Below are 72,089 nucleotides of genomic sequence, written 5' to 3' on the forward strand. Positions count from 1 at the left end.
CGTGAAGAAAATAAAATATCGGAGGGCCTGTGTGAAAAGAGCGATGCTTAGCGGCACGGGAAGTGTCACCAATAGGGGACAGAGAGTGGGAGATGAGACATGGATTAGATCTCCGGTGAGTTATTAAACAGGGCGAAAGGATGAGCATATGAACTGGGCTGAAGATTTGGCTTTGGATGGTCACGTGAGATCTCTACAGTGCACTTGCGCGATTCAGGCTGACAACAGAAGACAGGGACGAACAGGATTTAAGACATAAAGGATAAGCGAGAGTTTAGAATGTATCAATTGGAAATTATGCTGGAGAGGTTGGAATGAGGACAACCGAATTGGCGAATGAGTGCATGCATCTTCACTGTGAAGGACAAATTGACAAAAATTCAAGCCGAGTGTGCCGGTCAGACTACCAAGTAACCTCCATTTTGGAAAACGGCTGGGAGAAAAGGCCCTCCGTCCCATTTTATACTGATCGCACCAGAGAACCAACTTTACCCCTAGGTGTGTCACCTACCGCATGCAGAGAGTCACAAAGAAGATGTAATTGTTGAAGGGAACATTCTGCTTCATGAGCGTTTGAAGTCATTTGCCTGGCTTAGGATATCCCTACGAAGCTTCCCGGCGAACATATCCACACTCGGGAAACGAGCTATAAATGCCTGAAAGATGCAACTACCGTCTAAATGGGAACAGGGCATTTCCGATACACCACTCCTCCTCTCCTGACCCTGCTCTGTCATTCCATCACGTGTCAGCTCATATCTGAGATCCTCTTCCGGTTCCGATCACTCGAACCCCACCCTCGAGATCAAGGACACATTCCCTTGCAGTCCCTACACCTCCTCCCTCATCAGCATACCTGGACATAGACAACACTGCCATCAGAAACGGACGTTCAACAGTAACACACATCAAAGTTGCTGGCGAACGCAGCATGCCAGGCAGCATCTCTAGGAAGAGGTGCAGTCAACGTTTCAGGCCGAGACCCTTCGTCAGGACTCAACAGTATATGCTCATAAACCACCAAACCACTCATTCACCCAGATTCCCTGCATTCACTCCTCCTGCTCTGGCATCACATTCAGATTCAGATCCAGATCAATCGACTTATCATCCGCTGACTCCCTTTTGCCAATCCTGACTCATGTTTCCGCAAAGAATTCCAATCTACTTGTCAGGAATGATTTCCCCTGAAAGGACGCAATCTGAGTTCACCTTATTTCATTCTGTGCCACTCAGTACCCCCAAAACTGGTCCTTGATATCTGATACCAAAAGCGTACTGATGTGCAGAATTTCCCGACCTCATGGAAACCATTACTCCGTGCTGAGAGATCTCCGGACCTTAACATCCCACAGCTGGGCCGCTGCCAGTTCTTCCTCCTGCACTCGAACTCGTAACCGGCTTCGGTAGCTGAGACGCTGATAAAGAAGTAATCATCAACACGTACAGCAGGCCTGGATATTCTCACTCCTCACCCACCTGTCGGGTCGAAGATAACAAAAAAAAAACAACAAACAGAAAACATGCAGCCAGTCTGAATGACTATTTCCATTGAGCTTTTACAGGCAACTTGAATGGTCCCCGGTATAACAAGATGGACACTTGCCCTCACAATGTAACTCGATGTGACGTTGTACCATATGACTACCTGCAGCCCACTTTCTCTGTGACCATAATGCTTTGTTGCACTGTGTTAATGTTCTGCCTCAACTAATAAATACAAGCATTCAATTTGTCTTCTTAGCCGCCCTATCAGTCGTTACAGCCACATTCAGGGAGCGATGAACTTGGACTCCAAGATGCCTCTGTCCATCAACACTCTTAAGGGTCTTGTATTTAGCAGTGTACCCGCTCTTTACATTTGACCTACCAGGATGCCAAGATGACCGTCACAACTCAAATCTCACTGAGTTTTTTTTTTTTCTAGTCCTGTTGAATTTATTGCCAGGTGCACAGGTACAGGTGCTGAGAAACACCAGGTTGAATTTATTGCCAAGTGCACAAGTACAGGTGCTGAGAAACACCAAGTAGCATCAGCATCGCGGGCAAGTACATTCAGATCAGACAAAGAACATAAATTATACAATTCTCTGTCATTACCAATATAGAATTACATATTATATATATAACAATAGACTTGGAAATGTTGATTTCGGCCCCTCGGCCAAATTGTTGACACAATTTGGGAACAACTGGGCTCCAAGCCCCGGTTCCTACAACAATATTGGGACATCCTGCAGACCCAGAAAGGGTCTGACTATTCCTTCTCTTTAAACACACAGACAACAGGTACAGAGGCAGTCCATTCGGCCACTTCAGCGCGTTCTGTCATTCAATAAGACCCCGGGCCGTTCCATCGACCCGCAAAGCCACTCCTTTACACACTTTCCACAGACCATTAGCCCTACTTGCGATCAAAATTCTGCTGGTGTTTGCCTATCAGTGTGGTGAATCCCTCTGCTCGCCATTACCGTGGGATCGGTCATTTCTACAGATGAGGTCCCCGCTGACCACCTCACCGAACCGCACCACTTTATTCTTTTAATAAAATCCCCCTCCCCACCCCCCTTCTGTCAGGAACCCTCCCGGGAAGGCGGCACCCAGCCAATGGGCCGAGCGGCCTCCTTCTACTTCCCAATGATGCATCAGATTCGGCCGCTGGAGACCGCTTCACGAACGTCTCTCACCCCTTCTCCTCCCTCAACATCCCTCGGAAGGAAATAGAAATAAATCGAAAATCAGTGCATTTACTTTGAAATTTGTTCCGCTTTGACCGGGAGTATGGGGGAGGAACTGCTGATGGGATCACAGGGCGTAACGCCCTCCCGGCTGGCGCGGCTGCTATTGGGAGTAACCAGTAATTGACATATCTTCGCATCAATGAGAATAACCCAGCCCGTAAACACTCTGTTGACAGTCGGGAGTGGCGGTGGGTGGGGGGGGGGGGGGGGGGGAGGGGATGTCACGTGATAGTTGCTCAGCCGTTAAGAAGAACCAAGCTCGAGCTGAGTAGCGTTCTGTGACGTAATGCGCCGCGCACGTGTCGGCTGATGTTGGTGAAGGGAACCCATGTGTGATGACAGACGCGTGGGGGCGCTAGTGTGATGTCACTTGTGGGACAGCGCTCATATTTAAAAACACCTTGATGGATGTTTCTTATGATTTCCGTGGGACAACGAAATTAATCACAGGTTTCATCACTGAATCCAATGTTTTCTGATGCAAAGTTCCCTGCAATATGCCTAACTGTACCTTGTTGTTGGAGAAAAATGCTTGGTGCTTGTCTCGACGAGAATTGCCAGCGGGTTCCACACATTGTGTATTCAATAGATCTAATTGATTCAATGGGCGTATATAGTGTTAGATAAATGTATAAAATATACGTCCTGAAATTATTTTTCTTCGCAGACATCCACGTAAACAGAGAAGTGTCCAAAAGAATGGATGTCATTCAAAACGTTGGTACACCAAAGACCCCCAGATAATAACCACCCGCAACGCACAAGCAGCAGCAAAGCAACGACACACCCTCACCCTCACGGGCAAAAAAAAAATGCATCAGCACCATCCAGCGAGCATGCAAGCGTGCAATAAAGATACGGACTTGCAGTACCCCAAAGACTACTGATTCATCTGACAATTCTGCACATCACAGGCTCTCGCTCTCTCTAAAAAGATGAAGGGTGTTTCACAGCGAAAGCTGAGACATATTAGTCATCAGAAAGGTTGTTGTCCATGTAGTCTTTGTTTCTTGGTAAACTAACACTGAAATTATGTACCATAGCTGGCCCTTCCCTTTAAAGTCAGTGAATCATCCAGATAGCTGATGGCTGACAGGGCATTAACCTTTGCCCAGAGTGCAGTTGATATTGAGTTCGGTGTTGACACAGCGAAGGGGACCGTTGGCCGAACCCTCCCCATTGTCGAAAAGGTCCTTGCAGATGAGGCAACAATTGACCGCCAAATCCTTTGGGGTAGTCTGTTATATCCAGTGCTCTCGATGAGCCGTCCTCTACATTGGTAAATCCAGTTCCTTCGCATTTGTGTCGACAGGGTTTTGGGGGGGGGGGGGTTGGGGAGATGCGTTACAGCAGTTGATGATCGGGATGTCATTCATTTCCGTAGAGGGAGGGGAGTGTGATGTTTTTTTTTCTGAACGGTTTTCAACTGCATCCTTTGTTTCGTGGTTATCTGGAGAAGAAAAAAAAAATCAGAGTTGCATATGATACATATTTTATAATAAATAAACTTTTGAATCATCCACGATAAGCTGAATTTCCCTGTGTCCAAACATTTTAATTTCGATTCTCATTACCATTCCGACTCTCAACCCATTGCCTTCACTTGGGCCAACATAAGGCCACTCTCAGGGTCCAGGATCAGCACCTTATATTCCGTCTAAGTACCTTCAACTTGAGTGCATGAATATCGATTTCTCCTTCATGTGAATAAATTTACCTCTCACCCCAACTTCCTCCCTTCCACTATGACCTTTCAATTCCACTGACCTCTTTATCACCTCTCGCTGGGTCCACTCCTCCGCACCTTACTCCTATTATCCACTTTCCTGAAGGGGATTTCCCACAGACATATACTTACACTTACTTCCGAGTAACCACTTCCCTGCCACAAGCCAATGGTATGTCTCTTGTCTGCACATGGGGTATGTTCCCTTCGGCAAACATAACGCTGGGTAAAACAGAGAAGCCTGGATAGAGCTGAGCAGCCGATATTGCACACACACACATACACAGCTCCAACACCAGCCCCCGACACACAAACACACACACACACACACACACACAGACTCTGTCTCTCATACAATCTCAGTCATACAGTGGTACACACAGATTCTGAGACACTTTGATATACACAGATACACACACTTGCACACTTATTCACACACACTGACATACAAACACATACAGACACTCTCGCACACTCACAGATACTGAAACTGACAGATGCCCACCCACACCGACAAACACTTACCTACAGACTCTCTCACACTCTGTAACACGCACTGATACTCACAGAAACAGAAGATTGCCGCCCAGTATTCAATCTGGCCATTAGTTCCATACTTTCCCCCACACGCCATTAACACTGGAAGGATATGGCAGTCCGATTGTGAAATCATCATCGAACCAACTGGGAGAATACAGTCTGCCAGACGAACTCAATAGGTCGAGCTGCATTTCTAGGACAAGTGGGGGACATTGAGGTACTGTGGACAATTCCTTTCCCCCAGCATATGCTGCTCGGCTCCACCCATCTGAGTACCTTCTGCAGACTATCTGTTGTCCTGGCGTCTAGCATCTACAGTGTCAGAACTCTTGACTGGGTTCATTTCGATATCAACTGCTGCCTGTGCCTGTCTGCAGAGTATCTGTAACCTCACATCTTGAAACATCATCAGGCTGAACGGCTTTTTGTAAAAGCTTCAGATGGGTCTTGGCCTGTATCAGTAGAATTAAGAATAATGACGGGTGATTTCATTTAAATCTGTCGAATGGTGAAATGTTTTGATCAATTGGATGTAGAGAGAATGTTTCCTATGCTAGGCGAGCCGAGGGCCAGAGTACACAACCTCAGAATAGGGTGGCGTCCATTTAGAATGGAGATGAGGAGGAAATTCTTTAGCCAGAGAGTGGTGAATCTGTTGAATTTGTTGCAGCAGGGGTCTGTGGCGGCCTAGTCTTGACACATATTTACGACAGATGTTGATAGATTCTTGATTGGTCATGGCAGGAGGGATAGAAGGAGGCAGGAGATTGGGGCATGGAGCAAAACTGAATCAGCCATGCTGAAATGGCGGAGCAGACTCCATGGGCCAAGTGGCCTAATTCTACTCCTGTATCTTATCTTCATGCACTTGGAAAGATAACTTTGCTATAAAACTTTCGGCTCAGTGGTGAATGGGGAAGGAACACAGTGAAGTCACTGAAACCAAGAGTGGGCGACCTCAGAGGGCATTGTAACGGTTTCCAACAAGAGAGTTCTCGTTGTACTAAGGTAACCTCAAGAACAGGATGCTGAGATGTCTGGACTCTGGTTGCCATGGGTGTCAAGAGTACAGTTGTGGCAAAACTCTCCGGAGTTCCAACTAATCGCGCCATGTATTTACTGTTTATGATGTGTCGGCGGTTACTGGTTAGCAGCCTCATTAGTAAATGCTGGGGATGGCAGCAATAAATTTTTATATTTAGAATTCTGCAACCACCGCACTGCCAGCGAATGCCCCACTGTTTCATGAGCTCCTTCAGATGACTCGTTACAGTGGCTGAGATGGCTGCAAGCGGCGGGGCCCATGTCTTGCCCATAGTAGCGGATCTCTGGAGAGCAGTAAATGAGTTCTCGGGATGTGGTCCTCCGTGTGTGTGCGTGGGGGGAAGGGGTAGGAAGCTTATTCGTGATCGGTAGCCGGGCCACCAAAGGTGAATGGAATAACCCTTGGTGAAGGTTCATGGAGCGGGCAAAAATAGACCATTTGACCCCACGACTGTGCCCATCACTAAGCACCCATTTGTCCAAATCCTTGTCATTGGCAGATGGTTGGAGTTTAGGAATAAGTAGGTATGGATACACAGCCGATATGTTGGCAAGGCCACACCGGGACTGACGGGCATGGATTGGGTTCATTTGTTTAAGGAGAGACTGGAACTGGAGGCAGTCGAAGGGAGATTCGTTGTTCTGATACGTGGAGTGACTCATCATGAGAGGCTTAGCTAGGGGTATAGTATTATTTTCCTTGCATTGCAATGTCTAAAACCGGAAGGAATGCACTTAAAGTGGGAGGGATACATTCAAATTAAATGTGGGAACGTTTTGGACACAAAAAGTAGTGGCTGTCTTGGGTGGTGATGGAGTGATATGCGATGGTGTTGTTCAAAAGGCTCTTAGATAGGGATATGAATGAACAGAAAATTGGAAGTCTACATTTCGTAGGCAGAATGGAATCATTTGGTTGGGTTTGGTTACTAATATAATTAGTTTGGCACAGTGCTGTGGGACAGAAGGTCTGTTCCTGTGCTGCTATGTTCTGTGTTCTAATTTGTGTGCATGTTGCTCGGGCTGATAGAGGATTGGGGGTATTTACTGAAACATAGCGGTTCCCGAGGGTAGAGGACAGGACGGATGTGGTTATGTTTTACACCTCGGGAGAGTCTTGATCGTGGGGTCAGTAGCACAGGATTGGTGGGTGGGGGGTTGACAGGAACCGCGGTTGTTTATTACTCTGAGAGGTGGGTGCTTCTGGCAGAGGTTGGAGGATCTCTGGATTTCGCAGTCCTGCTGTGAGGTGGAGGACAGGTCATTGTTGGGGTAGGTTGCATGGAAGGTTAAAGGCAAAGAGGAATTTGGGCAGAATGGGAGATGTGGACAGATGGCATTGGATTGTGGAACACGTTAGAGGGGCCGATTAAACGAGTCCTGCCTCTAATTTTTGGTATTCTCATTAATCCCCAATGACTCCACCTCATGACTAATTAGAAGTGAATGAACCAATCTGCATCTTGTTGGGATGTAAGGGTAACCTCACGTGGTAAAATCTAGAGCAAATTCAACAGGCAGATAACACTTGAGGTCTGGTTGAAACCCACGCCACTGGAACTACCGGCCGGCGGCTCTAGACACTGTGTCACGTGGTAATTTATAGTCACTCAGGGTTTTCTAGGGGGAAAATTACCACACAGACTGCAGTAGTCCACCGAGGTGATGACTTGCCATTGCATACATGGCATCTATATTAAAACTATATATTTTCGAGTAATGAGTTCTCCTTAATATAGATGGCATGTGTCCAGTGGCACGAATTTGACACTGAATATCCCGAAGGGATCTGAAGAACATGCACGCGTAGCAGAAAGCGGGAAATTAAGTTATTCGTAACAAAGCAGTGAAAGTCACTATCAGCCCACCCTGACCCCTTCACAGAATTAATTAGATCCCTGTACAATAAAAAGGAGCAGATTTCAATGAACGTTGAATAACTGACAGACAAAATGCGAGTGAGGTTATAACTGGAATGATACACAGAACGACGTGTTAAATTTCGTAATCTCTGGTTACACTTGGACATCATGCATCGGAGAGTATTACCAAAATGCAGGGCAGGTTTGAATGAAATTTATGTACCTGCTTGTCATTGTCTTGATGATCCAGAAAACTAAACCACTCGCCAGCGCCACTCCAGCAACGACTCCAATCACAATCCCGGCTATTGCTCTACGTGACAACCCGCTTGGAGGTGGTACAACTTGTTCTGGAAATGAAAACGAAGAGATAATGAGATACCATTGAAAACCTTTGAAGAATTGAAAGGCCGAGATAGAGTGGATATGGACAGGATGCTTCCTATAGTGGGCGAGTCTAGATTTAGTGGACAAAGCCTGAGATTAGAGTGATGTCCATTGGAACAGGGATGAGGCGGAATTTCAGCCAGAGGGTGGTAAATCTGTGGAACTTGTTGCCGCAGCTGCATGTGGAGGCCAAGTCACTGAGTATAGTTAAAGCAGAAGTTGGCAGGTTTTAGATTAGTCGGAAAATTATAGGTTGTGGGGAGAAGGCAGGTGGATGGAGTTGAAGGGAGAACAGATCAGCCATGGTGGAATTGCGGAGCAGAATCTGGGCCGAATCGCTTAATTCAGCTCCTATGTCTTAGGGTCTTATGCGATTAGGGTAATACAGTGTAGAAAAACACAGTCAAAGTCCATTCTCCTTTGATTAACCTTGCAAACCGGGGTTTTGTTTTATTACAGTTTAAAATGCATACTCAAAATCTTACTGGACACAGAGGAATAAAGATTTCCAGCGTGGACACATGGCCTTACTGTGACCGGTCTACACTGACTCAGATTCCAAATTAAGGTAGTCCCAGTTGCCACCTTTGGCTCATATCTCTCTAAATCTTTACCTTTCTATCATCATACCTTTAATTATCGTTACTGCCCCTATCTCAGACTCTTTCCCTGTCAGTTGCGCCATATATCGATCACCCTCTTGGTGGTAATGTTGCCCTTGAGGTTCCTGTTAGATCTCTTCTCTCTCACCTTTAGCGAATGCCCTGCAATTAATTATGCCCCAACTCGCGTGAAAAAAAAAAATCTGTGACCAATTTATCTGTGTGCTCACATGATTTTACACATATACCCGGTCTGTTTAGTGTTTGAATTAACCAATAAAGTTTATGGAAGGGATTAGACAATAAACTCACTCGATTACCTTGTTTTAAGCAACTTACGTGTTCATTGCAGAACACACGAGTGGTGCAGAGACAACTTTCTACAGTAGGTTATTGGAAGACATTGCTCAATGGAGCGAACAGTTTTGGTGGATTGGAGATTGTTCACAATGGAAAAAGGCTTAAAACATTTACAAAAAAGAACAGTTGTCAATGAAATTGTGAGTCTGAACTGTTCTCTACTGGTAATGGATCACAGAATAGGAACCAGTATATCATACAAACAAGGCATTTGGCCCTTGATATGGCTGCCGGCCACGGTGCCACTTTAAAATGCACCTTGGCCTGCACAGCTTCCATATCATCCATTCCACGTCTGCTCCTCTGTGTGTTTGAGTCCCTCCTAAACGTCCGTACCCTGAATCCCTCTCACCTCCATGGGAGCCTTTCCAGACATGCAGCTGTCAGTGCAAAAATAAAACTTGTTATGCTCATCTTGTTTAAATTTCCTGCTTCGGTTCATAAAACCCTCGTCTCCAGAGTGACATTTCCGCAGTAGTAAAACGTCTCTATCCACTTTGTTCATAACTTTATACAACTTCTGTCAGGTCTCCTCTCAGTCACCAATGCTCCATAGAAAACAGTCCAGCTTTGTCCAACCTCTCTGCCAGGCAGCATTCAGCTGAACATTTTCAGCATTCAATCAAAAACCTCTATTTACTTCAGGAAATGGGGTGACCAGACTGCACAGAGTATTCTTGATGCGACTCGTCCAAAGTTCTGAACACTGCATCATTACTTCCCAACCTTTAAACTGAACACCCTGACCGATGAAGGCAAGGATAATGTGTGCCTTTCTACTTGTGTTGCGAATTAATTGCCCTCTCATTCACACGTGCGGACCGAATAAAGTCAATATCTTCCACACAATGTCCACCCCCCACTCCCAACTAGTGTGGATTTCTGCACAGTGGATTGCATAGAAACACAGGTAACAGGAGGAAAGACGTTTCATATGGTCACCCTCTGCTAGTACGACGTAGTTAATCTGGAAGGAGTACTCCAGAAATAAATACAAGGATGTTGGCAGGACACGAAGACCCGGGTTGGAGGTAATGGTGTTGAAGGTTCCGAACGTCACAGAAAATGTGCGTGGTAAAGGTCTTTTTACCGAGGTTCAGGTAGTCCACAACAAGGGACAGGTGTCTAGGGTAAGAGGAGAATGATGTGAAAAACACTCGACACAGGGTAGTGAGTACATAGAACCAGGTGCCAGAAGAAATGACTAAGGGAAGTACAATCGTATCATTTAAGAAACACCTGGATTAAGGATGTGTTTGGAGGTGCACGGGCTGAACACATGAAACAGGAACGAGCTGGATGGGCACTGTGGTCAGCTTGGAGTGAAGAGATTGTGTTTGTGCTGTTTTGCTCTCTGACACTGTAACTCTAATTGATCAATTCCACCGTCAATCCATCACATACATTTACGAGCCGAGCTCCGCTTTGAATGACTACATTCCTGCCTTTGTTATGACAAGTTGCTGCAGGATTTGACGGTCAAATGGCCACTTGAGAAGTTGATATTGCTGGTGGTTTGAGTCAATTGATAAACAGTAGCAGCAAAGCGCAGGGCTTATTTGATTTGCCATGTCAAAAGACACCCATTTCAAGAAGGTTATTTCAAATAGAATTCGGCTGAAATTGCAGGAAATATTGAAATATACTGTTATCGTTTTTGAGCGCTATCAACTTCAACCTTAAGTCTGATATGCAAGACGTAAGCTGACGTCTGTCACATATTCTAGCTGCGAATTAGTGTCTGGAGCAATAACGAGCACCCTGCTTGGCATTGAGGAGGAGGGGCCACTGCACAGGATCGGAAAAAGCTGTTGACGGTTGTAAACTCAGCCTGTTCCATCATGGGCACTAGCCTCCCCGTCATCGAGGACACCACAGAAATTTGATACTTTAAGGCAGCACCCATCGTTAGGATCCCCCATCATCAAGACCAAGTCATCTTCTCGTTATGGAGGAGGTACGGAAGGTTGAAGACACACAGTCAGCGTTTCAGGACCAGCTTCTTGGTCCGATTGCTGATTGTACAATGGTACCTACTCACTATTTCCCACTCGTTTTATACTAATTATTTATTTTTCAATATACATATTGTAATTTTAAATTATTGTTCGAATGTTGCATTGCAATGTACTGCCACAAAACCGCATATTGCATGACATATACCAATTATATTAAACCTAGTTCTGATACCGATTCTGTTATTCCTGGTTTCATGTAGAGAGAAGGATTTAGTCACAGTACAATGCAATATTAAAATCACTCTTCTAATTCTTGCTTGAAGCAAAGTAATGCCAAAAGAAAAAAAATAATAATAATGAAACACGACTGGGCACAATCATTCGGAGGTTCTTGAAATTCCAGACCACGTTTTACCAATACAAGTGGGCCACTCAACCCTTTGTGTCCATGCTTTCTTCCGGTCGTGTGAACATCTCAATCCCCTTCCCATTGACTAGGCCTGCTTGTAATGAGTCCTGTCCTGCAGAATGGTACACTTTACTATTGTCACATTGTATCATGGTATATGTCTTTTCTTGCATACTGTTTCCACAGATCAAATCATTAGACAGTACATTGGGCTAGAATAAGGTAAAAGAGAAACAATGAAGAATAAAGCGTAAGAGCTACCACAAAAGGTCATCACCGTCAAACGCTAAGGGAGATTGCAAAGGCAAGATTCCATCTTATGACCTTATGCCTGTTGGTACGTGCTCTCACGCTTTGTATTGTTTGTCCGAGGGGAGGGATAGGGGAAGAGAGAAGAGAGAAGAGAAAATGTCCATTGTGGGTGGGGTTTCGATTATGCTGGCTGCTATATCGCTGGGAGTGCACATCACTGGTCCTCCGTCTATCAGGGTGGGTTAACTGAATATTTAGTTTCATTCTCCCGTTGATTTGGATTTAACAGAATTTTAAGCAAAAGAGAATAGAAACTTTGGAGACGCAGGAAATATTAAATAATAATAATAATAAAAAAACAGGAATCCCAGTAAACACTCCAGCAGTCAGGTAGCCTCAGTGTAGCAAGAAACGATTCAAGTCTAAAATTCTCTGTGGAATTGTTTGAGGAATACTGTCCCTATCCAGTGATAGTTCATTTCACATTTGAGTGTGCCGTTATTGTTCTCCCGGCTCTCCGTCCTACATTAGGTTGCCAACCGCTGTTTTTCCTTTCACAGACGCTGCATGACCTTCGGAGTGTTTCCGGCGCTTTCTGACTATACACCTGAACGTTGTGTTCTTTGAAGCTCTGCAAGAACTACAAGGTTAGGTCGTTTAGTTTATCCAGTGGCTGTATTTTATTACCGAAGGGTTTGCTTCCTCAACTTCGTGAAGTTACATTCGTACTGCTCAGGGCTCTGTGTTGTGAGAAACATTTCTACTTCTCAGAACTTCGGGAGCTTCACTCCACAATACGTCATGATGTCAAATGATGTTGCATTGTGAAGACTGGATCTGAACCATCCTGCTTACAAGCATGGGCTCAGTATGCCCCTCAGTTACTGCCGCAGATGAGCAGACACAGCTCTCCATTATTTTAACTGACCAGTTCTACCTGCTCCTCAGTTACCAGAGCTCTGGCAAACACGACCTGGAAAATTATTCCCTGTAGACTTAAATGAACAATTACGGCAAATTGGCTGCTAATTAACCATAGAACCATAGAACATTACAGCACAGAAACAGATCTCTTGGCCATTCTTGGCTGTGCCGAACAAGTTTTCTGACTAGCCCCACTGATCTGCACCTGGACCATATCCCCCAAACACATCTTATCCGTGTACCTGTGTAAGTTTTTCTTAAATGTTAAAAGTGACCCCTCATTTACCACTTCATCTGGCAGCTCATTCCACACTCCCACCACTCTCTGTGTGAAGAAGCCCCCAACCCCAATGTTCCCTATAAACTTTTCCCCCTTCACCCTTAACCCATCCCCTCAGATTTTTTCACCCCTCGCCTCAGTGGAAAAAGCCTTTTTCAATTCACTCTATCTCTACCCATCATCATTTTATATACCTCGATGAAATCTCCACTCATTCTTCTACGCTCCAGGGAATAAAGTCGTAACCTATTCAACCTTTCTCTGTAACTGAGTTTCTCAAGTCCTGGCAGCATCCTTGTAAACCTTCTCTGCACTCTTTCAACCTTATTAAAATCCTTCCTGTAAGTTGGTGACCAAAACTGTACACAAATCTCCAAATCAGCTCTCACCAATGCCTTATACAACCTCACCAGAACATTCCAATTCTTATACTCAATACTTTGATTTATAAATGCCAATGTGCCAAAGGCTCTCTTTACGATCCTACCTACCTGTGACGCCACTTTTAAGGAATGTTTTAATTGGATTCCCAGATCCCTCTGTTTCCCTGCACTCCTCAGTGCCCTACCATTTATGCTGTTCCTTGGTTTGTCCTTCCAAAGTGCAATACCTCACACTTGTCTGCATTAAACGCCATCTGCCATTTTTCAGCCCATTTTTCCAGCTGGTCCAAATGCCTCTGCAAGGTAAATTCCTCACTGTCCACTACACCTCCAACCTTTGTATCATCAGCAAATTTGCTGATCCAATTTACCATATTGTCATCCAGATCATTGATATAGATGACAAATAACAATGGACCCAGCACTGATCCCTGTGGCACACCACTAGTCACAGGCCTCCACTGGGAGAAGCAATTCTCTACCACCACTCTCTGGCTTCTTCCATTGAGCCAATGTCTAATCCAATTTACTACCTCTCCATGTATACCTAGCGACTGAATCTTCCTAACTAAACTCCCTTGCTGGACCTGGTCAAAGGCCTTACTGAAGTCCATGTAGACAATATCCACTGCCTTCGCTTCATCCACTTTCCTGGTAACTTCCTCGAATAAATCTAATAGATTGGTTAAGTATGACCTACCACGCACAAAGCCATGTGGCTTTCCCTAATAAGTCCCTGTCTATCCAAATACTTTTAGATCCTACCTCTCAGTACTCCTTCCAATAATTTACCTACTACCGACGACAAACTTACTGGCCTATAATTTCCTGGATTACTTTTAGAGCCTTTTTTAAAATAACGGAACCACATGAGCCACTCTCCAATCCTCCAGCACCTCACCCGTAGATACTGGCATTTTAAATATATCTGCCAGGGCCCCTGCAATTTCAACACTAGTCTCCTTCAAGGTCCGACAGTATACCCTGTCAGGTCCTGGGAATTTATCCACTCTGATTTGCCTCAAGCAATCTCATGTCTTCTTTTAGCCCTCCTGATTTCTTTCTTAAGTATCTTTCTGCATTGTTATACTCCTCAAGCACCTTATTTGCCCCCTGCTTCCGATACATGTCATATATCTCCCTCTTCCTCTTTATCAGAGTTCCAATATCCCTTGAGAACCAACGTTCTTTATTCCTATTCACTTTGCCTTTAATCCTGACAGGAACATACACACTCTGCACTCTCAAAATTTCACCTTTGAAGGTCTCCCAGTTACCAATCACATTCTTGCCAGAAAACAACCTGTGCCAATCCACGGTTTTTAGATCCTTTCTCATTTCTTCAAATTTGGCCTTTTTCCAGTTTAGAACCCCAACCCGAGGACCAGATCTATCCTTTCCATTATCAAGTTGAAACTAATGGTGTTATGATCACTGGAACCAAAGTGCTCCCCATACACACACTTCCGTCACCTGTCCTAACTCGTTTCCGAATAGGAGATCTAATATTGCATCCACTCTAGTTGGCACCTCTATATATTAATTTAGAAAACTTTACTGAACACATTTTAGAAACTCTAACCCGTCTAGACCTTTAACAGTATGGGAATCCCAATCGATATGTGGGAAATTAAAATCCCCTGCGGTCACGACTTTATGTTACCATCCATTATTTCTCTGTCCTTGATTACCATAGTAGACTGAAAGGCCCAGTGCGTAAATTCTAAATTAAAATTGCTTAGGAGTCTACGAGGTCGATTGAAGTGGAATATGTGTTAGAAATTTGATTTGATATAACGCAGAGGTTTTGGTATTGGTCAGACAGCACTTAGAGTACTGTGAGCAGTTTTGTGTTCCACTTGTGAGAAATTGTATCTCTCGTTTGGAGAGGATCCCGAGGAGGTTAACAACTAGGGTTCCCTCTGAGCTGTGCAGATGCGCGTCCAGGCAGTAGCTGAAATATTCCCGCGCACATAGCCTTTGTTACCGCGCATCTCAAATTGTCCTTTATACTGTATAATGTCAATTTAAAGTGATGCAAATTTTCAGCCTTTTTTCAGCTCAGAGTAATAGTTGGACTGCACACTGGAAAAGAAAAAAAAAACATAAGGATGACTCTTCACAGGAAAAATTCCAGGACTGAGGAGGGTGGGGAATGTATGATGCCTTTGGGCGTGTAGTCACAATAGCTTAAAATACTGAGAGGACATCGCAATGAAACACACACAAATTAAAAGTCCCAATGTCCTAGGTGGAGTACATATGGCGAGTTTCCATGTTGTATGACTCTTTGAATCTATAGTATATTTCTTTGCTGTTAGAAAGTGAAACTGGCTTAAAAGTCTTACTTTGTTACGACAAGCATTGCTCACAATATTGAATAGTGTGAAGCTCCTCACTCAATAACCAAATTCTAGCTCGAAAGCAACAATGAAATGTGTGGACAGCATTTGAAGGTGAGTGTGTATTGGTAACCAACACTGGTATCGTTGTGTTTCCACACGTGTTGAAACAGTGACCCTGAACGTGTACTGAAAGCATGCAAATATTTACTTTAACAACCCAAAAGCTATCCTGTAGATCTGTCAAAGTATAGTGTTGTCTACATTCAATTCTTAACATAAACTAAAGACTTAATAGTTGCTAGGTCACACAGGAGACTTTAGATGAAATCTACCTCGATCAGTTGATGATGCAGTGATGTGGTCAAGTTGCAACAGTCATAGTCATAGACATAGTCATAGTCATATTGATCCCAGGGGGAAATTGGGTAAACAGGGCGTACATTTTCCCGTTCGTGAGAATCTGGTAGCACACATGCAAAGCAGAACGGAGCCCATGGTTTGCTGAGAACATCACTGATCTCTCAGAACGGGATCCAAGGAAATGTCATCCATCAGAGCGCCTGTTGCATTAAATTTATCTCTCCATAATGTCTGCCTAGCTTGCTGACGTTTCTGATAATTTCTCTTTTTAAATTCAGAGTTATGTCATAACGCATTATTTGTCCTTTTCGTCACCAGAGTAAAATGCAACAATTTCCTCTGTGGTTATTTGAGATGGTTGAGCAGAATCTGAAAGGTCAGATTACACAGCACTGGCGGCATCATGAGAATATTTTAGGGCAATTAGCGTGGTTGAATAGATTTGCTGGAAGTTGCTTCGCACTGAAAGCAAATGGGCATCCTTCACCTGAACTCCATCCTTGCCAGCAGCAACAGAAGCAACTTTCCAGTTAAACACATGAGCCAATACAAACGAGACATTTGATCAGATTGATAATTTCATCAGGTGCCAAAACACATTCTTCTCACCCCCGATAAACACATTTTTTCACACCCTCTGTTTTTCTATTAATCGTTTTATATTTCAACGCGGGATTCTCTTCTGATTCTGAACTTCTGCATTATAAGTCTACTTTGAAAGAGTTTATCAGTGTTCCAGAGCGGTGACATTATTGTCAGTGTGTTCCGGGGCGTCACAGGGTTCTTCAGCTGATATTCCGGGGTTAAACTGCCCTCAAGATCACACAAAGCGATATTAGCTCAATGCCATACACACAAACACACACACACGCACACACACACACACACACACACACACACACACACACACACACACACACACACACACACACACAAACACACACAACCAGTCATACACACACAGTTCGAATACTAAACGGAAATGAGTGAAAAATTGAAATGAGTCCTGTGTCAAAGAGCAGTTCATTTTTAAAGTAAACTGGCATAATCATGCTAGATGTGAAAGCCAGGCTGGGCTGGGGTCACACGGCCTCGGGTTCCACACCCACAAGCCCCCAAGATCTTATTTTTTTTTGATTCAGCCGATGCCTAACTGGCAAGATTCCATACTAAATGCAGGGCAAAGTTATCCTATGTATTGGCTAACATTTTCCGTTCAACAAAAGATAAACCATCTCAGTGACTTATAGTGTAACAAAGTAAGTTGGAAGGTAAAGATGAAACAAAGAAAAAAATAAAAAAAAACAGCCCTCCAATAAATGAGTGACCAAAACCAACGTCTCACTTACCAGTGACTTCGAGAGTGACGGTCGCTGAGGTTTGTGGGCCGCTGGTTGGAACCATGTTCACCTGGTACTCTCCACTGTCTGCCTTGTTCACCGTCTTTAGCAGCAGCGACCCGGTGGAGGTGGATAGCTCAGCTCGCGATGTATAAGAATTATCAATAGACACGAGTTGATCGATCCACTGACAGACCGTTTTCTCGTTAAAGGTCCAGCTTCCACTTGACATCTCCCCCGACGGCTGCACTGAAAATGATGCATTTCCCCCGACGGTTGCGGATATTTTACTGTGCTCTACGTCGATGGTAAAACGCTGAGACTCACCTGAGGATGAGAATATCGTATGAGGTTAAAGCAACAAAGGCGCAGAGACCGGAGAAATGCATGCAGCTCAATAATTACAGATATTTAAAATACCATACCCAGCTCAATACGTAGATCGTCTCTTGTAAACTAATCTTCTATCCCGCATCCACGCACCGCCCTGTTGATTCTCTGAACACCAACCGTCCGGGAGGCCCTCACAAACAGTTATGAAGAAACACAGAACAAGCGCTGGGAACGGCAGCAGCGCCATATCGAGAGCACAACATCTGCCTTCCATTACACTCGGAGATAGAACCGCACTTCTCTGGGCTACATCATTTGATTCAGTCGTCAGATGCGGCAGAGCTCGTTGGATAGAGCCCCGTCCAGCGACTCCGATTTGTTTTCGCGCGCACACACACACACACACACACACACACACACACACACACACACACAAGCGAGAGTGCCCGCACGCACACAGTACCGCTGTTATGTAAGACCCTGATTTTCCTGGTGATGTTGTTAGCCGAGTCCGCTTACAATTCGTTCTACCCTATTATACCACCCATCTGCACCTCTGGTGTTTGAGCACCTTCTCATCTCAGGATCAGAATCAGGATTATTATTGACGGCACGTGTCGTGAAATCTGCTACACTTTTGTCTTTGCTTAGGATCTATTAGTTTCATGTAGGATCCTGAATCGGTGTGATTTGGTGGGCGAGGATATCCAGAACTGGAGGGAAGGTTCTGAGTGAGTCGTCATGTAATTAAAATGCAATCATGGACGTGTTTCTACTCAAAGCGGGTGGTGAACATTTGACATTCTCTATCTTAGAGAACTCTGAATATGGTGCTGGTTGGGGTCGGGGAGGGGGGACGCCTAGGGGCTCTCATTTACTGTTTCCAGCCGAGACTAAAGAGTGTTTGGACTTCTTGGATGCTATACGTATCGGAGCAAGGATATGAGACTTGGGTCAGATTAGCCTTCATCGTCTCGTGGGAGGAACGAACCGGGGGAGCCACATGTTCTCATGCTTACAAGTCTTATTGATGGCCGGTTCCCAAGTCCAGATTTCGATCTTAGAATAAGGAAGTGTAAGTCAGAATTGTCACTCTCTACCTTATCAATCTCTCCCAACGTTCTTATACATGATCAATGACTATCCATTAGCGTCAGCTCTCAATGAATGTTTGGCCGAACCTTGTTATAATGTACGCTGGATTTCATGTGTAATTTTCCCCAAGCCCTGTGCACTTTAAACTACATTTCCGACTTCGATTTTCCAACATTATTATTAGAACAGCAGCATCATATATGTCTATAGAGCATGCTATAGGTTCATGCCAAAATAACGGTGTTCCCCACCTAAAGTTTTTTTTAAAGACTTCTTCGAGTGCAAGAAGGGCGAAACTGCGCAGGCGCGTGAAGTCAGGACCGCGCGGAGTGTTTAAAAAGGCAGGTTGCTACTAACGGCTCTCTTTTGGATCGGGACTACAGAGCGTCGTGGGAGCTGAATTCTGAAGGAAGGCAGGTTTAAAAAAAAACGTCTTCGAGTGCAAGAAGGGTGAGACTGCGCAGGCGTGTGATGTCAACAGGACCGCGCGGAGAGTTTAAAAAGGAGACCACCCTGTACAGTGGGCAGCTGTCGAAGCGGGCAGCGGAGTGAGTGGGAGCAGAGTGTAGGGCTTTGGCTTCAACGGGCTTCGGAGGTAAACGGGAAGAGGCGAGAGCGAAGCACCAACTCTTTTTTTCTCCCCCCACCCCCCGGCCTGTTTGGCGAGGTAAGTGGGTGAGTAGACGTAATTTTCCTGTTTCATTCCTGTAGAATTAGATAGCATGCCTGCAGGGTTAGTGCTTTGTTCGGGGTGTCTGATGTGGGAATCCTGGGAGACCTCCAGCCTCCCTGATGGCCACATCTGCGCCAGGTGCACCGAGATGCAGCTCCTCAGAGACCGTGTTAGGGATCTGGAGCTGCAGCTTGATGACCTACTGCTTATCAGGCAAAGTGAAGAGGTGCTAGACAGGAGCTACAGGGAGGTAGTCATCCCTAGGCTACAGGAGTCAGAAAACTGGGTCAATGTCAAGAGAGGGAAGGGAAATGCCCGAATACTGGAGAGCACGCCTGTGGCTGTCCCCCTTAGCAACAAATATCTTGTTCTGGATGCTGTTGAGGAGGATGACCTGACAGGGGACGCCTACGGTGACCGGGTCTCTGGCACTGAGCCTAGCGCTGTTGTGCAGGAGAGAAGGAGGGAGAAGAGAAATGCGATGGTCGTGGGTGATTTCATACTCAGAGGAACGGACAGGAGATTCTGTGAGCCTGATAGAGATACCCGCATGGTGTGTTGCCTCCCAGGTGCCAGGGTACGGGATGTCTCAGATCGGGTCCTGACTATTCTAAAGGGGGAGGGTGAGCAGCCAGTTGTCTTGGTACATGTTGGTACCAATGACATAGATAGGACAAAGGAGGAGGTACTGAAGAGAGATTTCCAGGAGTTAGGAAGGAAACTGAAAAGCAGGACCTCCAGGGTAGTAATCTCGGGATTGCTACCTGTGCATGTGCTAGCGAGGGCAAGAATAGTCGGATCAGGCAGATGAATGCGTGGCTGAGAGACTGGTGTAGGGGGCAGGGCTTCAGATTCTTGGATACTTGGGATGTCTTCTGGGGGAAGTATGACTTGTTCAAAAAGGACAGGTTACACCTGAACCCGAAGGGGACCAATATCCTGGCGGGAAAGTTTAATAGAGCTGTCAGGGAGGGTTTAAACTAATTTGGCAGGGGAATGGGAACCGGAATGACAGAGCGGAGGAAGGAGAAAACAGAAATAAATCTAAGATAGTGAGCAGTAAAGATGTCAGGATAGACAGGCAGGTGATGAGGCAAATTTGTAGCCATTGGGATGAGTTGCAATGCAATAAAGTTGCAGTGAAATCAAAGCGAAAAGTATCAAATACTGGTCTTAAGGTGCTGTACTTAAATGCACACAGCATAAGGAACAAGGTGGATGATCTTGTTGTACAGCTACAGATTGGCAGGTATGATATTGTGGCCATCACTGGGACCTAGCTAAAGGATGCATGTCTCTGGGAGCTGAACGTCCAAGGATACATGGTGTATCGGAAGGATAGGAAGGTAGGCAGAGGGGGAGGCGTGGTTTTATTAGTAAGAAATGATATTAAATCATTAGAGAGAGGTGATATAGGATCGGAAGGTGCAGAGTCTTTATGGGTTGAGCTAAGAAATCGCAGGGGTAAAAGGACCCTGATGGCAGTTATTTATAGGCCTCCAAACAGCTGCAGGGATGTGGACTACAAATTACAACTGGAAGTAGAAAAGGCTTGTCAGAAGGGCAGTGTTATGATAATTGTGGGGGATTTTAACATGCGAGTGGATTGGGAACATCAGGTCGGCACTGCATCTCAAGAGAGAGAATTTGTAAACTGTCTGCGAGATGGCTTTTTAAAACAGCTTGTTGTTGAACCCACTAGGGGATCGACTGTACTGGATTAGGTATTGTGTAATGAACCGGGGGTGATTAGAGAGATTGAGGTGAAGGAACCGTTAGGGGGCACTGATCATAACATCATTGAGTTCACTGTGAAATTTGAAAAAGAGATGCCGAAATCTGATGTGTCGGTATTTCAGTGGAGTAAAGGAAATTACAGTGGCATGAGAGAGGAACTGGCCAAAGTTGACTGGAAAGGGACACTGGCGGGAAAGACAGCAGAGCAGCAGTGGCTGGAGTTTATGCGAGAAATGAGGAAGGTGCAAAACAGGTATATTCCAATAAACAAGACATTTTCGAGTGGAAAAAGGATGCAACCGTGGCTGACAAGGGAAGTCAAAGCCAAAGTTAAAGCAAAGGAGAGGGCATACAAGGAAGCAAAAATTAGTGGGAAGACAGAGGATTTGAAAGTTTTTAAAACCTTCCAAAAGGAAACCAAGAAGGTCATTAAGAGGGAAAAAGATTAACTATGAAAGGAAGCTAGCAAATAATATCAAAGAGGATACTAAAAGCTTTTTCAAGTATATAAAGAGTAAAAGACAGTTGATAGTAGATATAGGGCAGATAGAAAATGATGTTGGAGAAATTTTAATGGGAGAAAAGGAGATGGCAGAGGAACAGAACGAATATGTTGCATCAGTCTTCACTGAGGAAGACATCAGCAGTATACCAGACACTCAAGGGTGGCAGGGAAGAGAAGTGTGCGCAGTCACAATTATGACAGAGAAAGTACTCAGGATGCTGAATTGTCTAAAAGTAGATAAATCTCCTGGACCAGATGGAATTCACCCGCGTGTTCTGAAGGAAGTAGCTGTGGAGATTGTGGAGGCATTAGCGATGATCTTTCAAAAGTCGATAGATTCTGGCATGGTTCTGGAGGACTGGAAGATTGCAAATGTCACTCCGCTATTTAAGAAGGGGGCAAGGAAGCAAAAAGGAAATTATAGACCTGTTACCTTGATATCGGTGGTTGGGAAGTTGTTGGAGTCGATTGTCAAGGATGAGGTTACAGAGTACCTGGAGGCATATGACAAGATAGGCAGAACTCAGCATGGATTAATTAAAGGAAAATCCTGCCGGACAAACCTATTGCAATTTTTTGAGGAAATTACCAGTAGGCTAGACAAGGGACGTACAGTGGATGTTTTATATTTGGATTTTCAGAAGGCGTTTGACACCGTGCCACACATGAGGCTACTTAACAAGAAAAGAACCCATGGAATTACGAGAATGTTGCATACGTGGATAGAGCGTTGGCTGATTGGCGGGAAACGGAGAGTGGGAATAAAGGGATCCTATTCTGTTTGGCTGCCGGTTACCAGTGGTGTTCCACAGGGGTCCGTGTTGGGGCCGCTTCTTTTTACATTGTACATCAACGATTTGGATTATGGAATAGATGGCTTTGTGGCTAAGTGTGCTGACGATAAGAAGATAGGTGGAGGGGCCGGTAGTGCTGAGGAAACGGGGAGTCTGCAGAGAGACTTAGATAGATTGGGAGAATAGGCAGAGAAGTGGCAAATGAAGTATAATGTTGGAAAGTGTATGGTTATGCACTATGGCAGGAAAAGTAAACGGGCAGACTATTATTTAAATTGGAAATGAATTCAAAGTTCTGAGATGCAACGGGACTTGGGAGTCCTCGTACAGGATACCCTTAAAGTTAACCTCCAGCTTGAGTCAGTAGTGAAGAAGGCGAATGCAATGTCGGCATTCATTTCTAGAGGAATAGAGTATAGTAGCAGGGATGTGATGTTGAGGCTCTATAAGGTGCTGGTGAGACCTCACTTGGAGTACTGTGGGCAGTTTTGGTCTCCTTATTTAATAAAGAATGTACTGACGTTGGAGATGGTACAGAGAAGATTCACTAGAATGATTCCGGGAAAGAGAGGATTAACATATGAGGAACGTTGGTCCGCTCTTGGACTGTATTCCTTGGAGTTTAGAAGAATGAGGGGAGACCTCATAGAAACATTTTGAATGTTGAAAGGCATGGACAGAGTGGATGTGGCAAAGTTGTTTCCCATGATGGGGGAGTCTAGTACGAGAGGGCATGATTTAAGGATTGAAGGGCGCCCATTCAGAACAGAAATGCGAAGAATTTTTTTTTAGTCAGAGGGTGATGAATCTATGGAATGTGTTGCCACGGGCAGCAGTGGAGGCCAAGTCACTGGGTTTATTTAAGGCAGAGATTGATAGGTATCTGAGTAGCCAGGACATCAAAGGTTATGGTGAGAAGGCAGGGGAGTGGGACTAAATGGGAGAATGGATCAGCTCATGATAAAATGGCGGAGCAAACTCGATGGGCCGAATGGCCGACTTCTTCTCCTTTGTCTTAAGGTCTTATGGTCTAAATCGTCCTATCAGTATTAACAACAACACACACCCCTTCAGCATTATTTCTGCAAAGTAGATTTTTCTTCGTGCATTCGGGGAAACTGCGACTGTTTCTGCATAATATCCTTTTGAAAAACAGTATGAATAAAGAACGACTACAGTTTTTTCATTCTGTGGAGCATATAATCATTAATTTAGCTGTTGTGATATTGGCACTTTTTGGTCCAACATAAAAGTGTTTTTTTTTTTGTTTGTTTTCCCCTGTACCTCTCTGTTCTGGAAATGAAGACGAAAGCGTTGTGAAAGTTCAGATATTTCCTATGCTATCTCCCTTTGTAATCATATATATATGTAGGTGTGTATGTGTGTATGAGTTATGAACAAACTTCCTGCATAATCACTCACAGTTGAAATGCGCGTGCATGTAAGGAGAGCTGTATAACTCATCTCCTTCTGCCTTAGGTCACGAGCTTATCAAACACCTATAGAACCATAGAACACTACAGCACAGAAAACAGGCCATTTGGCCCTTATAGTCTGTGCCGAAACATTATTCCGCTAGTCCCATTGACCTGCATCCAGTCCATAACCCTCCCGACCTCACCCATCCATGTACCTGTCCAATTTATTCTTAAACTTAAGAGTGAGCCCATATTTGCCGCGTCAGATGGTAGCTCGTTCCACACTCCCATCACTCTCTGAGTGAAGAAGTTCCCTCTAATGATCCCCCTTCCCCTTCCTTGTTGTCCACAGGCCTCCAATCCTAGTGTCATCAGCAAACTTGCTGATCCAATTTACCACATTATTATCTATATCATTGACATATTTTTATTTCATTGATAATATAAGCATCCGTTAGACTCGTGAGGCCATGGATTTGGGTCCAGGGCCCAGGCCTGGGCAAGGTTGTATGGAAGACCGGCAGTATTCTGCAAGTATCCCTTATCAGCCGCACCGATGTTGTCCAAGGGAAGGGCATTAGGGCCCATGTAGCTTGGCATCGGTGTTGTCGCAAAGCAATGTGTGGTTAAGAGCCTTGCCCAAGGGCACAACACGCTGCCTCAGCCAAGGCTCTTACTAGCGACCTTCAGATCACAAGACGAACGCCTTAACCATTTGGCCACGCGCCAATACAACCATATAGACAATAAACAACAATGGTCCCAGCACAGATCCTTGAGGCACTAGTCACAGGACTCCAGTCTGAGAAGCAATCTTCCAGTACCACTCTCTGTCTTCTCACACACAGCCAATTTCGAATCCAGTTTACAACCTTTCCATGGGTACCTGGTGTCTGAACCTTCAGAACTAACTTCCCATGTGGGACCTTGTCAAAGGCCTTATTAGAGTCAATGTAGACAACATCCACAGCCTCCTCTTCGTCTACTTTTTTGGTATGCACAGCCCTACCTTTGTCTGCTTCCTTGGCACTACCCCTCGTACTTCTGTAGAATATGCCCCCGAGTAGACAATGGATTTTGCAGAGATTGAGAAAGTTTAAAAGAAACAAGTTTTTTTTTTTACCTGCTCTGCTTACGATTTTGCAGCTAAGCAGAGTTCCAATGACACCATCTGACACCTCAAGCATAGGCCGCATCAAAGGGGGTGACGAATCGGGGGGGTGGGGTGGTCGGTATAAGTTCTCTCAACGTTACTTGCTCCATCACATTGAAGGATTCTTCAACTTCCAAACTAAATTTATTATCACTGCACATTTACATCACTATAAACAGCCTGGAGGTTCATTTTCTTCTGATAGAATAAATCTATATAATAACCGTAATAGAACCAGTGAGTGTGCAAACGACAACAAACTGTGCAAAACAACCAAAATAAAATAATTATATGAAATGAATATGCAATAAATCTGTGGTTGAGAACGATACGGAGGGCTCTCCGAGTTACAGGCGCTGGTGGATGGGAGTAGGCAGATTCATGGTTTGCCGTGGACTATATGGATCAAAGGGCCTGTTTTTGTGCTATGACTATGATAGTGAGATACGTGGTAGAAGTGATTGTGTCTACAATCCTCTGCAATCTCTGTCGATCCTGTGCTTTGGAGCCTGTATACTAGACGGTGTTGAAACCAGTCGGAATGCTTTCCACATTGTATCTGTCGACATTTTCCAGTCTTCAGTGGCATACCAGATCTCTTTAATCTCCTAACCAGAGTGTGGTGAATCCGTGGAATTCCTTGTCACAGGCAGCTATGGAAGACCATGTTATTAGGTGTGTCTAAGGCTGAGGTTCGTATATTCTTGCCAGAGCATCAACGCTTACGTGGAGAAAGCGTTCGAAACCCCTACGCCTGTACATACTATGAAGAAGAACGAGGGGAGATCGCACTGAAACCTATCGAATATTGAAAGGCCGAAATAGACTGGAGATGGAGAGGATATTTCCTTTAATGAGGAAGTTTAGGACCAGAGGGCACAATTTGGAATATAGGGGCGTCTTTTTTTAACAGAGATGAGGAGCAATTTCCTGAGCTGGAGGGTAATGTTTCTGTGAAATAATTTGCTCCTCGTCTACGTTTTTTTTTTTGTGGCGTTCACGGATCGGGTCAGGACTATTATTTTTTTTTTCTCTCTCTCGTGGCTGTATCATACTGACATCATTATATGGTTGATATCTTGTTCTCTGCGATGTGTGCTTTCTGCTGTGTGACTGTTGGCACTACGTTTTTCACCTTGACCCCACGGTAACGATGTCGCATTTGTCTGTATTCATTGCTATTCATGGATGACTGACAATTAAATCTGACTTTATTCAGATGAACACCTTGACAGCCCTGTCTCGGCTTTGTGAGGCCAAGCCAGCATAGAATCAGTCTACAGAGACTCTTGGCCTAAATCATTCATTATTCCTCACCCTCCATGCATACGGTTAACTTTCTGAATTCCTTCAGCACTTTGTTAGATTGCCCCTGTTTAAATATATAACATGCACTGGGATTCCATTTAACCCTACTTTATTGCCCTGATAGCCCTCCGGTTCCTTGTGCAAGCCACCTTTTATTTATATCCTTCAGAGTCCTGTCACATTTCACAGAAGAACATGAAACACCTTTGGCCCTCAGGCCGACCATTCATTAATGAAGCAACACATCAGCAAATGCAAGTTATCTACAATGATCCCTTTCCTCATGGGGAGAACAGTAATTCGACCATTTCTTGTGCTATATTCCTGTGCTGTTCCTATTTGTTTTTCCAGTACTCAAGGCCGGTTTATAGGATTGATGAACCCATTAGATGGTATTTCTGTCTCTTCCACTTAGCGCCCGTGTAAGTCTCTTTCAATGGGCTTTTTGGCGACATTTGCACCATCAGGACAAAAGTTTAATTATACAGATCGCAGTGAACATACCTGTGTCCATTCTGACTCTGACTGACGATTCTTGATCCTCCTCTTCTTGTTTACAATTTTGTCCCGGTGCAGGAACCTCCCCCTGCTGGTGATTCTCTGAATTACACACAACAAGCAGACAGTCAGTCAGACAGAGTATGATTACTTTGCAAAGTATGATGGTATGTCCATCCCCTGTATCAGAACAGCAGTTGGCTTAGGGACCAAGCTTTCCCCGTTGCCATTAATTCCCACATCATGTCTGTGTGTCTGTCCAGTGATATCTAGCGCATCCCAATGATAGTCACAGAGACAATACCGGATGGAATCTGACACTTTGGCCCAACGAGACCATGCTGACGATGACGCCCACCACGATGGTCCCAATTTCCTGTGATGGGCCAATATCCCGCCACACCCTACCCCTCCATGCACTCGTGCAAACTGCTTCTGCCTCTTCCTGCGGCATCTCACTGCACATAATCAGCCACCCCTATGTGACGAATGTTGCTGTTTATGTTTCTTTTAAATCTTTCCATCTCATCCTAAATCTATTTCCCCAGTTTTGGTCTCCATCTACGAAAAGGAAACCTGCGAAGAGTTCTGTCACCAAACGAGGTTCGTTATTTTGTACTAGATACAGTATGGAACATCGTCTAGATGGGCCATCTACACAGTATGTCAGAAATCCTTACCCGACACCCAGCATATATTGCCAGTTTTCACATTTATGAATCAGGAGATGAGAACGAATATCAGAAACAATGACGACGACTATGTGATATTTGTAGCTTTCCAAAACCTGCCGACTGATCTGCTCCTCATTATTCCAGTGGGTTTTTTTTTTGGTTGAGTGTGGGGGGGCGGGGATATAGATTACATCGAGAGTGATTACTCTTCCACGTTTCTGACTTTTATCCACACTAGACGACCCCCCCCCCCCCCGATATCATTCATTTCTGCAGCTGCGGATTACCAATTCCACTTGTCCTCCTCAGAGGTAATTCGGTTGGTACAGTCAATGCTCACAACATCCTCCCCACCCCGTTATCAATCTGTTGCATATAGCCCTGAAGCCACTATCTCGCAATGAGGGGCAGTGACCAGCGATAAATATGTGCAACACTCCCTGCAGTTCTGGCAACACACATTAAAGTTGCTGGTGAACGCAGCAGGCCAGGCAGCATCTCTAGGAAGAGGTGCAGTCGACGTTTCAGGCCAAGACCCTTCGTCAGGACTGACTGAAGGAAGAGTGAGTAAGAGATTTGAAAGTGGGAGGGGGAGGGGGAGATCCAAAATGATAAGAGAAGACAGTAGGGGGAGGGATGGAGCCAAGAACTGGATAGGTGATTGGCAAAGGGGATATGAGAGGATCATGGTACAGGAGGTCCGGGAAGAAAGACAAGGCGGGGGGAACCCAAAGGATGGGCAAGGGGTACAGTCAGAGTGACAGAGGGAGAAAAAGGAGAGTGAGAGAAAGAATGTGTGTATAAAAATAAATAACAGATGGGGTACGAGGGGGAGGTGGAGCATTAGCGGAAGTTAGAGAAGTCGATGTTCATGCCATCAGGTTGGAGGCTACCCAGACGGAATATAAGGTGTTGTTCCTCCAACCTGAGTGTGGCTTCATCTTTACAGTAGAGGAGGCCGTGGATAGACATGTCAGAATGGGAATGCAGTTCTGGCAGGCTGTTGCACTGGCAAAGGAGGAAGTGACTCACACAAAAATAACCGAAACAGGAAATAACAGACTTAACTGTAAAAGCCTCCAGTTTCATAACAATGATTAACACTGTAACTAGTTTGCAATGTTGAAGTTAAAATTGTAATTTTTTTTTTTTTTACCATCTCTCGTGCTGTGTTCAATAAAGCCGAGTAAGCAAAACACAATTCAGGAATTAAATCAGTTGGGCAAAATACGTCACAAGTAAGATAAAGTTTAGAAGAAAGGTGGCTGATATATATCATGGACATAGTGGGTACAGACTGGACAGAGGTTGAACAACATGGTTGATACATATCATTGAGGGGTGGGTACAGTCTGGACAGAGGATGAACAAGACGTGCAGGGAACGAGACGATGAAACGAGGTTGGTGAAGAGAATGAAGGACATTCACTGAAAACCCTCCGGAAGAAGGGATACTGATACTGAATTAATAGTACATACAATCGTATAAAATATCCTAAATAACAAGGCTAGAGCAAACGATATGTCATTTGTCCCTCACCAAATTTTATGAAGGGACCGTAGAGAGTATCCCACTAGGATACATCAGCCTTGGTAAGGCAACTGTTCTGCCACGACTGCAGAGAACTGTGGTCACAGCTGAACATATCACAGAAACAAGCCTCCTCTTTGGATCCGCTACCGGTGCCGGATGATGGACGGAAAGTTCCCCAAGTACAACGAATGTGCGTCGTCCCGGCATCACCGCCTCATCCCGTTCTTAGGGCCAGAGCACCAGAAGCTGAGTGGCGGCTCGTCTCCGGCGCTTCAGTTGAAGATCCCACAACGCCAGATCGCCTCAGGCAGTTTCTGTCCAGGAAGTGGGACGAGGACACCAGTTCGAACACGTTAAAAGGTCTCTCTGCCCAGCACCAAATCACAGCCGTCGGGACCGGCCTCTATACTCACCTACGGGAATAGATGTCTTTTCTCCACAGACACTAATCCGTTCCCAGAGTCCCGACGCTGTCCGCTTCAATACACAACGGAAAGAAAACCACCGGCCATTTCGGAACTAGGCATGCGCAATGTGACTGTCACCTCACACATCGGGGTGGGACCTCGGAAACAGATGCTGCAGATTGGCGCTTATCGGGATCATGTGACCGGTGTTGGGTCTCTGAAGGCAATATCCGAAACAAGTTTAATATCACGGGCATATGTAATGGAATGTGTTGTCTTTACAGCAGTAGTACAATGCAAGATATTATAATAGAGCAAAAAAAAACACAACTGAATATTCCGTAAGTATATATATATATTAAGTATTTAAATTACATACGTCGGCTAAAAAAAACAAATAAAATTCTTTAAACTAATGCAATAATCTAATTATTTGGGAATAATAGACAACCTGCGTTGCTGCCTTAGAAGTTCTGGAGAGACGCTTAACTGGTGTACTCAATTTTGAGAAGACCAGATAAATCAAAAGATTAATTCTCGCATAAATAGCGTAATTTCGACAGAAACATTGGCTGCACCTCAGCAGACCGCAACAGTGGAATGGAGTCCAGAAACAATTGTCTATCAACAATGAGATCTGGTTCTCAGTGCCTTGTCTGAACGGATGAAAGATGAAACTTCACATACACATTAAACAACCACGCAGATGCTACAGATCTGCAGGAAAATTGGAGCGGGTGACGGAATTACGTGATCGGTGGAGGGTATCACTATCGCCCTGGTCCTCACAACTCATAACCGGCCTGGCGCATCTGTTGCATTTTTTCCAATCATGTCATATTTTCAGTATCTCGATTTTTAAAACTTTCGCCCGTCCCTTCCCATTTTCTCTCCCCTGGGTCACAGAATCACGGATTCGATCTCCATCCTGGCCGAACGCACAATTCACACACAAACTGCAAATGTGCCGGTATATTTCAAACCACTTATATGAATGTACTGTGAAAACCCACGGGGATATGGCTGGGATTAGACGACATGAGGTGTAAGGAAAGAATGAATCACTTAGGATTTCTTCCCCTTGGAATTTAGAGGATTTGGAGGAGATTTGATTGAGGTACAAAATTCTGAGGCGCATAGATGGGGTAACTGAAGCAGCCTTTTTTTCCACTGCGGCTCCCTGGGACAACAGGCGGAGGTCATGGGTTAACAGTGAAATGTGAAACGTTTTTGAGGTAATATGAGGGGAAGCCTTTTCTCTCAAGAGGTAGTGAGAGTGTGGAACCGGTTCCCAGTGCAACATGAAGAGAAGTTTGCATAGGCACATAAACGTTAAGGACATTGAGGGTTAGTATCCTGGTGCGGATCAATGGGAGTAGGCAGTTTAAATAATCTGGCACGGACTACATGATCCAAATAGCCTGTTACTGTGCTATAGTTGGCTATGACTCCACTAAAGCCCAAGTTATTGCTAACGTCCTTTTCACTCTGATACACAATAATTCTTCCAATAAAAACGCCATACCTTTGAGCTATCTCACTGCCCACCGCACCTCAGTCCGGCACCATATAAGCACACTCGGCGTTTCTGTTTCTGCTGCAGAAATGGGTGTTCTCACATTTCTCTCGCTGGACTTCAGCTAACCTGTTGTTTTCATTCTCTCGTTTAGCCTCCGTGACCCCGAAACCACTCGACATGGGATACAGAACACAGAATAGCACAGGAACATCTCCTTCGGCCTATAATTTTGTGCCGAACCGAACAAATGGCAACTAAACTAAACAGTCCTGACGAACGGTCTCGGCCCAAAACCTCGACTGTGCTTCTTCCTATCGATGCTGCCTGGCCTGCTGGGTTCCACCAGCATTTTGTGTGTGTTGCGAACTAAACGCACCCGTTTTGCCGACACAATGTCCATATCCTTACATTTTCCAAATATTCATGTCCCGATCTAAACGTCTCTTAGAAGTCCCTATTGTATCTGCCTCTGCCACCACCGCAGCCAGCACAGTCCACCACTCTCCATGTGAAAAAAAAAAACACTTGCCCCACATCTACATTAAAATTTGTCCCTCTGACCTTAAATACATCACCTCCTATTAGGCGTTTCAACCTTGGAAAAAGATGTCTGTCTCCTCTACCCATATCTCTCATAATGTTACAAACCTGTCAAGTCTTACTCTAAGTGCGCAGCTCCAGAAAAATCAGCCTAAGTTTGTACACCTGCCATCTAAACCACGTCAAATGCTGGTAAACCTCTCCGAAGCCTCAACACCATTCCAAAAATAAGGCGACTGGATGAATACTCCAGGTGTGGTCTAAGTAGTGTTTTATAAAGCTGCAACATAACTTCCTGAGTTTTGAACGCAATGTCTCGTCTAATATGGCAAGCATGCCGTTTTCCTTCCTAACCACCCTATCAATCTGTGTAGTCACTTCTAGTGAACATTGAACTTGGATACCAAGATCCCTCTGCTCATCAACACTGTTAAGGGTCTTGGATTTACCAATGTACTGTCTCTTCATATTTGACCTACCAAGGTGCCAAGATGATCATTACCTAATGTTTGCATTTTCTGTGTTTTTTTTTCGCAGAATCGGGAATTATTGCCTGAAAGAAGTTATCAATGCCAGTTATTTCTCGAATGTTTCAGGATTCACAATAAGGATGAAAACGTCGACAGATTATAGAATAATGTTCCGTTTGGCAAACAGGACACAGAAGGGACTGGTGGAATGCTGCATATGGACGTGTGGAATATGCACTTTAAAGGTAGCATTAATGTGCAGAAAAAATTCTAATTCCGGAGAAAATTCAGAAGTAAAAGTTTCAACTGAACTTATGACTCTTAGCTCCGGATTTCTTCCAGTTCTAGCATCCTAATTGGATGGCCCACGATCCTCATTATCGCTTATCTTCAACACGAAACCAACAGGCTGACAACAATACAGGTTGCCCTTACAGAACTGCTAAATGAAACACATAGAGCATAACAGTGAAGATGTGAACTAGCATTAGACGCTACCCTCCCCCCACATATATTCATGGAATTCTCTTACTAAAAGACTCACACATAATGCTGGAGGAACTCGGCATCTGTGGAAAGGTGAATAGTCGACTTATCAGGCGGAGACTCTTCATCAGGACTGGAGACCAAAGATGAGACAGATTTGGAAGTTGGCGGAAGGAGAAGAAGAACCACTGAAAGGGGAATGGGGGCAGGGTTGCGGTAAAGAGCTAGATATGTGAGTGGTGAAAGTAATAAAGGGTGGAAAAGGGGAATCCAGAAGGAGAGGTCAGAAACCCATAGAAGAAAGAAAATGAGCAGGAGGACCACAGGTTGGTGAGGGGCAGGTGTGGAGATAAGGTTCGGGAGGGAAATGGTTAATGAGGGATGGTGAAGTGGGGGAGCATTCGAGAATTCGATGTTCATGCCATCAGGTTGGAGGCGACCCAAGCAGAATGTAAGGTGTTGCACCACCAAAATGAGTCAGTCTCAACCCGACAGTAGAGTAAGCCATGGACAGACATGTCTGCATGGGAATGGGATGTGGAATTTAAGGGGTGGCGGCTGGGAGGTCCCGCCTTTCCTGATGGACAGAGCGTTGGTGCTCGGTGAAGCAGTCTCGCAATTAAGGTCGGGTCTCACCGTTACACAGGAGTCCACACCGGGAGCTGCAGATACAAAAGATGACCACAGCAAACTCACGGTTGAAGTGCCCCCTCACCTGGAAGGACAGTTTTGAGGACATGCATGTCAGTGAGAGAGGATGTGTAGGGGTGGGTGTAGCACTTGTTCAGCTCGCAAGGATAAGAGCCAGGAATGAGATCAGTGGTGAGGGAAGAATGGAAAAGGGAGCCACGTACGGAGCGGTCCCCGTGGAAAACGCAAACTGAGGGGAGGGGGGAGGGAAGGTGTGCTTGTTGGTGGGTTGCCATTGGTGGTGGCCGAATTTACGGAGAATTATGCTGTGCACGGGGAGTCTGTTGGGATGGCAGGTGAGGACAAGAGCTCGCTATCCTAGATGGCGGTAGGGTGGTGTGAGGGCCGACCTGCGCGAAATGGAAGAGTTACAGTTGAGGACAGCGTTCATGATGGAGGAAGAGAAGCCCATTTCATGAAAGAAGAAAGACATCGTCTTCGTTCTGAAATGAAAGTCTCATCCTGAGAGCATGAGCGGCGGAGATGACAGGAATTGAGAGAAGCGGATGGCATTTTTGCAAGCAACAGGATGGGAGAAAGTATAGTCCAGGTAGCTGTGAGCGTTGATGGTTTTCTAATAGACAACAGTAGATAAACTATATCTTGGGATAGAAATAGAGAGATCCAGGCGGGTGGTGTCGGAAATAGTCCAGGTAAATTTGAGGGCAGGGTGGAAGTGGATGAAGTAAACGAGCTGCGCAGGCGTGCAGGAAGCAGCACCAATGCAGTCGTCGATATAGCGACGGAGAAGCTGGGAAATGACGTCAGTGTAGGATGGAACATGAACTCTTCCACAAGCCGACAAAAGGCGGGCATATCTGGCAACCATGCGAGTGCCCATGGCTACAAGGGATTTCCAACGGCGGAGGGGCTGGGGTGAATACTTTTTTACAGGTACTCTACTTGCGATCAGTTCAGCGAGAATTGCCAGTTCAATACATTTAGACGAAAATAATCTGAGTTGGGTCTGGATAACCAATATCATTACTGCACAGTCATATTTCGGATTATCTGTGGTAGTTTGGTTCTGCTGACTGACGTGTTTAAATTCGGATATTGTCGTTATCTTAGTGATGCGACAAGGTAAGGAGCGACGTTATTGTGAAAAATAAAATGATGGAACTACATAAACATCTTAACTCTCAAGGACTGGACAAAGTAGATGTGGAAAGGTTGTTTTCCTTAGTGGGTGAGTCCAGGACAAGAGGCCATAGTCTTAGAATTAGAGGGTATCCAGTTAAAACAGAGATGAAGAGATTTTTTTTTTTTTAGCCAGAGGGTGGTGGATTTGTGGAATTCGTTGCCACATACAGCTGTGGAGGCTCGATCTTTGAGGGTGCTTAAGGAGGAGATCGACAGGTATCTCATTAGTCAGGGTATCAAGGGATATGGGGAAAAAGCCGGAAATTGGAACTAGATGGGTGAATAGTTTAGCTCATGGGGGAGCTGCGGAGCAGACTTGATGGGCCGAATGACCTACTTCTGCTCCTTTGTCTTGTGATCTTGTGATTCCAGCGATGGGACACCATATGCAGTGAATTTATCAGAATGTTTTTGGAAGACACATGCAATGTATCTGCTGATATAATACTTGAGGAAAGGTCAGCTGTGTAACGCCGTTGACCCATCGATCTGCACTGAAAGAAGTTACAATGTTATTGTTAGTTTCCCGGTGGTGCATATTGACTTCAGCTATTGCACACAAGGTGCAGATGTGCTGTCCACTAACTACAATGTGTTCATGATAACTTCCAACAGAAATGAATCTGAGATTCGCGTGAGAAAATGTCACCACTTATGCAGCTATTCACGTGTTGGGAAAGCATTCGGTCACATCGGATCCCTCCAAATATAAACAGGGTACAATGTGATTTTTAATAAATAATACAGAGAGATTTTCTGACAACAGTTTAGGCTATTCCCGATGTTACTGCAAACAGAATAACAACCATCAAAGTTAATTGAAATCTATCCGCCTCTGTCCGTGTGGTCACTCGCTAGGGCCCTTGTTCATAAATGTCTCTCCTCCAAACTGTAAAATATCAAACTCAGAACAACCTTCAGGACAATTCTCTCCGCGGCATCGGTAATACCTTGCTCTGGCAGGGATTATAAAGGACATAACTGCTGACAATGGGTTTTGTCGATTCTAGCTGGATGGATTATCAGCATTTTATTTCTTGCAAGGGAGCGAACACTGGAAATGAAGTGTGTTACCACTCTGGCCTCCGTTGTGTTTGAATAGCCAGTGCCCGTGTGGAAATAATGTCTAGAGTGTGGTGACAGGAATAAGGGAGACTTGTGAGCAACGACGAGTAAACGACGTAGTCGCCAGAGAACGATTTTTGGAAAGCGGAGATCCGGAAGGGAAAGCCGTTCCTGATGGTAGAGTCGCTATGGAGATGGTGAAATTTATGGAAAATATGTTGAATACGGAGGCTTGTGACGTGCTACCTGAGGACGGAAAGACCCTGTTTCTTTCATTATTTTGAGTGCGATGGAGTGATGTTACCTGTCGGTGACGGCAACATCGATCATGATGGAAGGGAATCTCCATTTACTGTAAAATGTCTTGGCAGGAAATTCTGATCCACGGAAATTATAGAATGGAATATCACTTTTGCTAGTATCCGTGTGGCAGGAGGTATCGTCAGGATACCTATGAGAGTCAGTAGCATGGCTTTGCAAAATATGTCAGTCAATAATCTGTCTCTGGAATTGGAGACAGAGTGATCGAGAGACAAGTGAGGTGTCAGAATGGGACCAACCTGTTCTGAGGGCGGCGAGGGAAATTGTAGGCAGCGTAGCTGAAATTGACGAGCTCAGCCTGGGTTCGGGAAGCAGCACCATTTGAGTCGTCAATGGACTGTCAGCACGAATTCAGTCGTCACTGTTGGGGATGAAATGGTTGTTTCGGGAACACAGACGCCCTCGCAAGAGTATGGCCTTGCAGCTGGACCAAAGTATCCAGGCGGCCAGAAGTACTACACGGTGGAACTATGGACAAAGTGCACTATGATTTGAAGGACTGAGATGGGAAGATAGGCCGGCGAATGAGCGAAGTGCATTGCGGCTGTATCAAGTACCCTTCCATGTTATTGAACCTTGGGGGACGTGAGTAGAAGAAGAATAGCCCCGGCCCAGAGGAACAGAAAATCGCTGCAATGTATGAAACTTTGGTTAGGTGCGGGGGGTCGGGGGGGGGGGAGGACGTTGGGTGGAGGTGATGCTACGTCACGACTTCCTCACTACAATGAGAGGAAGCGGAGATTTTAACACATTTTTTAGCTGCTCTCTGAACTTGGTCTGCGTGACGGCGTAAAGTGCCGTGTTTGTACAACAGCTCAGAAGCTGTAGAATGATGTCCAGCTCTCGCAGCGATTCGGGCGGAAGCACAGACACGGTAAGATTAAGGGATTTTCTGCGTTTCTACATCTCCGTGTCTCTGGTACCCTGTCGGTTGCCGGGAACCCTTAGTCTCCTACGAGCTCTGCTTGAGAGTAAGACGTGTCTGGCGGTGAAGACATTCGTCACCAGAACCAGAACAAATGGGAGTACAGGCCTGAGGAAGTAATAAAATAGGTCAATTTGAGTTGTGAAATTGAAATCAAGTGAAATACAAATGAATGGATTGATTACTCATGTGTATACCTCTGAGAGCCGAAAATAACAGTACCTATTCTTTAAGCAGCTGATCGCACTCACTGTCCCCAAAACTACGGCCGCGGTTTTCCCGGTGCAATATTTTGTTTTCAGCTTCTGGCAACAAACGGCGATAAATCGATCAAAGGTGAAAGCGACGGTAAACCAGACCGAACAGTCGGTGACGGTGTAAAGCAGAGCAGCGTGGATATTACATCCCTTGGGCATTGATCGGATGAAAACGCTGATTGGGATGTACATAAGTGGAATCTTGCTCAGTATCAGGTCCGGGATAAGAACCAGAAGATCCGCCACGGCCATGGCAACCAGGTAGCAAGTGACAACTCTGGAGAGGCTGCACTTTTCCCGAGACAGGATGAATACTGTCACCATGTTCACTGCGAACAAAATAAACAATCGGCGTAAACACACCAGGAAGCGTTCTCGTAAAGCGACCATGTAATGGGTACCAATGATAGAAATTATTCTACTTGACAGAATACTATAATCAATACAACTAAACCGTTTTGCAAAGTAGTGGAAACTCAGTGCAATCTGTTCTATCGAATATCAGCAACAAAGCAGAAAACGACGGACACAGATAAAGATGGCTGATGATTGGGAAATTCCGTACCTGTTGAAGGGAAAAGAGCTGAATGATGCACCTGCGGAATCTGTGGAATCTCAACTGTCGTGAAATAAGTGTCCTTCACACCAACCAGGTTTAGCTGAAGCGCAGATTCCCGTCCCTGATCGTTTCCCAGGGCGGCTGGACTAACAAATGGAGCAGCAGCCCAGAACCTTATCAATGTAGCTGTTCGTCGACATCACCTTCAAGTCATACCACGAGTCTCACCGCCTCCTTCTTGTACTTTCGTCGTTACAATCGAATGCCATTCGTTGAAGTGTCGATGATGCTTTGTTTTTTCAGCAACAATGCAGGTGATTTGTTACCGACAAAATACATCATGATCACCGACAGGCTGCTGTGTGCTACGATTGTATACAATGTTATGAACCCCTGAGGTTCATATTTTCTGGTGGACTGTCACTAGTACTTATATACGCTTCTGTAATGTGCTACATGATAATCACACATGTATTTCTTTATATTCTGTAACGTATAGTTAAGGAAGAATTTTGCTCTCTGATCAAAAATTTTCACGAAAGGAGGGAGGTGTTATGAAGCCATAAGGTTCGTATTTTCTGTGGACTGTCACTTGAAAACGTCGCTAGAATGAGAATGACTTTTGGACACTGTTTGAGCTGTTACAGAGAGAGAGAGAGGAAGAAGCCTGCCTTGAGATGGTGTTTATACTAGCTCTAAAGCATGTTTACACTTATACAAGGAGACTGCCTGCTTGTGAGTTCGGAGAGGGAGAGCACCGAGCAGCTCGTGGGTCGTCATGGGAACCGGGGGCGGCGTTATTTGATGGACCATCGATGTTATGGTTTCTCTGCAGCGTGCTTACTTTTTTATCAAGGACAGTTACAGACACAGCGAAACACATGCTCAGAGTTAAGCTGGATTCGATCAATGAAAGACACCAGTGAGTGAGGTCCTGGTTTAAGCTTCCAGTAGCCCGAAAAGGGGTAAGTTGAAATCGATCCTGAGTATTGATAAATGACTCTCGCAAGTTTTCTGCAACTGGAACGAGTTTTCAGGAAGAGAAGAGAGGAGAGGAAGGTTTGAAACAGATGAAACCTAGCGACAAAGAGGTCACTGCTTGGACTCTCTCCAAGTAGCTCGTAAGGGTGAGTCTGAGTTCATTAGAACACGAATATGTGGTTGTCACGTAGTTAACCCACAGGAGTGGGTTCTATGGTCAGGGGAGTACCTTTGTGAATACTGTACCACTTGTGTGTTCCCCTTGTTTGGGTGTGGTAGTTCACTGGAAGAAAGACACCCCCGTGGCAAACCACAGTTATTCCGTATATCGTGGAACTGGATAAGTGGCTATCACGTTGTGTGTTTGGGGTAACCTTGTGGAATCTACCGGTGTCTTGAACTTTGCCTGGGTGGTGGTTCCCTTGAAGAGGGTCCCCTCAGTGATAGACTACTGTAGGTGATAATCCATATGTAGATTCTGTTGGAGTATACTGTGGCCACAAATTTAGGATGACCCGTAGCTGAATTCGAGTGCGGCACCACTTGTTTTGAAAGGATATTCGTTGAAGATCACTGTTGGTGATATTTCGTGTGTGAAGTGGAACTAATTCGGAGATAAAACGTACAATTATCTTGTATTGCTGCCGTGGAATCCGTGGAATATCGACATAATTGCCATCTCTCTACATTTACCCTGGATTACAAATATCTCTCTCCAGCACTACTCAACACAATACCACGAGCTGAACTGAACCCTACTCTTCACCGTAAGAATGTATCCATTTACCCCCAGGCTTGAAGAAGAAGCTTGTTGTTTTTGTTGTTTTTCCCCCTTTTTCCACACACACACACACACACTCACACACACATATATAAAATCACTGCTGACCTATTTAATATATATGAATTTATATTATTGTATTGCGTAGTTACTAATAAATAACATTAGTTAATAGCAATATCAGACTCCAAAGTGTTTTCTGTTTCTGCTGGTTCTTTAACCCGTCACAGGGTACGTGACAGTAAGTTTACTCATCAGAAATTCGACCATTGCATGCGGAGCATTAACTAAGGCAGCCTGACCAAGCACGCGATTATAAGCCATTCAATCATTTCACTCCCAACACTGTCCTCTTGCCTTCTCTCCATAAACTCTGATGCCCCTCTTAATTACGTACCTATTAACCTCCGCTTAAAATACTCCCAATTATCTGGCCACATCAACCGTCTATGGCAATGCGTTCCACGGACATACTGCACCTGGCAATAGAAATTCCTCCACAGCATTGTTCTGAGGAGGAATTCATCTATTCGGAGTTTGCATTCTCTGACCCTAGACTCTCCTATTGTTGGACGCATCCTCTGCACGACGGCTCCATCTGAGACTTTCAATTACAGGTAAGTTTCCCTGGTCTCACAGCCTTATTCCACTTAACTCCTGCCAATACAGGCTCTGGGCTATCAAACACGCATCAAGCATTATATCTTTTATTTTACTGAATCAGTCTCCTGAACCTACTCTGGATCATCATAACCTCCAGCACAAATTTTCTTAGACACGGGTCCTCAGAACAGTAAATTACCGAAGTTCATAGAGTAAAGATTTGCTGAATCAACAGCCGGTGTGTGCCAGAGCAGCCTTAATTATAATTATGAGAGGTGCACGTGACAAGGAAACTATACAGTTCAATACGGTTTCATAAGTTATCTTCGGAAAGAGACTCACCGGGAAGAGCAATGATAGCGAGGACGGGGAAGAAAATCACTTGAATGGTGATAAACACACTCATCATTCGAAAATCTACCGTTAGCGAATCATCATCTGCAAAGATATATGGAACCATGCAGAAGATACTTTTCGCATTTCCTGTTATATTCCAAGTTGTCCTTCCCAGATTCTGATCCATGATGGAACGAGCCGGTCTGTCCTTACTCTCCTCTCGGTGCCCCTCCGGATCTCTGTCCGTGACAGGAGAGGCTGCTCTCACTGAAACTGGGGGAACTGAGTGAAAGCGACTCTTATTAATAAGAGAGAGAACCCCCCCCCCGGTGACGTCAGCAGCATACCTTGAATTGACGTAATTTATTTTCCACGAAATGACAGGAAGAGTTAAACTTAGTTTAACCAGTAGCTGAGGGAGAAGTGTGTAGAGAAGTGCTGCTGTTATTACATATGTTAGAATTACAAAAAAAAACTCACAACATTTCGGTGGAATTAACTATTTAAAGCAGAACAACATGTTCCTTAAATAAGAAAATAGAATGCATTTTCTTTAGAAATTCCGTGTAAAGAAAGAGGTAAATTAGTCAAAAATCACATATAGATTTCTGTTTGGCTGGCGTAAAATGGGGAACACAGAGCTGTATTAGCTTGGAATGTGGAACTTCTATGAAAGAGAAAAGGACTATCAGCATTCTCTGCAAGCGTGTTTCCGTGTTAGACAAGAGTCACAAGTAGACAACAAAGGCAGAGATGGGGAGGAAGGGAAGAATGAGTGAGAGAGAGATGGGGGTGGGATATAGAAACAGGAATAATGAAATTAACTGTCAGTAACTGGGTTCCCTCCAGCACAATGTGCATCATATCACTCACTGGTCGATAAGTATTCTTTGTAAACGGTCCTTCTGTGGTCTTACAAGTGGTTCATTAGTATTTCTCGTGTCATCCTGATATAGTAAACAGTCATAGCCATAGTCATAGTCATAGTCGTACTTTATTGATCCCCGGGGAAATTGGTTTTCGTTACAGTTGCAGCATAAATAATTAAATAGTAATAAAACCATAAGTAGTTAAATAGCAATGTGTAAATTATGCCAGTAAATTATGAAATAAGTGCAGGACCAGCCAATTGTCTCAGAGTGTCTGACCCTCCAAGGGAGGAGTTGTAAAGTTTGATGGCCACAGGCTGGAATGACTTCCTATGACGCTCTGTGCTGCATCTCGGTGGAATGAGTTTCTGGCAGAATGTACTCCTGTACCCACCCAGTACATTATGTAGTGGATGGGAGACATTGTCCAAGATGGCATGCAACTTGGAGAGCATCCTCTTTTCAGATGCTGTCAAATATAGGTGGCAATAATATTCATATGTGTTCACTGCCTCACTTCCTGGCGAATTTCTGATGCTGTTGAAACAGAAGGGAAAAAGGAGAAACATAATGTCCTTACAGCCCATACCCCGTACCCGTATACTATACAAGAGTCCACGCCGCAGTCATACAGACATTGTCACTGCATTGCAGCTGGTGCTGTTCCGCTGGGTTTAAAAAGTCGGTTATACTCAAAACTGGCCTTCCCGGATTCTGATCCATGACAGAACAGGCTTTAATCCAGGGGCATCAGCATCTTTCTATGAAATGACTTTGTATTTATTGGCAAGCAACGGTGCCGTTCTAACATTGTACAATTTAGCCTCCAGTTTTGATCACACAAAAACAGAGAAACACCAGTGCTCTAAATCCGTTATTAGGATAAGTTCAGTATTCTGCTACTTGAGCAGTACCCCATTCATATATTATTTGAAAATCCTTGGAAACTGGTCTTGTATTCATTTTCCCGAAACTAGTAGCATAGCATATCCGTGAGCCTGCAAATGTCGAACGGAAACTCGTGAAACTTCTCTCTTCTTGACTGTTATTAATCTTTGTTGTGGTTTGCAGTGAGCTTCTATTAAAGCTTAGAAATGTAGAAACAGCGGAGGGGCACTTTTATTGGCATTGCTCATCGCAATACATTTGAAAGAAAGGTGTTTAAAGCTGTTAACTGTTTGTTTAAAAGTATATAGGTTAAATTAAAACATATTTCTTGTCACACAAAATATCAGAGAAGGACAATTGTTCTATAGACCATTGCACACTAAGCGTCGAACTAAATACATTGTTAGATTCTCCTGTCGCCACCATTACGTCCAGCCACTGAATACAAGAGGCCGATGAATACGTAACTTCAGTTGCTTTACCAACTGAGCAGTGATCAGATTTAAATTTGAACCTGTAAGTCACAAATTTCTTCAGTGTAAGTACAACAGATTCCTTTAGCCTTATGGGTGTGTAACTCTGTGCGTTAAACAGTCGCTTTCTCCTCTCTGCTCGTAGTGTAACCCCGGCCTGATGTTATGATAAGAATAAAACACAGCGAGTGTTCTTCCGCAACAGCTTGTTTGTTTACTCATATTCTTCTGAAATTTAAAAAAAAAAATCATATGATCTTGAAGTTTATATCCTGCAAGTAAAATCAGTGATGCCAATGCTGAGGTATTGACTGTGCACTTTTGCGTCTTGCTGAACAAACAGCCGTTATATTTTCTGGCATGTGAGCGGGCATTAGCAATTCAATATATAACAAATATTGTCACACTTTCCTTTCGTAACCTGTGACAATGGGATCGATGATATTTGGACATCAACTTTGGTGGTATTGTTCTGCTGAGCGACGTGTTTAAAGACAAACTTTCGCATTGCCAGTGACAATAATCGTGTGGAGCATATTGGGACAGGGCAAGCAGCTTAGTTCTCCGCGTGGACAATGATGTGACTGGACATGCAGCGAAATTATCACTGTGACCAGGGATGTGGGGTTTGATCATAAGGGGCCCGGTCCGTCTCGTCGGTGAAGTGTCTGGATCTGCAATGATAATATCGGAATTGCTTCTTTCCCTTAGCCATCGGGTTTCTGAATGTCTATTTAACCCATAAACCCTCCCTCACGATATTTTGTTCCCGGTTTGCACGGATATAATTTAGCTTTGTTTTTATTGTTATGAATTGCAATGTACTGCTGCCGCATAACGACACATTTCATGGCGCATGCCGTTGATATTAAACCTCATTCTGGTTCTGATTGTGTAGAGTCGCAGATTCTCTTCTAAGATCGGCAGCTGCTTTATTTATTGCTGCGTCAGGTCCGTTTAGGAAATTAACTGCGCCTACGATAGTTGTCATGTTCCAGGAGAGCAAACACTTTGCCTTCTCTTATCTGGTAACCCTCTCAACCTACTGTGCAATATTACACTTCTAAATGTTTTGAGTTTACCTTCTACCACTAATGTGCCTGTTCGTGTCCGCTGTTCGGCAGTTCCAATCCAGCGAGTGGCTCTCCTGGAGGCCAGAGAAAGGAGTCTGAGTGTGATTAGTGGACATTTACAGCAGATTGATCAAGGTTGTGTCTCACATCCGTCCCCATCTGCAGAGAACTCTTCCTTGAAATGTTTACTCCTATTGGAGCAAATATTTTAAATTATCGCAAATCCTCAATAATCCCCTGTCTTACTGTCATCTTATAGCAACATGTGGCGTATTCCATATTTCTGCCTGTGCTGAACTACAATGGGCTAACTGCTTCTATTTCTGACTGCAATTAACCGGATTTGTGATGTGCAATATTTCTCTTTGTTGTTGTATAGAGCCTGGTTGAAGCAACACAGCCATAGAAACCATAGAAACTACAGCACAGAAACAGCCCTGAACATTTATTTCCTGCAACCTTCACAATATTTTACAGTGTTTATGTATGTTTCCGGGTATACAGGTATTTTCACAGTTATATCTGGTATGATACAACCATTTTGCCAGATCAGAAAAGTAAAAAGAAACAAGCTGCACCTCTTTTCGTACTTTCGGTTCTTTATCCGCTTCACCTTTGGGCAATGTCCGGAATTATGTTGTGCAGATAGACCAAATAAAAGAGATGTAAGGGGCTGCTTAACTCTGCTAGCGTTCGGGTCATACTACAGCATGCTGTAGGGTCTGATTATGGCAACCCCCCCCCCCCACCCACCGCGCCCCACCCACACCCACAAGTCACGTTCACGTGCAGCCACGGGAGCTGCTGGAGGATGGACGTATGAGCAGTTGTTGTATATCAGAAGCTCTTGTTAAACGACCACTGATGACAGACAGACAATCGCTGAAGGGTGTTGATTATCGCTGGGCTCATTGAATTCAGGGATAATTTCTTGCCGTTCTGATGATCGGCATAAACGATTTTGAATGAGATTGTTGAGGAGATTCTGGGGAAGGTAGGACCTGGACAAAAGGGACGGGTTACTCCTGAACCCGCGAAGTGCAATATCCTTGGGTTAGAGCATTGTCTGATCGGTAGGAGGCAGGGAGTGGGAATAAAAGGATCCTTTTCTGTTTGGCTGCCAGTGACTAGTCGTGTTCCGCAGGAAGTGGTGCTGGGACCGCTTTTTTATGCTGTATATAAGTGATTTAGATGATGGAATATATGGCTTTGCAGCCACGTTTGCAGATGATACAAAGATTGATGGAGGGGCATGTCGTGCTGAGGAAACAGGATGCAGAAGAACTTCGCCAGATAAGGAGAATGGGCAAGAAAGTGGGAAATGGACCGCAATGTTGCAACATGTATGCTCATGCAATTTGGTAGTAGAAACAAATGTGTAGACCATTTTCTTAACAGGAAATGTAAGATGCAGAGGGACTTCAGAGTCCTTGAGCAGAACACCCTGAATGTTAACTTGCAAGTTGAGTCTGTGGTGAGGGAGGCCAATGCCATGTTAGCATTTATTTCAAGAGGTCTCGAATACAAGAGCAAGGATGTGATGCTGAGGCTTTATAAGGCACGGCTGAGCCCTCACCTTGAGTATTGTGGACAGTTTTTTTTTTAACCAAATCTTAGATAAGATGTGCTGGCACTGGAGAGGGTCCAGCGAAGTTTCACATTCCAGGAATGAAAGGGTTATCGTACGAGGAAAGTTTGATCGCTCTGGGTCCATACTCACTGGAATTCAGAAGGATGGTGGTGGTTGGGTGGGGGGAGGGGAAGTCGGAACTCATTGAAACCTTCAGAAGGTTGAAAGGCCTCGGCAGAGTGGATGTGGAAAGGAATGCTTCCAATGGTGGAAGATTCTAGAACAAGAGGACACAGCCTCAGAATAGAGGGACGCCCTTTCAAAACAGAGAGCAGATACATTTATTGAGACTAAGGGTAGTGAATTTGTGGAATTTGTTGCCATATTCTGCTGTGGAGGCAAGGTCTTTGCGTGTATTAAAGGAAGAAATTGATAGGTTCGTGACTGGTCACAGCATCAAAAGTTACGGGCAGAATGACAGGGAATGGGGTTGAGGACGAGATAAAAAAAAAGATCAGCCATGATTGAATGGCGGAGCGGACTCGATGGGCCAGATGCCCTAATTTGTCTTTATGGTCTAATGCGGGCAGGTTGGCTGAAGTGTTTTGGAGTGGGTTAAAATTAATTTATCACTGAGATGTGAACCGCCGTTATAGTGCTGAAGAAGTTGTAGTTGTTTGACAAAACAGATGGATTTTGTAGTGAGTCTCTGATCAAGCAAAGGCTGATGATAAGGCAACATTGCAGGCAAGAGGTTGAGTTGAAACGTAATAGGTGGACAACATCAAAATGGGTGAATAATGGACTGAAGGCATGATATATGAATATGGTAGAAGATCTTGTACCATAGCCGTCAGGATCTCATGTTCTGTCGGTTGTTTTGTATTTCGAGCATCTGCAGATTTTCTCGTGTTTGTGTTGTAACTTTGTTTATCACATTGTTTCCATTTACCCACAAGTGGGGGAACAGAATAAGCGGAATGACTGTGGCAGAATTTTAATGCACACTGCATTTATTTCTAACGTTTAATGAGCGTTAAAATCCGATTCACTGGGTCTTTCACCGCATTCTTGAGTTCCTCTCGAAATTTGCTCTGGGTCAGGGAGTAAATACAGGTGTTGGTGCAGGAACTGAGAACCTGCAGCATTCCCGATGTCACTAATACGACGTAACGGGGATCCGTGTCAGAATAATACATTGTTCTCATTGAAATCCTTTCATAGATATAAAATACCACTTGTGTTACCCACAACAATATGAAACTACCGGTTATGCTGAATAGCAAAACGATCGATTTGTGTCGTTTCTCCATCTCCCGGTCTCTCCACTTTTTCGTCCCCGGAGCCCCCTGCGGGCTCGACTAGCCGCTAGAATCCGCCTGATAGTCTGAATATTTAGCAGTAAAATCAGAATGAATGGGACACAAGGGGTTAAAATCCAGTGAAACAACTCAAATGTCGCCCAGAGCGGAGAGTTATGGAAGCTCTGTGTAGGAACACAACCCCAGGGTCACCATCAATTATTACAAAATGCTCGTATACAAAGCCCCAGGGGACACACTCCAAACAGGCCAGCACACTCACTGTCCCGATAACCACAGACGCCGTTCTCTCGGTGCAATATTTTGTTTTCAGCTTCTCACAGCAAATAGCCACAAATCGATCGACGGTGAAAGCGGCAGTCAGCCAGACGGAGGCCGCGGTGCTCGCAAAAACCAGCCATCCACAGAATCTGCAAACGGGGTGCTGAGCAGGAATGATCGGGGAAAAGAATGCCAAGCAGTCCACTCCAGCAACGGATCCGAGATAACGACCAGGAGATCGGCCGCTGCCATTCCCACTATGTAGCGAGTGACACATTTGGAGAGACCGCACTTCCCCGGGGAAAGAATAACAATCGCCACCAGATTCGCTGGAAGACAGACGGAGAACAAGTTCAGGATATACTGAGCAGAAGCCAATCCATCTGTTTGAGAGGATCCTGAAATATTTCCACATTATCGTTGCATTTAGCGGTGGAAAGTACGACAGAGGGTACACAAAGTGCGTAGAAAAAGAAGTTTACACCGTAAACTAAAGTAAACTTAATACGGATAATTTCCCTATGACCGAAATGTGAAATGTGAGCGGAACGCATAACTTGGGTAACTACCTCCTTGAGTTAATAGTGGGTGGAATATTTACTAACAAGGCCTCCCGGATTTGTGTAGGTAAAAATGAGTAAATCCGGAATTCTTCCATTAACCAGTCAAAACTTCCATGGTGCTGTCTGTTAGCGACACAACATCAAAGGACAAAACAGGATCCGAAAATGCTGGAAACACACATGCAGGCAAAACAGAATATGTGGAATAACAGTTAATGTGTCTGTTCTGAGATCTGTTCTCAGAGACGCTCCTGGCAAGAGTGTTAATTGGTTTCGCATTCTATACAAGCTGCTTGGGCTTTAGCGCTTCTACCATTCCCCATGTTTGTTTCCTGGTCCAGTATTTGCCACTTCATTGACTTTACAACAGAATATTGACTGATTCCAACAGATACAGCGCGATCAGAAACAACCTCACAGACAGACATGACACCTCGGTACCGTAGTCTGATGTCTGTAACGGCGTATTGATAACTACGAAGCCACACTCTGGTTGTCATCACTGGCTCAACAATGACCTCTCGTGTTGTCCAATAACTGCTTCACACTCAATCACAGTGCACACATTTAATAACAGTTTGATTCCTACGCTTATTCCTACGCTCACATACCATTTCAGACAATCAATTGGTATAAACTCTGCGGATGAGTAAATACAATATTTGCAAATGCAGAGCAGCTGCTGCAAAACCAAAAGTACACAGACCCAGACATCATATCATTGAACACAAACGGATGGAAGAGCGCTGCTGAATCCGTTGATTTCCATAGATGTTGGCCAAATCGCTGCATTTCTGCAGCGTTCCGTCTTTAGATACACAATCCTCAGCCCTGAGTTTCCATTACGTTCTTGAAAATCGGAATACTAAGATTGGACATGTGGCAGGGGATTCCAGCGATTTAAACAACCATAAGATTGGAATTAAGCTTCATTTCCCACCGACTGTAGCTGACACTGCGGCTTACCGGGAATTCCAAAGTCTGAAACAGAAGGATACAAAACTTTTTCTATCCGCGAGATGGGAGGATTCTCCATTTCTGAGGATCTGTGACTGTTGTTGCTCCTGCATTCACAGTTCTGGCAGACACTGAGTTAATGCATTCCAAACAGTTATGCTTTATACAGAGGATCAGTCTCCGGAGATATGGTTATACCGCAGACTAACTTTCTTACTCACAGTAGATTGAACAAACACTCCAATTCTACACCATAGATTCCTATGTAAATATTGGACTGATTAAAGATAAACACATCACATTTTTTGAGTCAATACCTCAGTAGTGATTCGTCTGGTGAAAATAATGTCAGAGCACTAATGACAAAGACTGAGCTTTGTCACGAAGTAGCCACATTAACAGATTTCACGTTATTGTTGGCTAATTGCTCATCTGTAAACAGAGTTCACCAACAGCGTCCGAACCCTAACATTTGTCCCTGTGGTTCCCATTCTGAACTGTCTTTCAGTCCTTCAGCTCCTTCACACACATGCACACACACACAGAAATGCACAAATTGAGAAAAATAATTCTATCTGCAAAGGAATGGGAAGACCAGTTAAAATACAGAAACCAATACTCTAAAGTGGGAGATGATTAGGTACAGGATGGCTGGAAGTGAATAATAAGTGTCAGCTAGGATGTTAGAAATGTGAGAAGGAGAGAGAAGGAGCGAGTCAGGCAGACAGATTCACACTGGCACCGGCTGTACCGACCACTTCACATAACAATCTGACTTTTATCCCCTCCCGCCACCATCACTGACACAGTTTCCTTCTACCCACAGGGAGACACTTCAGTCAGCTCCTGTCAAGGCAGGAGGTACAGAGCAGCCACTCGACACTGTTGTGGAGCTCGGTTCACAAAACCAGTAGCTGGAAGTTTGCAGAGAGGGTTTGGGGATGCGGACTGAAGTGAAAGAGTGAGGATGTGGAAGATGGGCGAAGTATGGGGAAATGTGGCGTAATCCATTCCGGGAGAGACACACTGGGAAAAGACATTTTTACATGGCGACAGACATGACGTTTCAGAGCAACCTGACGATCCTGCTAAACAAATCACTGAGCATTAACGTAAAGATACATTATGAAATAAGGGAGACAAACAGAATGTTGTGCCGTGATGCAGGAGGATTGGAAAAGAGATGTAGTGTTGTCTTACTGAGATGTGCGTTATAGGACTCTGGTGAGAATACACATTGAATCTTATTTACAGGCCTCTTCACACTTCCTCAGGCATGTTATTCCACCGGCAGTGGGAGTGCAGGAACGATTCCTCACACTGACTGGACTGGTTCCAGCGATGCCAGACTTCCTGTGCATGGGGAGAATGAGTGCACTGGGTGGAATTGTGAAGATAATTGATGGATTATTTCACATTATTCAGAACAATTGCAGGGCTGTCTCCCCTGAATAAGAATTATATTATTATGGCTCACAGTCAAGGAAAGAAGGAACAGCTATTAAAGATGAGAGCAAAATAAATTCCCTTAATCAGTGATTGTTTCTCGAGTTAGAACATATACCAGTGCAGAACAGGAAGCGGCCCTCTGCTCTGTGAGGTTTTGCTGACATAATTGACCATAAGACGATAAGATATAGGAGCAGAAGTAGGCCATTTGCCAATTAAACATGGGCTAATCCAATTTTTTGGAATGTTTCTATGAGATCCGCCCCCCGCCCCCTTCCTTTCTCCTGAAATCCAGGGAATACAAACCAAACGCTGCCAGACGTTCCTCATATGGTAACATTTTCATTCCTGGAATCATTCTCGTGAATCTTCTTTGAACCTTCTCCAATGTCAGTATATCCTTTCTAAAATAAGGAGCCAAAACTGCACAAAATATTCCAAGTGTGATCTGACGAGTGCCTTATAGCGCCTCGACATCACATCCCCGCTCTTGTATTTTATACCCCTAGAAATTAATGTCAACATTGCATTTGCCTTCTTCACCATTGACCTAAGCTGGAGGTTAACCTTTAGTGTATCCTGCACTAGGACTCCCAAGTCCCTTTGTATCTTTGCATTTTGAATTCTGTCCCCATCTAAATAATAGTCTGCCCGATTATTTCTTTCACCACAGTGCAAGGCCATACACTTTCCAATATTTTATTTCACTTGTCACTTCTTTACCCATTCTCCTAAACTATCTAAGTCTCTCTACAGGCTCTCTGTTTCTTTAACACTACCTGCTCCTTCACCTATTTTTGTATCATCGGCAAATGTAGCTATAAATCCATTAATCCCAGAGTCCAAATCATTGACATACATCGTAAAAAGTAACCGTCCCAACACTGACCACTGTGGAACTCCACTGGTAACCGGGGGCAGCCAGAATAGTATTCCTTTATTCCCACACTTTATTGTCTGAGAATCAGCCAATGCTCGACCCATGCTTGTAACTCTCCTTTAATTCCATGGGCTATTATCTTGCTAAGCTGCGTCATGTGTGGCACCTTGTCAAATGCCTTCTGAACATCCAAGTACACCACATCTGCTGCATCTTCCTTATCTACACTGCTTGAAATTTCCTCAAAACTTTGCAGTAGGTTAATCTGGCAAGATATTTCCGATGCTGGCTTTGGCTTATATTCTCATGTGCCTCATTGAGCCAGTGATGGCTAATTAAACTAATCCATTTGTCAACATGTTTTCTACATCACTTCATTTTCTGTGTGTTTGGTTGCCTGTGTAAGAGCCTCAAAAATGCCACCAACACCACTCCAGATATGCATTCCAAACACCACCATTCTTTGTTATGTTTTTTTTTTCTTTTAGTTACTTCAAAACACATGTCCTTTGAATGATTTCTCCTTTCACCCTACCTTCACGCCCTCTGGTTTTCGGTATTTTGATGCTCTGAGAAAGATACCGGGTGTCTACTCTATTTACGACTCTTGTAAACCTTTGGCTTCTGGCACTCTGGGAAGAACGACAAGTTTATGCAACTCCCCCTTTTATATCTCCTCCTCAAACTCCTCTTTTAAACCTTTTCTAAACCCTGTTCAGCACCCTTCCTAAAATAGGGCGACTAAAACTAAATGCAACACTCCAGATGCACCTTAAATTGAGGCTTATAAATCTTTCTGACTCTTGAAGTTAAACCATTCAGTCATAAGTGCAAGAATGTAATAGACTTTCATGAACTTCTCTAATCTGCTAGAGCGCAAATGAAATTTGAGAAGAAATGCTTCACTATCCAAATGAATGGGCAGAGAAGTTAAATAATAAAATCTGTACGTAAATTGGGAGATGAATAGATTCTGTATGGCTCTTTGTGAATGAAAGAATGCGAAGACTCAGATACAAGCAACGAAGCAGCCGCTCATCTCTCACACACAAGGTGTGTTACAGAGCACAGAGACACTGCCAGCTGATCAGTTCCACAGTCGCAGACCACAGAGACATTCGGTTCACACTGAGACCAAGTCTTAGATACAGATTTCCTACAGAGCGTTTACACAGAGTTTCAGATAGATGATCAATATTTCCATTGTATGCTGCACCAGTGTCCTACAGGTAGAGATGCAGACTCAGACCACAAGTCCCAACGCACGGGACTGGGAGGACAGTAACGACAGGGAAACGGTACACAGATTGGAAATTTGGCAACTGGTGAATGTGGTGATAGTGGAATTTAAGAAATGTAATGCTAAGGAACTGGGATTGCTAAAATGTGCTTGTGTGGACTAAGAATTAGGCAGCAGTTCGAAGGCAGAGAGTGAATTAACGGATCGTTCTCAAACTGGGAAGCTGTGACCAGTAGCATAACACAGGATTTGCTCCGAGACCACATCTGATCACGGCCTACATCAGTGATTTGTATGTGGGAGTATATCCATCCCTGCTACTGTTACAGAGCTGGGTGGGAGGGTCAGTAGTGAGAAGGCTGTAGCGAGGGTTTGGGGATGCAAAAGTGAAGGACTGAGGATGTGAAAGCTGGACAGAAAGTGGAGAAATGTGACGCCATGCGCTCCGAGAGGAACAAACTCGGTGGCATAGTGAAACATACATGGGGATCCCTGTAAAGAAAGTGCTGCAAGTTGACATTCAGGTATTGCAGATAATTAGGAAGCCAAACTGTATTTTCTCCTGTGATAGAGCACAGATCATAGATCACAGAATAGATAGATTAGATCATAGAATACTACAGCGCAGTACAGGCCCTTCGGATCACAATGTTGTGCCGACCCTCAAACCCTACCTCCCATATAACACCCACCTTAAATTCCTCCATATACCTCTCTAGTAATCTCTTAAACTTCACTAGTGTATCTGCTTCACCACTGACTCAGGCAGAGTCTTCCATGCACCAACCACTCTCTGAGTGAAAAACCTTCCTATAATATCCGCCTTGAAATTCCCACCCCTTACCTTAAACCAACATCCTCTTGTATTGACCAGTGGTGCCCGGGAGAAGAGGGGCCGGCTGTCCACTCCATCCATTCCTCTTAATATCTTGCATATCTCTGTTATGTGTCCTCTCATCCTCCTTCTCTCCAGAGAGTAAAACCCTAGTCCCCTTAATCTATGATCATAATGCCTACTCTCCAAACCAGGCAGTATCCTGGTAAATCTCCTCTGTATCCTTTCCAATGCTTGCACATCCATCCTATAGTGAGGCGACCAGAACTGGACACGGTACTTCAAGTGTGGCCTCACCAGAGTTTTACAGAGCTGCATCATTGCTCCGCGACTCTTAAAAACTATCCCTCGACTTATGAAATCTAACACTCCATTAGTTTTCTTAACTACCCAACTACCTGTGAGGCAACTTTCAGGGATCTGTGGACATGTACCCCCAGATCCCTCTGCTCATCCACATCAACCTCACTCATATTCTCCTCACCGTCATCAAGTTCCCTCTCATTGATGAATACCGAAGAGAAGTATTCATTGAGGACCTCGCTCACTTCCACAGCCTCTAGGCACATCTTCCCACCTTTATCTTTAATCGGTCCTACCTTCACTCCTGTCATCCTTTTTTTCTTCACATAACTGAAGAATGCCTTGGGGCTTTCCATTACCCTAGTCGCCAAGGCCTTCTCATGAGCCCTTCTTGCTCTTCTCTGCCCCTTCTTAAGCTCCTTTCTTGCTACCCTATATTCCTCAATAGACCCATCCGATCCTTGATTCCTAACCCTCATGTATGCTGCCTTCTTCCACCTGACTAGATTTTCCACTTCACTTGTCACCCATGGTTTCTTCACCCTACAATTCTTTACCTTCCTCACCGGGACAAATTTATCCCTAACATCCTGCCAGAGATACGTAAACATCGACCACATGCTCATAGTACATTTCCCTGCAAAAACATCATCCCAATTCACACCCGCAAATTCTAGTCTTATAGCCTCATAATTTGCCCTTCCCCAATCAAACATTTCCTGTCCTCTCTGATTCTATCCTTTTCTATGATAAAGTTAAAGGCCAGGGAGCCCGTGGTCACTATCTCCCAGATGCTCATCCACTGAGAGATCTGTGACCTGACCCGGTTATTTACCTAATACTAGATCTAGAATGGCTTTCCCCCGATTCGGCCTGTCAACATACTGTGACAGGAATCTGTCCTGGACACACTTAACAAACTGTGCCCCATCTAAACCATTGGAACTAATCCGGTGCCAATCAATATTAGCAAAGTTAAAGTCACCTATGATAACAACCCTGTTATTTATGCACCTTTCCAAAACCTGCCTCCCAATCTGCTCCTCGGTATCTCTGCTGCTACCAGGGGGCCTATAGAGTACTCCAAATAGAGAAACTGTTCCCTTCCTGTTCCTGCCTCCGACCTTTACTGACTCACAAGAGGATCCTGCTACATTACCCACCCTTTCTGTAGCTGTAATAGTATCCCTGACCAGTAATGTCACCCCTCCTCCCCTTTTCCCCACTCTCTATCCCTTTCAAAGCACTGAAATCTAGGAATATTGAGAGTCCATTCCTGCTCCGGTGCCAGCCAAGTCTCTGTAATGACCACTGCATCATATTTCCATGTATGTATCCAAGCTCTCAGTTCATCACCTTTGTTCCTGATGCTTCTTGCATTGAAGTACATGCACTTTCTCTTTCCTCAAATCCTCTTTATATGTTAGATCTGGCTTTGCTCCATGATCTATACTTGCAGTTCTCGCATGACTTTTATCCTCCCCCAGCTCACTATCTGCTCTATCACTCTGGTACCCCTCCCCCTGCAAACCTAGTTTAAACCCCCCGGAACAGCATTATCAAACCTTCCTGCAAGGATGTTAGTCCCCCTCCAGTTCAGGTACAACCCGTTCTGTCGGAACAGGTCCCATCTTCCCTAGAACAAGGCCCAATTGTCCAGAAACATGAAGCCCTCCCTCCTGCACCAACTCCTTAGCCACGTATTTGCATTATCTTCCTATTTCTAGCCTAACTAGCACGTGGCACAGGTAACAATCCTGAGATTGCAACCCTCGAGGTCCTGTCCTTCAACTTTGCACCTAACTCCCTAAATTTTCTTTGCAGGACCTCCTCCTTCTTCCTATCCACGTCATTGGTTCCTACATGGATCACGACATCTGGCTGCTCACCCTCCCTCCTGAGAATACCGAGAACTCGATCTGAGATATCGCGGACCCTGGCACCAGGGAGTCAAGAGACCATCCGGGATTCTCGATCTCTCCCACAGAATCTCTTATCTCTCCCTCTAACTATCGAATCCCCTATCACTACTGCTCTCCTCTTTTCCCTCCTTCCCTTCTGAGCCTCGGTGTCAGAGACGCAACCACTGCAACTTGTCCCTGGTAGGTCGTCCCCACCAACAGCATCCAAAACGGTATACTTATTATTGATGGGACCGGTCACAGGGGTGCTCTGCTCATTCTGTCTATCCCACCCTCCCTCACTGTCACCCAGCTACCAGCCTCCTGACTTTTAGGGGTGACTATCTCCCTGTAACTCCTGTCTATTTCTGTCTCTGCCTCACGAATGATCCGAAGTTCATCCAGCTCCAGCTCCAGTTCCCTAACTCGGTTTGTCAGGAGCTTCAGCTGGATGCACCTATTACCGGTGTAGTCATCAGCGATAATTGTTCCCGCCCTGACTTCCCACATACTGCAAACGGAGTACTCGACTGCCCTAACTGCTGCTTCCATTATCCTCTAGGCAGTACGGCACGGGCAGCAGCGGCCTTTCGGATCTGGTGTTACTATAATTTAGTTTTTAAATTTAATTTTAAGGCACATTTTTTCTATTAGGGTACATGGATAACAGAGCGACTATCTACCATCGCAGATACTGCTACAATACAGAGATCGACCAAAAACAAACCTTCATGAAGACCTGCTGGTTAAATTGCGCGACCTCGGCTTGCTGAGGGGTTGGGGCCTGCAGTACTCGGAGTCGCCTGATGACGGTGGCCGAAGGTGTGGACGCCGTAAGCGGTGTGCAAGGAAGCGGAAGCGAGGCGAGCAGGAAGGAGTACGTGCTGGACAAAATTAAAGCCCTAACCGGTCAGCTCTCCCGTCCATTCTGCTCTCCAGTGTCCGCAAACCTAGACAATAAATTGGACTACATCCGACTCTAACGAAATACTCGGCGGGAGCACAGTAAGCAACGGAATCCCGGACGCCGCCTTTCGGCTGTTTATTTATGTAGCAGTTTCTCTGCCGAGCTATCGGACTCAATGCCCAGAGCCTGGACTGACACCACCCTGCTGCCCTCTGCTGTGTCTTGTTTATTATTTATTTCAATGCTTGCAGTGTTTTTTTTTGTACTTTATGCAGTCCTGGGTAGGTCTGTAGTCTAGTGTAGTTTTTGTGTTGTTTTACGTAGTTCAGTGTAGTTTTTGTATTGCTTCATGTAGCACCATGGTCCTGAAAATCGTTGTCTTGTTTTTACTGTGTACTGTACCAGCATTTATTGTCGAAATGACAAAAAAAAAAACTTGACTTGACTACTCCTAAGTTAATTAGAGTTATTGGAGGAACCTACCCGGCCTTACCTCACTGGGAGCAAGCTCGTCCTCAGCCTCTGCCTGCCGAAGTCCCGTTAAGCCCAAGCCTTCCTACTCTGTCTCCCACTACTCCTCCACCCGCTCCTACGACGCCCGCTTCGTTAATCTGCTCGCTTTTTAAACTCTTCCGCTGTCTCACGGGCCGACTTTCAAGCACTTGCGCAGTCGTGCCCCCTTCAAACTGCCGAACTTTGAAAGTCCCCACTCACTGATGCTTCATTATATGGTCTTTCGTTGACGTTTATGCAGTCGTTAACTGCCCTTGTAAGCCACAGGTGCCTACTCCTGCCATTTGAGAACTACTTCTGTGGGACAGTCCTGCGCCTTGTGACCTGCTCCCAGAAGCTTCAGCTAGCACTACTGTCCTGTCAACCTCACCAGTATCTCCCTCCAATCCATCTTCTCTCATGCTTCTGTAGTTCCCTTCATTCCATTGCCATTCTGATACATCTGACTTGTACTTCTCAGATTGCAGTCTGCATTCAATCATATTATCATCACTGTATCCTACGGGTTCCTTTATGTTAAGCACCCTAATAAGATCTAGTTTATTACACAGCCCTCTTTCAACAGGAGAAGATGGCGGCGCGCCTGCGTGTGCGCAGCCCTCCGGTGAAAAATGATATTGTATCTGTTAAATAGGGGCCATGGACATTTCTGATTTGATGGCGAATGGACGTGAAAGCACAGAGGAACATCTGGAGAATTTTCTGAAACTCCCGTTCGCTGCTGTCGTTACTGTGTGGTCGGGATCTTTCGGAGGGTAGGCCTCAAAATCCCCGGCCTTGCCTGCTTTTGGAGAACAAGAAGGAGGTCGAATCGTTCGGACAGAGATGGCTCTCAGTACTCGGTGTCGGAGAGCTGATCAGAGCTCAACGTTTTCGGATGACTCAGAGTCAGATAGTGGTCAGCATGGCAGGGAGAGTTTTTCTTCCTTCTTCCGTCTGCGTGAGATGTGGGACATTTGAGAAACTTTGAACTTTACTGTGCTCATGGACTTCTTCATCAAGTTATGGTATTTTTGCACTGTTTGTAACTATATGTTATCATTATGTGGTTTTGTCAGTTTTTTCAGTCTTGGTCTGTCCTGTGTTTTGTGATATCACACCGGAGGAAATAATGTATCATTTCTTAATGCATGCATTACTAAATGACTATAAAAGAGGACTACATGTCTTCATAATCTAATCTAAGATGGCCCATCCCGATTGGGCTCAAGCACAAATTGCTGTAAAAAGCTATCTCGCAGGCATTCAACAAATTTCCTCTCAGGCAATACATCGCCAACCTGATTTTCTCAATTCTCCTACAGGAGGAAATCTGCAGATGCTGCAATTTCAAGCAACACACATCAAACTTGCTGGTGAACACAGCAGGCCAAGCAGCATCTCTAGGAAGAGGTACAGTCGACGTTTCGGGCCGAGACCCTTCGTCCTGACTCGTCCAACAGGTTAGATTGCACGGAATCCAGAGGACGAGAGCTGATTGGATTCACATTTACCTGAATGGTAAGAGGCCGAGGGTGATACTTGAAGTTTGTTACCAACAACGTTGATGTGTGTTGTTCTCAATTTTCTTGTTGATTAAAGTCCCCATTGCAATTGTGACATTACCCACAATATGTGCATTTTCTAGTTCCCTTTGCAATCAGCACTCTACATCCCGGCTAGAACTTGGAGAGCTATATTCATTCAAATGTGTGTTTTTTTTTCCCCTTGCGGTTTTTTAACTTCCACCAGAAATATTCGACATTCTCCGACCTTATGCCCCCCTTTCTAAAGATATAATTCCATCTCTTACCAACACTTTCCATGTCTTGCCAATCCAAATCCCTCATTCCAAGATGATCCTCTTGATGTTTTTCTTAGCCATCTACACTATCTGCAACACCACCTGTTTCAGTATCATTTGCAAACTGGGTGCATTCACATCCAGATCATTCATATAAAGTTTAAGAAACAAATGCCCCGGACTGACCCTTGTGAGACATCAGTAAATATGTGACTCCTGTCCGAGAAACAAACTTCAAGTATCACCCTCTGCCTCTTACCATTCAGGTAAATGTGAATCCAATCAGCTCTCGTTCTCTGGATTCCGTGCAATCTAACCTGTTGGACGAGTCTGCCATGACAGACTTCGTCAAAGGCCTTGCTAAAATCCATGCAGGGAACATGTACTATGTTCTCTTCATTTACAATCCTAGCTGCTTCCTTGAAATAATCTGAAACATTTGTCTGGCATGACATTCCACGGTGTCATAATGACGGTTCCGTATCAGACTCTGTCTCCTGAAATGCTGCTGCATGCTGGCCCTCAGTATCCTCTCCGGCGACTTACCCACTATCGACGTCTGGTTGTTTATATTCCGACTTGTTTTTGCGACCCATTTTAGAAATGGTAACAGTTTGTCTACCCTCTTGTTGTCCAAAATCTCACCAGAGGACAAATATGAAGCAACAAATAAATCTAAGGGTTTCTGTAAGGTGTTTCCTCATTTTCCATTAAGGCCCTGGGGTTGTATCTATCTTCCTGGACTGTAAGGATCTAACACCCCTGCTTGCTGATTAACTTACGGAAAAAGAAACATCATTGATGAATTCACGTTTTTGCTTCACTTCTGCTAGTTCCTACACCGTCAAAACGTAGCGACATGTTTATTAAAATATTTATATGTCTTTTGTAACGCACACAGATGGTGATATTGATTTTTAGCAGAACATATTTTCTCCCTAATGTCCGTTTGACTCGTCATATATGTACAATCTTGGGAATTCGTCTCATCTTGACTTCCAGGTCCTTCCCATAGCCACCTTTACCCTGCTAACCTTAATAACATGTGTAATTATCAAGAAATTAACTAGTTCAAAATTGCTTATGTGCAGAATATACTTCCCCCTTTCCACAGACTCAGTTTCTCTCATTAGCCAGCTGCCCAGAGACCTGCCAGTCTTATCTTTCACCCGAACAGGAACATGCAGGCCCTGAACTCCTGACCTCACGCTCTTCTTATCACTATAAAAGCTTCCCACTTGTGAGATGCTACTTTCCTGTAAGCATTAACCACTGCAAGATCCAACGTTATTGCTCAAACCTCATTCAGTTTCTGTTCAGGAAATTCACTGTTCTGTGTCAAGTTACGGTATTGCTTTGCACAGTTATAACTATATGTTATAATTATGTGTTTTTGTCAGTTTTTTAGTCTTGTTCTGTCTTGTGTTTCTGTAATATCATACTGGAGGAACATTGTATCATTTCTTAATGCATGCATGGCTAAATGACAATAAATGAGGACTGTCTGTCCTCATAATCTAACTTGTGAGCAGATCACGTTCTTTTCCAGAATCACTTAAAATGTATTAGTATTCTGTTCATTGGAGGCAATGTGCTCACCGGCAAGCACATCCGCCATTTACCCTACCTAATTTCTCAGGAGCAGATCCAGTACTGTACCCTGTCAAGCACTCCGCCGTTATATTGAGGAAAGAAGCTTTCTTGGACACATTTCACAAATTCAACACCATGTTTTTACACTATGATAGGCCAAATCAATTTAAGAGAAACGAAACTATCTTACTACTACTACTACCTTAGTAGTAAACTGCACACATTTTCTGTGTTTAAAAAATGAACCTAAGACTCCCTCTGTTCTTTTGGACAAACACCTTAAAATTATGTTCTCTTGTTTTCGCCACTTCCAAAATCCTCTTGCTGTCTATTCGAATTATGCCTCTTATAATCTTGCATAGCTCTTTGAAGTCACCTCCCATCCTTCGTCACTCCAAAGAAAAACATCCTAATCTTACTCAACTGTTCCCCACAAGACATGCTTTGTAAAGTTCAATGTTTAAAATAAATGTATTGTTCTTTTACTACCCTGAGTGTCACTTTTGCGCAATACACCGCATTTACAAGAAAGCACAATGAAATCAATGAAAAACTGCAGACAACAACGGCGACCAAAAAGCCAATACACAAAGACAACAAAGACGATAAATTGCGCAAATAATGAAAAAAAAAGAATGACAATAAATATGAAACAAATATGGAGAACATGTGTTTTAGAGTACTCGAATGTCATCTCCTCGTTGGGGTGTGTGAAATTATCTTCTGTGCTTCAAGAGCCTGAACCTTGTGTTCCGTGAACTGACTTTCCTGTAACTCGTTCATGATGAGAACATCGTGAAGCAAGAATCACCTGGACGATGGGGGGCGGGGTGCGGGTGGTGGTTGGTCCTTAATGATGAAAGCTACTTTCCTGTAACTTCCCTCCTTGTAGATGGCCTCAGTGGAGGGGAGTGGTTTACTGTGAAGGGCTGGCGGTATCCGCAACTTCCCATTGGCTGTTCCATTCAAGGACATTGGCGTTTCCATAGAAGACCAGATGCAGCCAGTCAAAATATCCTTACCGTACAGCTACATAAGCTTGTCAAAGTTTAGATGGCATGCTGAATTTGCACAAACTTATATATTATAGGCTGTGAATACCGGAGACGCTTTCTAGGATGCTGCCAACGAATTCTGCTCCTTTAAGCCTCCACACTATGCATCCCAGTCAGAAATGGAGAAACTAGTCACACAACACTCTGTTGCTTTAACAACTTTCCATTACCTGCCTACATTTCTGCTCCGCTTTCTGCTGACGGCATTTCAGGAACCTTTGGAAACTGAAGCGCACAGCATTTCAAGCTTATCATTTATCAACAGCCTGAAAAATGCCCAATGGGAGGGAAGTAATTAATATTGCCCATGAATTACAATCCAGTGTCAGGGTTGTACATGTCTCTGTCTTTGTAGAGCTGGGGATACACTAGTGTTTAACGGTGGAGTACAATGCTGGGTGCGTACAGTTCTGTGTGCTCACGGCAGGTTGCTAAGAGTTTTATAGGTCTGCGTCCAAGTAATGAATGTCTGTATATTGTAATTTAAATGGTCCCTCTAGTCCACTGCTGACTGTTCGTCTAGGATCTCATATGCAGAGCACCCCGCACTTTCTCTCCATGTTAATCTATAGCAAATGGTGTCTCTGCAGTACACTGCTTGGTTAATACTTGTCTACCTCCCTGCTGTGCAGTGCTGGAGCTATGCTGGGCAGTATGGTTTTAGAGGTCTGCATACCTCCAGTTTTGCTGAAGTCTGGTACACAGCGGGCTGAGTATTGTTTGCTTTGGCATGTGTCTTCATACTGCAAGGTGTTTTTTTTTCAAGTCTTTCTATTTACAGCAAATGTCTGTACTGGAAACCTGCGTCATCACAGAGCAGTGTTGGTTCTGTTGGGATTTGTATTTCTCGAGTTTGGTTCTGTGTAAGTCAGCTCTATGGGTTTGGCATGGAGTGCAGAATATAATGATGCTTGTATGACTGTTAAATTTCTGTTCGTTGCAGCTATTATACAGATCTCTGTTCACACCATGCAAAGTGTCCGTGTATAATAATAAGTTTTGCCCCTCCACTGCTGTTCCAGTATGACCAGATGTTGTAAAGGCCTGTGTGCTTACACCATGCCGCTAACAGTTGTAAAGATTGGTGGCCTTGACGTATGGGGCGATTTGTTGTGTCGATATGTATCAACACAGTACCGTAACAGCTGTGTTTAAGGTCTATGTCCTTACAGCATGATGCTAACTACTGCAAACTTCATTGTCCTTTGCCTGGAGCCAGCTGTTGTAATGGTCCGCATCCTTACAGTGCGGTATTGTAAGGGCCAGTGTCCCTTTTTATGCAGTGTTGGTGTATATATGTCTGCGTAACAGTGCAAAACTGGGATTGTCCAGCTCTGGGTCATCAGTGTCATGTTTCGAGAAATCTCTGTCCATGTGTTAGAATCTTGTACTAGTCACTGCCTTTATTGGCCTTTGCTGTGCTTTGGCAGATCAGAGTTCTCGGAATACAGTACCAGCATTTTTACAGAAGTGAGTCCTTATTACACAAGCTGGCCGTGTACTCCGAGGTAAGTTAAAATCTCGGGGAGACCAGACTGAGTTTTTGATATCATTAGTGGGCACGAGATCATTGCGGGATGGAGTAAACCAATCAAAAAGTCAAATCCAATCGAACTGCTGGTGTAACATTCTCACTGTTCCGTTTTCCACTCTCTTGCTACAACTCGGACGGTTAATGATCCTGAATGACCTGTCCAGTTTCTCTTTGAACACTCTGTCTGTTTGTTCACATCACCTCTGTAGGCAGTCTGTCTCAGATGAGAACCACAGTCAGTGTGGAAATAAGAAATTTGTCACATGGCCGTGTGATTCTTTCCTCATTGGGCGTCAAATTATTGACCAACCATCAGTGAAGAGTACGGAACAGAAAAGTCCTCTAACTGTATGTGTGCTGGCCATGACAACAAAATTAAACTGCATGTTTCCCGATATGTTGTCTGACTCCCTCAGTCGGGAAAATCGAACAAAGGATTTACTCACCTTTGTACCCTTTGACCCAACACCACCTCCTTCTTAGTATCAACACGTCTGTCAATATCAACATACATCCTTCCTGACCCGCTTCATCGATGTCCTTCTCCTTAGTGAACAGCAATTGATTCAAAATATTCACTTTGTTCCTCACATATTAACTTTGCCTCCAGGGATAAACTTCTTTCTTTGCCCGTCAGTGGCGCTGTGCTCTCCCCAGTATAGTGTTGTTTTCAGTGTATGCAGTGTATGATTCTTGTTAATCCTCTCACTGAGGATATGTGTTGGTCATTTTTTACTCTCCTGATTCACAATATGACTTGTTTCTTCGTGTCTAAATGTTCTTCCAGGATCTTATTATATTTCCGCTTCCTAAGTCTCACATATCATTCCTCTTAATTTGTTAAAATAACTGCAATATCTCTGATCATCCCAAGTTCCTTAATGTCCCCATCTTCTGTACTCTCCTCCCAAAGAATTTTGACCAACAGGACGGTAAGTAGCATTCATATACTTTACTTAACTAATAGTATCGGCACAATGACAACTCTCTAAAATTCCAGCCCATTTCTACTGCCATTAGACTTCTCCGAATTTGCATTTATCCTCCTGCAGGTCCACTCTCACTCTTATCAATAACCGTTTGAAAAACCTCCAGAATTATACTCCGTAAATATTTCCCAATGGAAATCCAATTATGTTATTTCCCTATGCTAAGTCAAGAATATCTCTTTCCCTGGTCTTCCAACTACATGTTGATTATGGAAACCTTCTTGAACGCACCGAAACCATAAACCCCATCCAAACCTAATGCTATAAGAGAATCACAGTCACGCTGGGGAGATTATTCACCCACTTTCGCTGCCCTATTGTTTTTTACATTAGCCCATAAGCTCCCGACACATCTCTCTTACAGGCTACAGATACAATCCCATTACGGTGATTCCACATGTCTAGTTCTTGAGCTCGCTCCGCACTGTCTGACTGGTTGAGCATCTGGGATGACTTTGCCTCTGTGACATTTTGCATCATCAGCAGCGCAGCTCCTCATCCTCTTTGTCCTCCGTCTGGTCTGCGTGAGTCATCTGGAATGTTTAGCTACTAATCCTGCCCTTCTCTCAAGCAAACATGTGTAATGGCTGAGTCACTGCGTCGCCCAGTAATCTGTGTTCTAGTCCGCTGAATGATAATCTTCCAGTTTGTGCTTGTTCAGAGTGACTGTCCAACTTTCAGCTTCCGTGATTTCAAAAATAACGGAACCTTGGTTCAATCAATTATCATGTGTCTATTTCTGCTTTCTCCAATCTATTAGACGGTCGTTTTCATTCATTATTCGCTTCATGTTTGTCTTGGGTCGGTTTCGTGTTGGCACTGTCCAATATCACTCTGATATTGACCAGGATTAGACGAATCACAAACAAGTAAATGTCTGGAGATGTCAGAAATCCAGGTAACACGCACAAAGTGCTGCAGAAATTCCACAGGCCAGGAAGCATCGATGGAAGAGAGTAAGCAGTCATTGTAATGAGCTGAGAACCTTAAGCAGAGCTGGATCTTTTTTTTAAATTCCCAAACCTGTTGAAGAGCCTTAGACCTAAACGGCGAGTGCACAATTTCCAATAGTTGCTGCCTGACATCGATTCCTCCTACATTTTGCATATGAGTAGACCATATCTGGTCCCATTTCGCGTCAGTTGCTCCCGTTCTTCCTCTGCTATTCTCTCTCTCTCTACCTCTCCTCTCTCTCCCACACTCGTTCTCTTTCTCTCTCTCTCATCCTATCTCTCTCTCTACCTCTGCCACATTCTCTCTCCCCCACTCGTTCTATCTCTGTTTCTCTTGCCCTCCCTCTCCCGCTATCTGTCCCACTTTCTCTACCACGCTCTCCCACTCTTACGCTCTCTATCTCTCTCACTCACCCTCTCTCTCTAGCTCACGCTCTTCCTCAGTCTTTCTCTCCCTTTCGCTTTCCCTGTCTCCGAAAATCCCTCCCTCTCTGTCTCCCTCTCGCTCTCTCTCCATCACATCTATCATTCTCTCCCTGTCTCTCTTTGTCTTTCACGCTCTGCACACTCACTATCGCTCTCGCGCTCCCTCGATCTCCCTCTCCCCACTTGTTCCCTCTCTCTATCTCTCTACCTCTTCCACACTCTCTCTATCCCCCACTCGTTCTATCTCTGTTTCTCTTGCCCCTCCATCTCCCGCTATCAGTCCCACTGTCTCCCTTACGCTCTCCCACTCTTGCGCTCACCATCTCTCTCTCTCTCCATCTCTCTCAATCCATCTCTCTCTCTCACTCTCTCTCTCTAGCTCATGCTCTTCCGCAGTCTTTCTCTCCCTTTTACTCCCCCTTTCTCCGAATCTCCCTCCCTCTCCGTCTCCCTCTCGCTTTTATTCTCTCTCTGTCTCTCTCTGACTTTCGCGCTCTCCACACTCACTATCGCTCTCGCTCTCCCTCGCTCTACCACTCTGTCTTGCTTCCTTGTCGTAAGTTTTAAAATCGTAAAATCTGCCACCGGAAGATAGTTCATGGTGGCAGAGAGAGGCTGCAGATACAGAAAGAGGAAAATAAAAGAGGTTTAAGGAAGAGATGGGTTATATCGGAAGCAAGAGCTGTTGATAAAAAGGAAAACATGCTGCAACATCAGGAAGTGTTGTCAGAACAGAGAAACCAGAGCAACAGATTCACTGCAAGCTTTACTCGGGGCCGGAGGTGATGTGCAAGGGGGAGTTTTCCGGCGCGCTGAGGCCGGAAACGCCGTGGTGTAAAGCTGCAAACAGCGCTTTTGTAACTCTGCTGCAATGCACACAACATGCTGAAGGATCTCAGCAGACCAGGCAGCAATTCTGGAAAAGAGTAAACAGTCAACGTTTCTGGCCGACACTATTCGTCAGGACGCTGATTTTGTGTGTGTTGTTTTGAATTTCAAGCATCAGCTGATTTTCCCGTGTTTGTGTTGTAACTCTGTTCATCACGTTGCTTACATTTACCCACAAGTGTGAGTACAGAATGTGAGGATGAAGGCAGCTGAAATACGAAACTTTACAGCATATATTTCTAACGCTTAATGAGTTTCACAATCTGGTTCAGTGGGTATTTCACCGCATTCCTGAGTTCCTCTCGGAATTTGCTCTGAGTCAGGGCATAAATACACGTGTTGGTGCAGGAACTGAGAATCTGCAGCATTCCTGATGTCTCCTCTGTGATGAAACGCGGATTAGAAACAGAATAAGAAACAAAACTCATCGAAATCCGTCTGTAGACATAAAATACCACCTGTGTTCCCCACAACAACATGAAACTACCAGTTATGCTGAACAGCAAAATGATGGATTTCCGTCGGTTCTCCATCTCGCGGTCCTTGTCATTCTGTACACACTTTTGTCCCCGGAGACTCCTGCGGGTTCGACTGGCCACTAAAATCCGTCTGACAGTCAGAATATTGAACAGCAAGATCAGAAAGAATGGAACACCAGGGGTTAAAATGCGGTGCAATATGTCAAATGCCGCCCATGAGTGAGAGTTTTTGTAGCTCGGTGTATGAACACAATACCAGGGAACACCATCAACTATTACCAAAGGCTGGTATATGAAGCCCGAAGGGACACTCTCCAAACAGGTCAGCACACTCACTGTCCATACAACCACCGCCGCCGTTCTCTCGGTGCAATATTTTGTTTTCAGCTTCTCACAGCAAATAGCCACAAATCGATCGACAGTGAAAGCGACAGTCAGCCAGACAGAGTTTGTAGTGCTCGCAAAAATTAACCATGTACCGAGTCTGCACACAGGAGTGATGAACAGGAAAGACTGGGGAAAATAAATCCAAGCAGTCCACGTCAGCAGCGGTTGCGAGATAACGACCAGGAGATCGGCCGCTGCCATTCCCACCAGGTAGCGAGTGACACATTTGGAGAGACCGCACTTTCCACGGGAGAGGATCACAATCGCCACCAGGTTCGCTGGAAGAGAGACACAGAAACTCAAGTTCGGAAAATACTAAACAGAAACCAATGCAGCAATTTGAGGGAATTTCGTAGCATTCCACTTCATTATTACACGTGAGCGTGGAAGGGCGACGAAATGGTGCAGATCTGGACGAGGCAGAGAATGATACAGTAAAATAAAATCAATGTGATCTAAACACGGATTCCTTACTGATGACCGAAATATCAGGTAGGAGCGGAAGCTAACACTGGGTAAATACGCCAGCAGGGTGAGTACTGGATGGAACATTTTCTAGCGCCGCCTCCACGTCTTCTGTGAAGCAAATGAGTAAATCCAGACGCTGATAGCAGGACTCTTCCATTAGACAATCTTTAAATTGCACGGTGACCCCTGTCAGCGACAGAACAGCCGAAGGGCAAAACAAAATCAGGAAATGCTGGAAACACTCATCCAGACAAAACAGAACCTGTGCGGAAAAGCATTAAAAGTGTATCTTCTCAAACCTGTTCTCAGAGAGGCCCCTGACACGCGTGTTAACTGGATTCTCTTTCCACACACGCTGTCTCGGTCTCAATGCCTGCAGAATTGTCCGTGTTTGTTTCCTGTTCCTCACTGACTTTACAACAGAACATTGACTGATTCCAACAGATACAGCGCAGTTTGACACAACCTGATAGACAGACGTGTCGCCTCCCACTGAATCCAACACCGGGAAATCGGGGAGAGGAATTGAACGTCCAGCAGCAAACTAGGTACCGCAGTCTGATGTCCGTAACGGTGTCAGATGTAAGTAGAATAGAGTGCATTTCAGAGTATTTGTAACTGTAAAACAACACATCAGTTAATTTGCTCAGAAACAGCTTCATTTTGCTGCTCATCAGCTGCTTCACATTCAGTCAGAGTACACGCATTTTTTTTTAAAGTCCCCAATCTCCGTGCTGCCACATGGAATTCCTCTCATTAGCTGAAGAGTTACCACAAGTCGATGGTTTGATTATTACAGGTCACACAACCGCTCACATACAAATACAAACAATCAGTCGGTATAATCTCCCTGAGTGTTTAATCACAATATTTGCAATTGCTGTGCCGCTGCTACCAGACTAACAGCACAGAGACACGAGCATCACAGTATTGAACACAAACAGCTGAAAGAACGCTGCTTAACATATTGAATTCCACAGCTGTTGGCCGATTCGCTAAATTTCTGCAGCGGTGTGTTTTTATATCCAAATCCAAGACCCACAGTCCGGGTGTTTCCATCCAATTCCTGAAATGCGGAATACTGGGACTGGATATGTGACAGTGGAAACCAGCGACAGAAACAATCACATCATTGGAATTAAACTTAAGTTCGCATCAACGGCAGCTGACTCTGCGACTTACCGGGAATTCCAAAGGCTGAAATAAATGGATAGTAAACTTTCCCTATCCACACGATGACTGGATACTCCATTTCAGTGAGAATCTGACATTCGTTGCTCCTGAATTCACAGCTGCGGCAGAAGCTCTGAGCGTATTAATGCAAAATGGCCATGATTTATACAGAGGATCGGTCTCCAGAGATTCAGTTAAACCCTTGACTAACTTTCCTAATTGCAATTACTTCAACGGAAACTATGATTTAACATCATTGACTCTGATCAGAATCAGAATCCTTTATTATCGCCAAGTATGTGGACAAATACAGGGAATTTGATGCCGGTTTCCCTGAGATCTCGCTCTACAGAATCAGAAAGCAAACAGAACAATAGTGCAAATAATCGTGAGCTATATACAATGAGGTATTCCTGTGTATGTCCAGGTGGACTTGGTTTATAATAGACGAAAATTCAAGTGTTCATAAGACTGATGGCATACGGAAATAAATTGTTCTTGTACCTATTTGTCCTGGCATACAGTGATCTAACGCGCCTACCAGAAGGAAAGAGTTGGAACAGGTGATGTCCAGGGTGTGGTGGGTCTACAATGATGCTGCTTGCTCGCTTCCTGACTCTAGATGCATCCAAGTCATGGACCGAGGGCAGCTTCACACAAATAATCCTTTCCGCAGCCCTGACGGTTCTTTGGAGTATATTCTAATCTTGTTTGGTAGCTGATCCAAACCAGACAGTGACGGACGAACAGAGAACAGACTGAATTGTTCCTGAATATAATTGAATCGGCAGCTCCTGAGGCAGGTTGTACTTCCTGAGTTGACGTAGGACATACAACCTCTGCTGAGCCTTTTTGATAAGAGTGTCCGCGTTGGGTGTCCACTTCAGGGCCTGGGAGATCGTGACACCCAGAAAGCTGAAGATCTCCACAGCAGACACAATACTGTTAAGTATAGTGAGTGGGGGGTGTATTGGGGCGGGGGGCTCCTCCTGAAGTCCACTGTCATCTCCACAGTCTTGAGCGTATTTGGCTCCGGATTGTTCTGACCACACCAGAGGGCCAGCGGTTCCACCACACGTCTGTATACAGACTCATCACCGTCTCGGATAAGGCCAAAGACATTTGTGTCGTCTGCAAACTTCAGGAGTTTAACAGATGGATCCTGTGAGGTGCAGTCATTAGTGTAAAGACAGAAGAGCAGTGGGGAAAGCACACGTCCCTGAGGGCCACCGGTACTGATTGTCCGGGTGCTAGAAATGACGCTCCCCAGCCTCACTTGTTCACCCTGTCAGTCAGGAAGTTTGTGATCCACTGACAGATGGCGGGGGAGACAGTGAGCTGGGTGAGTTTGGAGTGGAGGTTTTCTGGGTGATGATGTTGAACGCCGAGATGTAAATATTGTTCCGATTGCGGAAAAAAAATATATCAACATTCTTCGGAATTACCTGAGCACTGATTCATCTGGTGGAATCAACGCCGCAGCTCTAATGACAAAACTGAACTTTGTCACTAAGCAGCCACACTTACAGATTGAATGTCTTTGTTGTCTAATTGTTCATCTATAAACAGAGTTCACCATCGCCGTCCGGCCCCAAACTACAGAGGGAAGTGATGCCGAGCCCAAAGCTGGAGTTAGTGAAGAAAAAAAAGTTATAGTAGAGTGCATAAAAGCAAAAAACAAAAAAAATCGCATAGGTCACTAGATTGTAAAAGGACAATGGGTGGAACGGCTCTTTATCTGAATGCCCCTAGTATTAGAAAAAAAAAGGTTACTGAACTTGTGGCACAGATCAGTACAAAGGCATATGATATAGTGGCCATCACAGAAACGGGGTTTCAAGGTGTGATGACTGGGAATTATATATCCAAGGCTATCAGGTAATACGGATAGGCAGGAAGGCAGAGGAGGTGGGGTTGAACTCTTGATTAGGGATGAGATCAGGGCAATTGTGAGAGACGATATAAGATCTACGGAGCAGAATGTTCAGTCCATATGGGTAGAGATTAAGAATAGTAAAGGGGAAAAACACAGTGGTGGGTGTTTTCTATAAGCCACCTAATAAAAATATTGCAGCGGCACAGGCGATTAACCAAAAACGGAACGACAGTTGTCATGGGGGATTTTAACATCCACGTAGATTGGGTGAATCAGGTTGGTCAAGGAAGTCTCGAGGAGGACTCCATATAATGCATAAAGAGAAAATACTGTCTTGGATCTAGTCCTGTGCGATGAGACAGATAAGATTAACGATCTTGTACTCGGGTATCCTCTTGGGAAGAGTTGCCGTAGTATGACTGAACTTCTTATTCAGATGGATGATGAAATAGTTAGATCTGAAACTAGTGTATTGTGCTTGAACAAGGGAGACTACAACAGGATGAGGGAGTAATTGGCTAATGTGGATTGGGAGTACAGGCTATTTGGTAGGACAGTTGAGGAACAGTGGAATACTTTCAAAGAGCTCAGTGCTCAACAAAAAATCTATTTCAGTCAAAAGTAAGGACAGTAAGTGTGGGGAGAGCCAGCCTTGTATAAATAAGGAAATAAAAAAAATAGTATCAAATCAAAAGCTCGTTTGTGCAAAGTCGTAAAGAGTAATGAGAGACTGGAGGATTAGGGAAACTTTAAAAGGCAACAAAGACGAACTAAACAAGAAATAAGGGAAGGGAAGATAGAGTATGACAGTAAATTAGCACAAAATATAAAAACAGATCGCAAACGATTTTATAAATATATAAAACGGAAGTGGATAGCTAAGGTCAAAGTAGTCCCTTCAAAGACGAGAAGAGAAATTGATATTGATCGATAAGGAAATGGCTGAGGCATTGAACGACTATACTGTGTCGGTATTCAAGGTGGAGGACACGTCTAATATGCTAAAGAAGGATGTTATGCACGAAATGGGTGTGGGAGGACCTCGATAAAATCACTGTCACTAAAGAGATAGTGATGAGTAAACTAGAGGATCTGAAGGTAGATAAGTCCCCTGGTCCTGATGGGATTCATCCCAGGGTGCTGAAGGAATTGACGGAGATTATAGTAGACGCGTTGCTAAGCATTTATCAAAACTCTTTAGAGTCCCGGCGGATTGGAGGACAGCAAATATCATACCACATTTTGAAAAAAAAAAGGATGTAGGAAAAAGACAGCAACTATAGGCCAGTTAGCTTAACATCTGTAGTTGGGAAAATGCTTGAAGCTGTCATTAAGGAAGAAATAGCAAAATATTTAGAACAGAGTGGTTCCATTAGACAGACGCAGCATGGATTCAGAAAGGGCAAGTACCATGCATCCGTATCTTATTCATAAGTCCCTTATGCGGCACCTTATCGAACGCCTTCTGGAAATACAAGTATACAACATTCACCTGTTCCCTCTATCCATTGCACTCATTATGTCCTCAATTGGCATGGATAGTGGATTGGTTCACCAACAGAAGGCAGAGAGTTGGTGTAAATGTGTCTTTCTTCGGTTGGCAGTCTGTGGTGAGTGGGGTGCCGCAGGGGTCGATGCTGGGCCCGCAGCTGTTCACTATTTACGGTGATGATTTGGAAGAGAGGACTGAGTGCAACGTAGCAAAATTTGCTGATGACACTGAACTGAGTGGAAAAGCAATTGTACAGAGTATCTGGAGAGTCTACAGGGGGATATAGATAGGCTAGTTGACTGGGCGATCAGGTACAGCAGCTTATCAAGAAGGCAAACGGAATGTTGGCCTTCACTGCTACAGGGATTGAATTTAAGAGCAGGGAGGTCATGCTGCAGCTATATAGGGTACTGGTGAGGCCGCGCCTGGAGTACTGTGTGCAATTCAGGTCTCTATGCTTGAGGAAGGATATACTGCCTTTGGAGGCAGTGCAGAGGAGGTTCACCAGTTTGATTCCAGGAATGAAGAGGTTAACTTATGAGACCAGGTTGAGGCACCTGGGACTATACACTCTGGAGTTCAGAAGAATGAGAGGGGATCAGATAGAATCATAAAAAAAAAGAAAGGGATAGATAAGATAAAAATAGGAACGTTGCTTCCATTGGTAGATG

General features: G+C 44.5%; 1 protein-coding gene across 1 annotated transcript; it reads right to left on the reverse strand.

Annotated features, from left to right (window-relative positions):
- Positions 1 to 1,931: 1,931 nt before the first annotated feature.
- LOC140207992 (uncharacterized) lies at positions 1,932 to 40,388 on the reverse strand. Its single transcript, XM_072276524.1, has 7 exons — positions 40,325 to 40,388; positions 37,053 to 37,387; positions 29,649 to 29,754; positions 27,034 to 27,129; positions 17,523 to 17,840; positions 8,137 to 8,263; positions 1,932 to 4,191 (listed from the first exon to the last, which is right to left on the reverse strand). Exons 1-7 carry the CDS (start codon positions 40,386 to 40,388, stop codon positions 4,188 to 4,190), a joined length of 1,050 nt encoding a protein of 349 aa, XP_072132625.1. The 3' UTR covers positions 1,932 to 4,187.
- Between the last annotated feature and the right edge of the window lie 31,701 nt (positions 40,389 to 72,089).

This window comes from Mobula birostris, chromosome 13, assembly GCF_030028105.1.
Source record: "Mobula birostris isolate sMobBir1 chromosome 13, sMobBir1.hap1, whole genome shotgun sequence".
In the NCBI taxonomy this organism is placed as follows: domain Eukaryota; kingdom Metazoa; phylum Chordata; class Chondrichthyes; order Myliobatiformes; family Myliobatidae; genus Mobula; species Mobula birostris.

Excerpts from the sequence above, each read along its gene's own strand:
- LOC140207992 (XM_072276524.1), bottom strand. The coding sequence starts at position 40,388 with ATGAGTGTGTTTATCACCATTCAAGTGATTTTCTTCCCCGTCCTCGCT. Across the intron at positions 29,755-37,052 it reads CGGCCGTAGTTTTGGGGACA|TTCCGAAATGGCCGGTGGTT; the intron begins GTGAGTGCGATC and ends GCGCATGCCTAG. Across the intron at positions 17,841-27,033 it reads CAGAGTCAGAATGGACACAG|GTGAGTCTCAGCGTTTTACC; the intron begins GTATGTTCACTG and ends TCTCATCCTCAG.